The sequence below is a fragment of the Ictidomys tridecemlineatus genome, chromosome 10 (genome assembly GCF_052094955.1).
Source record: "Ictidomys tridecemlineatus isolate mIctTri1 chromosome 10, mIctTri1.hap1, whole genome shotgun sequence".
Classification (NCBI taxonomy): Eukaryota; Metazoa; Chordata; class Mammalia; order Rodentia; family Sciuridae; genus Ictidomys; species Ictidomys tridecemlineatus.
The window spans coordinates 143,749,278-143,817,664 of NC_135486.1; the positions used below are offsets into that span (position 1 = coordinate 143,749,278).

Sequence of the window (68,387 nt, forward strand, 5' to 3'; positions counted from 1 at the left end):
CGAGGGTCACTGCCGAGGTGCCAGGGGGGGGCTGGGGGAGGCGTGCCTGCGGCCCCCCTTGAGCCTGCACACGCCCCGCACAGCCTGGGTGCACGTGGGGAGCAGGGCAGGGGCGGGGCCAGGGCTGCCTCATCTGCATACAGGGCCGGGTGGGCGGGGCCAGGCCGCGGTCCTAGTTCTCGGTCTGTGACAGGGGCCGCCCGTGCACCCGGGTCACCGTCTCCGCGGATCCGACTGGAAGCTTCTGCGCAGAACCGTGGCGCCAGGGACGACAGAGGGGGCGGGCGGGGGAGCCACCTGCGCCCTGCGAGCTAAGGAAATCAGAGCCTTCGGTGGAGGAGGTGGCCCGCTGTCCAGGGGACACCGAGGGTTCCAGGAATTCCTAGGAAGTTATGAGACAGCAGGAGTGTCCCACCGGCCTGCATTCCAGGGCCACTCGCCCCTTTGGTCCCCTTTGTGCCCCCTAAAGGGTGAGGAGGCCGGGTGAGGAGTCCCCGAGGCAGGCTTGGCCACGTGGCTGCTGCCCGCCCTCGGTTGGCAGGCACCACTGGGTCCCCCTGATGCCGCTCTGTGTGTTGGGTCTCTGACAGCCACTAGGCACCAGGGCCCCTGGAGCCCCAGCCCTGTGCTGTCCCCAGCCCCCTACGTACCCTGTAACCCTCGCTGGGTCCTGTGCACAGGACACAAAAGCCCAGGCACCCTCGGGAGGTGCCCGGGCAGAGCCAGGACCAGGGCAATCCAGGCCCAAATCGCTGGGAGGCCCTTGGGTGTGCAGTGGGCCCTGTCCTCTCAGCCCCTTAGGACAAGGGTCTTCCGCCGGTGTGTGAGGGTACTGGTTTATTGTGTAAATCTGCATTTTCCAAATATTCCATCAGTGTGGACACATATAGTGTCTAGTGGGCCTGCCTCGGCGGTCACACACACAGTACTCAGAGCAGTTGGGGACGGGCTGGGGGTGGGCAGCACCTGCTGACCTTCCCTCTTTTCTCTAATGAAGGTCAAGTTCATTTAACATAAAATTAACCCTTTGAAAGGGTGCCATTCAGTGGCATCCACAAGGTCCTGTGACCACAGCCGCTACCTGGCTCCAATCCATTTTCATCACCCAAAGGGGACCCTGAGCCCATTAAGCTGTTGCTGTCCCTCGCTCTCCCAGACGCTCAGGACGGTGAACCCGGCAGCCAGCACTGGACATTTGGTGCCCTGTGCCTCTCACAGGCCACACGCCCAACCTGTCAAAGTCCACCCCTGGGTTTGTAGATAAAGATCAGCCTGAGAGGCCAGCTCTCTGTCACTCCCAACCCAGCTGGCCCGGGGACTCTCATCTCCTGATGCCAACAGGCTGTGGGCAGCAGGACACCCTCTCCCAGGACACACACACACACACACACACACACACACACACACACACACACGCGCACACACGCTGCCGGCCCAGAATCACCCTAACCTTGTGGCCTCCTGGGTCCAGGCCAGCAGCCCTCTCCCCCCGCCCCCAGCCATGCAGGCTCTGCTCCCCTGGTGCCACCCCCGAGCCTGGCCCCAGAGGAGCGCCAGGAATCCCAAGCAGCGTGGCTGGGTGGGGAGGAGGGTGGCCGGCTGTCCAGGGGACACAGAGGACTCCAGCCCTGAGCACGTCTGTCGGGGTCACGTGGCACCGGGGAAGGCACCAGGGAATGCACAAGAGGCCTCCCGCCCAGCCCGGTCCCTATCAGACCAGGAATGTTCTGTATGCTTTCCAGGGCCGCAGGACTCCAGGGCCCGCAGGAATTTCAACTGTGTGCTTTGAACCTGCCCCCCCCCCACCCCCAGCCTGCGAGAGGGGACACTTGTCGAGAGGGAGCCCGGGAGCAGACAGCCAGGACTTTGTGTGACGGTGACGCACTGGCATTTCTGGGCAACATGGAACAATGCCCCCGCCTCCCTCACAGTGCCCAGGGGCCTGAGTGGCGGGCAGCGGGTGGGGCGGTGGGAATGCCAGTGGGGGCCACCTGGGTGGTGAGTGCATGAGCGCTGGCCAGTGCCAGCTCCCCCTGCTGTGTCGACACGGGCAAGGGACCAGCCTCTCTGGTGGGGGAGGGAGGACCTGCTGAGTGAAGCATCTTCCTGCACCCCAGCTGTTATCTCCACGGTGTCTCCAGCCCTCATCCTGCTGTCTCCCGGGCGGGCGTGGAGCCATGTCCACCCCCAGCTCAGCAGCACTGTGGTGTCCTCTGTTCCTGTAGACAGCCTTGGCCAGTGGCTTTTCCAGTCCCCTTTTGCCCCGTAGGTCCCCCTAAACCATGCTTTCCTTTTATTCGGGAAGCTGCAGTCAACACTTCAGATCACGCAACTGGTTAAATCCTGTCTCATTTATTCACTGTGTGAGGATGGGCAGGTTCCTTCACCTGTCTGTGCCTTAATTTCTGTTTCCATGTTCCAGGGCCGACCAGTCATTCAAATGAGGTGCTAGTTTTTAAGTCGCCCAGCATACATGCTCAATGAAGTGAGCCGTCGCTTTACAAATGCCACTGAAAGCCCCTCTAGACAGCGTCCCTGGGAGCTGTGTTGTAGACTCCCACTGTTGGGTGGGGAAACGGGTTCAGAATGGTTTAGCAGCTCTGCCAAGGCCACCCAGCTAGCTGGGTATGCACCCAAGCTAGAACCCAGGTCCAGGTGGAAGTCGGCTCTTAATGGGGGCATCCGCCCACCCCCCTCTAAGACGCTGGCAGCGGGGAGCCCCCCTTGTCCACAGGGATTTAGGAGCCATCAGGAAACACGGTGCCAGTCAGTACCAGCTCAGCAGTGCGTCGTGGAGCCCAGCGGTGGCCACACACACTCGAGGAGTAGTGTGACACCGTCTGAGGTCTCGGTGCTTCCTGGGCCCGAGGACCCTCTCCTCAAGTTCAGCCACCTTCCTGACTCAGCCTCTGACTTCCCAGAGCACCCTCTTCCCTGAAGGTCACAGACGGCCACCCGCCCAACCCAGGTCAGTCCATGGGATGTGTAGGCCCTTGTCCCCAGGGGCCACGGGGGGGGGGCTCCTCTTTGCCCCACCATCCCTGCCGCCCAGGAGAGATAAGGAGCGTGGTCTCCCGTGGAAATGGTGGTGAGCAGCGGTCACTGCCACCCGGACATGCCCACAGAGGCACATGGGAGGTAGAGGGCTCCGGGGTCGATGAAGTGACCAGTGGGGTGTCTCCTGGGGGAGGGGCGGGCGAGCTGAGACGTGGGCAGGGATCTGAGATGTAAGAGAACTCGGGAGTCAGGAGGGGTGGATGGGATTAGAGGAGGACAGCGGAGGAGACCAAGAACAGGAGGATGAAGAGAGGGGGCAGCGGGGCGCAGTGCTCGGAAGGCCAAGGCTGGAGGACCACAGGTTTGAGGCCAGCCTCAGCAACTTAGTGGGACCTTATCTCAGAAAGGACTGGGGCGGGGCTGGGGCTGGGCTCAGCGGTAGCGCACTTGCCTGCCATGTGTGGGCACTGGGTTCGATTCTCAGCACCACATATAAATAAATAAAATAGAGGTCTTAAGAAAATGAAAAGGACTGGGGACGTAGCTCAGTGCCCCTGGGTTCAGTCCCCAGGACCAAAATTTAAAAAAATTTTCCTCTGGCCTCAGCCTCCCGGGTAGCTGGGACCACAGGCCTGCGTCGTCACTGTGCCCAGCTAGTCTTCGGTCTCCAACTTGACATCACGGCCAGGGGTCGCCATGGTATTGCACGGTACCATTTATTCACTCACCCACTCAACGGATTCTTGGAGCATCAGCAAGGTGCAGAGGCTGCTCTATGTGAACAAAGCCCCTGCTGTTGTGGAGCATCTGCAGCAGAGGAGAGGCGCATTGTAAATGCATAACCGTGATTTCAGATGGTGAGAAGTTGTGGGAAGAGTGTAAAATAAGGCCATGGGATTGTCATGAGGGTGGGAGGTGAGCTGCACTAGGCAGAGTGCCCAGGCTGCCCTCAGGAGGTGACATTGAGCTGAGAACTAAATGCCAAGCCCGAGCCTTCCAGAAAGGGAGACGGCGGGTACAAAGGCCCTGGGGCAGCCATAAGCTGGGTGTGTGGAGGGACAGAGAGAGGGTAGGGCTGGAGCACAGAGAGTGGGAGAGGGCAGGAGCTGGGCCACGGAGGGAGAGCGCAGCAGATCGTGGGGGGCTCGGGGCAGTCGGGGCCCGGGCTTACACCTTGAGGCCCGTGGGTCGGGGAATTTCAGAACAAACAGGCTGAGTCAGGAAGCAGGTCAAAAACAAGGGCACTCGTATATGGTTTCATTTGTTCAAAATTCCAGAAACTGCAAATTAATCTATGCTGACAACGCCAATCAGGGTGTCTGGTGGGGGGTGACGGACATGTCCACTAGCTCCACTGTGGCTGCACACCCCAGGCCACACCTGTGTCAGCACAGACCCAAGCGTCTGCATTAGAGTTCCGTGAAGCCGCCTCAGGGTGGACAGGGGGCTTCAGTGGGGACATGGGTTCCAGACACGGGTTCAAGCAGAGGCGGGAGACACGCGGGCAGAGCAGGCTGGAGCGCCGCTCGAGGGTTGCACGCGATGCCTCTTCTGACCCCAGAATCCAGGAGACAGCGACTCCCTGGAGCTTGGGGGCAGCCGCCCCGGTGTCCGGACGGCAGTGACTTCTGAATGCGGGCAGCCCAGCCCAGGCACTGGTGTCCAGCGAAGCCCATGGGCAGGAGTCCTGGTCCCCACCCCAGCTCTGCCTGCCCTGGACTCTGTGACACACTGAAGTTCCTTCTCATCTCAACCCTCTGAGCCTCCATCTTCCAAAGGGACCTTAGGGAGCAGGACAAGGAGGGGTGACAATGACAGCTGCCCGGAGAGCCTCCAGGCGACATCTGTGAGTGAGCAGGGTGGTGTGGGGCGACAGGGAGTGGTGGGGACGGTGGCCCAGGAAGGCCGTGGGTTCCTAGGTCGGCAGCACGAGATGGTGGGCACAGGCAGCCATTTTTTTTTAATCCTGTTTTTAAGAAACGTCACACACACACACACACACACACACACACACACGCAGAATTTATTATGCGAGTGTTGTCAAGAGTCTGACAGGTTCTGAAAAAAGGGTTCTACAAACTGAGCCGGGTCAGGCCTGTCCGTCTTACCAGTCCCCAAGTCTTAGACTCCTTCCGGTGGTTTCTCACTTTTCTGTCCCTCCAAAGCCTCCTCATTTCTAGCACCAGGCCTGGTCTTCGGAACAATGCCACAGGCTGGGTCAGCACGGGAGCCGAAGGCCGGGAACACACACTCCGGCCTCCCTCCTGGGGCGTGGTGTGCTCCCCAGCCACCAGGGCAGCCATGAGCTGGGAAACCCTCGTCTCCCAGGGTGTTGCTCCTGGGCCCGGCAGGAAGCCAGCCCTGGGTTGTCCCTGAGATTTCCTGCCTCCGACGCTTCTCTGCCGCAGAGGAGTCCTCCTGCAAAGGGGTGGCCAGCCTGCAGCTTCTGAGAGTCACCGGGGGCCCCCCATCATCCAGGTCCTCTGCTGGAAAGAGCAAATGGGGCTGGGGGACGCTCCCGCGCCCAGAGGAGCCAAAGACTTCTCCTCCTAAAACTCAGAAATGACTGCCAGTCCAGGAGGGCTCCCGCGCCTTGGTACAGACTGCCTTGGCATTTCCTGTTCACTCAGTAAAGCATCTGTGGGACTCCCCTGTGTGCAGGGAGGGGACTGAAATCTCAGGGCGTCACAAGTGCCCCCTTGGTCCTCTCCCAAGCTCATCCAAAGCCTCCTAGGCACCAATTTTTAAAAAAGTTTATTTTTTGGAGGGGGGGCGGGGGTATACCAGGGATGGAACTCAGGGGCACTCGACCACGGAGCCCCAGCCCCAGCCCTATTTTGTATTTCAGAGACAGGGTCTCACCGAGTTGCTTAGTGCCTCGCTTTTGCTGAGGCTGACTTTGAACCCGTGATCCTCCTGCCTCAGCCTCCTAAGCTGCTGGGGTGAGAGGCGTGCACCGCAGCCCCGGCTTACAAAAAGTTTCTCATCCACAGGCACAGCCAGCACATACCATGGTTTCTAGGCACCAACCCCCAATAAAAAGAGCCAGGATTCCCCCTGAGCAGATTTGAGCAGCCACATACATAGTGTGGCATGGGACCATCACTCAGCGTATCCATGAGTCCGCGTTGACAGACATCAATGGCGGGATAAAGACTTAAAAGGGGGCAAAGGAGATGGCTGTCTTCCTTGAGGCTTGAAGTAACATGTGCGGATGCTCCTGACCCGGACCCCTGGGCCCGGGCTGGACCTGGGTCGCTCTTCTAAGGTCGACCACAGGGAGAAGGAGAAAGAGGAACTGACGGTGGAGAAGCCGCAGACACACAGGCTCACATCCTCAGGGACGGCGCAGGACCTCGTGTGCCCACTGTGACGGAGCAGAAAGGGCACCTCGCCTCAGGGAGCCTTCTTCCCAGAACCCACCATCTCCGGCCGATCCTGAGAAAACGCCAGACAGACCAGATCCCAGAGTACTCGTCTGATGTTTGTAAAATTATCACGGCCTCAAACACCCAGGAAAGACTGGGCAACCGTCAGACCCAGGAAGACGGAGCAGAAGGAGAATGGGATCTCGGAACAAGAAGAAGGCAGGAGAGGGTAAACTGGCGAAATCCAGCTAAACCTGGGGTTGAGTTGGTAGCAACGTGTCCTGTGGATTTCTTGGTTCTGACAGGTGCCCGTCACAAATGACTTTGCCAGATGTAAACCTGAGGGGAACCGACCAAGTCAAGGGAACAGGGACCCCTGAACCATCTCTGTCACTTTGTCTTCTTACAATTCTAAATCTATTGCAAAATAAGGAGCTTAAGAAAAGCATTTCCTCTTGATTAAAAGGAATGACATTCACCATAGAAGGTTTGTAAAAACTCACAAACAAAACCCAGCTGTTGCTCACGGTGCCCTCCCTAGACATTCTGGTACGTGAAGTGCAATCTTTTTTACTTTTTGGTACTGGGGCTTGAACCCAGTTAACCGCAGAGTCACATCCCCAGCCCGTTTTTGTATTTTGTTTAGAGACAGGGTCTCACTGAGTTGCTTAGCGCCTTGCTTTTGCTGAGGCCGGGTTTGAACTCGCCATCCTCCTGCCTCAGCCTCCCTAGCCGCTGGGATGACAGGCGCGCGCCACCGGGCCTGGCCTTCAATGCCACCTTGCTTGCTGTGCTCTCCGCACCCCCGAGGACGGTCCTAGTCGCCGTCTTGCACCCCAAGCCTTCAGGCCTGTCGCCCTTCCTCACTTCAGCTCTGGACTTGCCCGCGCTCCCCCTCACTTAGCGGCCCTCCCTGCCCTGGGACCGACGTCAGGGTCTCCCATGATCTAAACAGAACACTACTCTTCTTTTTCTTTTTAAGTAGAGCCTTAAGGAAGACATTCACAAGTCCAAGGCTGTGGACAGGACTAAGGTTCTGGACGGTGATGGTGAACTTCCTCTCCAAAAGCGCGCGCCCGGGTGTCCACTCGCGCGGTGTCCGGGACACCTGCTTCCTAGGGGCCCGCGGCTTCTCACCAAGGCCCTGCAGGACCAGGCTCTGCAGCCCCCGCCCACGGTGCCCCGGCTCCGCTCCTTGGGGCTCTGCTCCGCCTCTGCCCCTTCCTCCTCCCCGGCCCTGCGCCTGCCCAGATCCCACCGTCGGCTGACCTCTCGCCCTCTAAGACCCCCTGAACCAGCTCGCGGTTCTGGAAGCTTCGCTGTCCTCTACCCCGACGCGGCCGCCCGGCTCTTCTTCCTCTGTCCGCGTTTTTATGGGTGCGCAGTCGTTGGGCAGAGTGGTGGGTCCCATCGCCACCTGGTCACACGCTACAGCCCGATCTGGCCAAGGCCGCTCTGGGGACCTCCCCTCCCCGCCCCTCCCCCCGGGGTCCCTCCCAGGACCTCCCCCCGCCCCTCCCCCTCCCTCCATGGACCTCCCCCCCTCCCTCTCTGAACCCCACCGAGCTCCCTTGGATCTTCATGAGACCCCCCCATCTTTCGCTTCCTTTCCTAGACCCCCTCTAGCTTCCACATGAGAGCCACAGGTGACCTGGTTTCACCTGACATAATGGCCTCAAGTTCCATCCAGGTCCCTGCAAGTGACCTACTTCCACCCACTGTCTTCCTGCTCCCTCCCTTCCCGCTAGCGCTCCTCCTGTGGACGCCCACCTCTGCTTCCTGTGCACCCCTGAGGGGCTCTGGGCTGCTCCTCCCGTTGACTTGTGACTGCAGCCGAGTGCCCTGCGCACGCGTTTGCTAGTCCCGGCTTTAACGCCCTGGGTGTACACCTGGGGCGGGTGTACACCTGGGGCGGGTGTACACCTGGGGCGGGTGTACACCTGGGGCGGGTGTACACCTGGGGCGGGTGTACACCTGGGGCGGGTGTACACCTGGGGCGGAACTGCTGGCTCGTGGGTAGTTCACGCACTTTTCCTCAAAGCTTCCCTCGGCTCTACCTGCCCAAAGAATTGATTTTGCCAGGCGCCGTGGCGCAAGCCTGTACCCACAGTGGCTCAGGAGGCTGAGGCAGGAGGATCCCAAGTTCAAAGCCAGCCTCAGCAACTTAGCGAGGCCCTAAGCAACTCGGTGAGACCCTGTCTCTAAGTACAGAAAAAGATTAGGGATGCGGCTCAATGGTTAAGTGGCCCTGAGTTCATTCCTGGAACCAAAAAAAATTTTTTTTAAATTTTTGCCTGTTTTCCCTCCTACAATTTATAAAACACCCTATCAAAGCTCGGATTCAAGCCTAGGACTTGTGACTCCAAGTAACAATGATTTTTATTATTATTTGCACTGCCCCACGTGCTACCAGTCACCTCTACCACTGACCTCTTTTCATAAATGCGGTGCCCAGGTTAGGCGCTTGTTCAAGGCTATGGGCACCAGGTGATAAACTGGGCTTTGGATTCTGAGTTCCGGCCTACTTGGTATTTCTAAGGGGACAGACAGGGAAGAGGGACGGGGGGGGGGGGGGGGGGAGGAGAGGGAGGGGCCTCTCATTTCTGGGGATTCTCGCAGCCTTGCAAGTCCCCAGGCTCCCACGGAGGGAACATCGTGAAGCATGTGAAGCAAGACGAGTCCCAGGGTCTTTGATTGGGGCACATTTATTTGGGCTCTTTATATATACATGTACATATACTTTTTTTTCATGATAGGAGGAAAGGGAGTAAATGACACTTTATTTCGGGGTCTTTTCAAACTGCATGCCCTTAACACACCCGAGCAGAGCAGGCGCAAGGGCTGACGGGGGCGGAGCAGGTGTGGCCCATCAGGCGGGGCGTGCTGGGGAAGGCCTTGCGCATGGACATGCACCTCTCCTTGTCGATGCACAGCGTGTTGGCCTTGATGGCCAGCTCGTGCTCCAGCCGGGACTTGGTCATCACCAGCAGCTGTATCGTGTCCTGGGTCTCTCGCAGCCTCAGCTTGAGGGTCTGCAGGGTGTCGTCAATGGTGAACACCTCGTTCACGAGCCTGGGGAGAGGGCAGGGGAAGGGCCAGGTGGGTTGGGTCCTTCAACACAGAAGCACGCACGTTGGGGAGGAGGAGGGCTGGTGTGGGAGTCTGCAGTGAGGAGGGGGAGGGCTGGTGTGGGAGTCTGCAGTGATGGGGGATGGCTGGTGTGGGAGTCTGCAGTGATGGGGGAGGGCTGGTGTGGGAGTCTGCAGTGATGGGGGAGGGCTGGTGTGGGAGTCTGCAGTGATGGGGGAGGGCTGGTGTGGGAGTCTGCAGTGATGGGGGAGGGCTGGTGTGGGAGTCTGCAGTGATGGGGGAGGGCTGGTGTGGGAGTCTGCAGTGATGGGGGAGGGCTGGTGTGGGAGTCTGCAGTGATGGGGGAGGGCTGGTGTGGGAGTCTGCAGTGATGGGGGAGGGCTGGTGTGGGAGTCTGCAGTGATGGGGGAGGGCTGGTGTGGGAGTCTGCAGTGATGGGGGAGGGCTGGTGTGGGAGTCTGCAGTGATGGGGGAGGGCTGGTGTGGGAGTCTGCAGTGAAGGGGAGGAGGGCTGGTGTGGGAGTCTGCAGTGATGGGGGAGGGCTGGTGTGGAGTCTGCAGTGATGGGGGAGGGCTGGTGTGGAGTCTGCAGTGATGGGGAGGGCTGGTGTGGGAGTCTGCAGTGATGGGGGAGGGCTGGTGTGGGAGTCTGCAGTGATGGGGGAGGGCTGGTGTGGGAGTCTGCAGTGATGGGGGAGGGCTGGTGTGGGAGTCTGCAGTGAAGGGGAGGAGGGCTGGTGTGGGAGTCTGCAGTGATGGGGGAGGGCTGGTGTGGGAGTCTGCAGTGATGGGGGAGGGCTGGTGTGGGAGTCTGAAGTGAAGGGGAGGAGGGCTGGTGTGGGAGTCTGCAGTGATGGGGGAGGGCTGGTGTGGGAGTCTGCAGTGATGGGGGAGGGCTGGTGTGGAGTCTGCAGTGATGGGGGAGGGCTGGTGTGGGAGTCTGCAGTGATGGGGGAGGGCTGGTGTGGGAGTCTGCAGTGATGGGGGAGGGCTGGTGTGGGAGTCTGCAGTGATGGGGGAGGGCTGGTGTGGGAGTCTGCAGTGAGCAGACTGGGAGGCTGAGCCCTTGAGGGCAGCACAGGGAGGAGGGTTGCCAGGGGCCATGGCATGAGGAACAGGACAGTAAGCAGAGGCTGGGAAAGCGATATGGAGGCTCCTGGTAAGTTAAACATGGACTTTCTATGCGGCCAGCAATTCCACCGTTGGCCTGTAATCAAAAAACTGAATACAGTGTTTGAACCAAAAGGTATGAATTAGACCCGTTGCTCACTACACCAGGGGTGGCAACTGCTACTCCAGTGTCCGTTGACAGTTGAATGATGGACAGGGAGGGGGGAGCTCTGGGAGCTCATGGAGGGGGGAGGGGGGAGTCAGGGAGGAGGGAGGTGGGAGCTCAGGGAGGTGGGAGCTTAGGGAGGGGGGGGAGGTGGGAGCTCAGGGAGGGGGGAGCTCATGGAGGGGGAGGGGGGAGCTCAGGGAGATGGGAGTCAGGGAGGGGGGAGCCTGGAGAGAGAAGGGAGGCCACCAGGCACCAGGTCCACCTGGAAGGCTGATTTCTCCTCAGCTTTGGAGGACAGCGAGGTTTCCTGAGCACAGAGCACTAACCCCTGGTGATAAGTGATTCGAGCCGGTGCCCGGGCAGGGAGGGAGTGCTGTGGAGCAGGACGGCGATCCCCCCTCCCCCCCAGGTGCCCAAGTGTCCCCCAGCCCACCAGCTCCGCTCACTTGAACTGCGGGATGTCCCTGCACAGCTCCACGCTGGGGCGCCGGTTCCGGCATGCCAGCCTGGTCTGCGCCACCTTCAGCGGGCACTCCTTGGCTATGATGGCCCTCTCCAGCAACATGATGGTGTTCTCCGCCTGGAAGATCTCCTGCAGCGTCTGTGCGGACCACGGGGCCATCACCACCCATGGACTCGCTGGCTCCTCCCACTTTGGGCCTGCAGGGAGCTAAGGCCAACTCAGGGAGCCCGAGGAAGTGCTTAATGACTCCTGCCCCACCCCTGGACCTTGGTGGTGAGGGTCCTCACCCTAAGAGGATCTTGGGGAGCAGGTTTGGCACCTCTGGCCATCGCAGCCCACACTGTGAATGCTGGGCATGGGCAGTGCCGAGATCCAAGGTCTTGCCTTGGATCTCCAGTGTCCATGGATGCAGCCAGTCAGTGTTCCGTGGGAAGACAGGGAAGGGGGGTTGAGGATTGACATGGAGGAATCAGAACAGCCGCCCATCTCCAAGGCCCTTTTCACGGGAATTAGTGTGGGCTGCTGCTCCGTGTCTATTTCACAATCTTATTACCATTCCCAGTAACTAGGTCAGTAAGTGGAGAAGAAAGAGAGAAACTTTTCAGCTTATCCACAGAAACATTTCGCCCACTCACATGCCACCCTTGTGCCCTACAGTTGGGGAAGTTCAGATCCCCAGCAGGGGCGGAGGAGCCTGCTGGGGTGGGCCGCTCTGAGTCTTGTTCTGCGTGGAGGTTCTGCAGGTAGGAACCCGGGAAGAACGACCTCATCAGCACAGTGCATCAGGCTGTGCTCCTGATAAGAAGCCTGCTGGATCTCCACGGAAGAGGCAAGGAAAATCAGAACCAGGTAGTCACAAGGAAAGATTGGAAAAGGGCTGTCACTTGTGTTGGGACATGGGAGTCTTCTGAGTGATTCTCTCTGCTTCTGTGTGTAGGGAAATTTCCACAATAAAGAATGAGAGCACTGCTAAAGAATGGGCACGCCCGGCCAGCCCGGTACCAGGAGGGCCCAAGCTTGCACCTGGCCCCTATAGACACACCAGGGATGGAGCCCACACTAAACAGGCGGCACACACACTGCTGTCACCCAGTGGCCCAGCTCTCTGAGCAGCTCTATTTTCTGCAAGGAGGCTCTGGGTGGGAGGGCTGTGCTGGTAGGACCCCATGGTGAAGACCCATGTCCTCACATGCCGAGAGGTGGCACCCAGCCAGGTGGCCCCAGAGCCCAGAGGAGGTGCAGATATTATCCATTATCAATTTCACTTGGCCCAGAGAACAAGAGCATTTAAGAGGCCCCCTCACCGCTCCCCCAGTCACAAGAAGTTACTGGGATTACTGCTTGAGACTGGCCTGCCATTCTGTGGGGGGCATTCGCTCTCTGTGCCCGCCATCTTGACACCAGACAACAACCAGTGAATGCCTTTTCTATTTTGACTGCTGGTACAATAAATGAGGAGTATGAATTCAAAGAAACCATGATGGAAACCCTATGAGGAAATTCCCATCATCAAAGTCATGGAGGTCTGGAGAGAGACAGAAAGGCCGGAGAATGAGAGAAGATCCATGACATCAAAGGGACCAGTGAAACTACACGACACCCAGTTAAAGCTGGATTTCAGATAAACACCTCACCACTTTTCAGTGTGCGTCCCACGGTGAGCCAATTGGATGTATTCTCCCAAAATTCACGTGATGGAACCCTAATTCCAACGTGTTGGCACTGGAAGGCGGGGCATTTGGGAAGTGATTGGGTCATGAGAATGGCGCCCTCGTGAACAGGGCTAGTGCCCTTGTCGGAGGCCAGAGAGCTGCCTCCATCTCTTCCACCGTGAGAAGTCGGCCCCCAGGGGAACCGGCCGACTGACACCCTGTGGTGGACTTGGGCCTGTGGAACCGTGAGAAATAAATTTCATTGTTTATAAGCCTCCTCCTCCGTGGTACCTTGCGATAACTCCCCCACGGACGAAGACCTCGCCCACCGCGTGAGGTAGACTGACCTCGGAATGATTTACTGTCGGCCTGATGCTGAGGGCTGGGGGGTGTGCTGCGTTCTCCTTTGCGCATCTGGTAAGCCACAGTAGTAGCTGAACACTGCTGCACGACTGGCTGTGGGATCCAGAAGGCTGCACTGTCAGCCGCTCCCCCACGGTTCTTATGCACAGGAAAATCTGGGAACAGTCTGCCCCCCAAATAATATGGACCTACATTCCTAAGGTTCTGGGATAGGAGCAAAGTGACTCCACATGAGCGTGCCGGTGCTCCTGGGTGGGGTCGGGCGGTGCGACAACCCCAGGCCTCGCCTGTAAGCATTCTCCAGTCACGTGCCTCCCCCTTGTCTACGCTGTCAAACACCCAGACACCTGAGGATGGCGGTTTCAGTGAGTCACAGGCACCTGCTGCAGGCACCAAGAAATGGCTTAAAAGACAATTTGCCCAAGTGTGAAAGCCCTGGTTCCCTGTCGGCTTAGGAGCAGAGCCTGGAAACACGGTCTGACGCCTCGCGAGCAGGAGAGGCCTGTTTCTCGCGGGTGAGTGGAGACGGGCGGCTGAGCTAGGAGTGGGCGGAGGCCGCCCAGCCTCCTCCACGGCACACCTGGGGGGAGGCTGGCCCCACCCAGCTCCCAGGGAGCCCCCAGAACAGAGCGAGCCCTCGATGGTGGCCCTAGAGTGGCCCTAGAGTGGGCCCCTGTGGCCCGGGGTGTGGGTGCCACGTAAGCACTTCTCCCCTCCTGGAAGTCCTGCGGACTCTCCTGGGGGAGGGCTCTGGGGGCCGTCAGAGGTCCCCCTGGGCCTGGTGTGGGGGGAATGCACCTCACACAGCTGACAAGTGCTCCGTGGTCCCCACGGCCCAGTGCTCGTCTTGTTGGGGGACCAGCCTGCACCCCGCCATCTGGACGTCCCGTGGCTGGGGTGGAAAGGGGGACATGGCTGAGGCTGCCCTCCCTGGGCCTCCTTCACGGTCCTCGCCCTTGGTGCCCCTGCTCAGGGCTGGGCAGCCTCACCAGGGCCTGGCGCTCGAACAAGGCCTGGTCCTGGGCCAGGGAAGGGCGTTCCCGCAGGTGCTCTGTCACCAAGCCCAGGGCTCCCGGTGTGGGCCCTCCTGAGCAGCAAGCAAGGATCTGGGTGGAGGGCCCGCTGGGACAGGCACACAGTCCCCTCCTGGTGGCCTTTACCTTGCACACGTTTCACTTCCCTTTGCTCCTTTAATGCTGTGGACACCTGCAACCTCCCACGTGGCGGGACGACGCCCTCCTCCACTCAGCAGCTCCGTCCCTTCTGCCTGCTGTTGTCCCTCTGGTGTGCCGCACACGGGTGGGGGGCACTTCAGGCCTGGATACCCTCGCGGGTGCAGCCACACTGGATGCCCACCCAGGTGCTCCGGGCCAGGCCGGCACCGGGACCCTCACGTGGACATCTCATTAGAGGTGCAAATCAATCCTCTGCGGAAGGTTCCAGCAACATTCCCTGATTCTAGATGAGGAACGTGAGACCATTATCTCTGGCCACTTCCTCTTCAAACCTGCTGGCCACCCCCAGGACGTCTCCCTCGAGGGGCAGGAGCAGGCGTGGGACCGCCGGGCTCCTGGGCGACAGGCTCTGACCGAGTGCTCACGGTCTGCCGGGCCTTGACAGTGACTCTTCTAAATAAATGTGTTTTTAAAAACTTGAAGTGACATTTAAACCAAGGTGCCCGTAAGTCCTGGAGCACAGGGTACGGCAAAGTCGAGGACACACTCCAGAGAGACCGCATTTGGGAAACCCAAGTCCCGCTGGGTGTCCCAGGAAGATCCAGCGTGCGGGAGAGGGAGCACGTCGGAGCTGGGGAGGGCCCTGGTGGTGCCCGGGGAGGGCGGGTGCTGGGCCCGGGGGACCGTCTGCAGTCTGCGCCCCCATGGCCCTCGGCAGCCCCCTGGAGTGAACCGTCTGAGGGTTTTCCAGAACCTCGGGGTTCTCCACTCTAGAGCCATCTGGTGATGCGCCCCCAGCCCAGGCCGCAGCGGGTGTGGACACTGCCCAAAACCTTCCCGTCACCTCTGTCCAGCCCCGTCACTCAGAGGGGAGCTCCCGCAGCCACCTCCAGTCCTGAAAGCCGGGGGGCCCCAGAGCTCCAGAACCTGGGGAGAGCGGCCCCCACCTCCAGGCCAGGAGCAGACCACTGTGGGTGGCCAGGGACAGCAGCCAGGACCTTCTGCTGAGGAGGAAGCCAGCAGGACCCCCATCCCGGGTGGCCTTTTTGGAGAGCGAGTCAATGGGACCAGACCCACCTTGGGGACCTGCGCGTCCCCGTGAGTCAGTCCTGGGTATACACTGTAGGAAGTTGTCACCCGTGACCCCCAGGTCACACACGTTCCTCGCAGGGTCGCCCCTGGTGGGCAGCCAGCTGACAGCCACTGGGTGCCATGACTGTAGGCATCCAGCGCTCCATGAGGAGGCTCAGCTGGCCCGGCCTCGGCACTGGGCCTCTGGAAGGAGCCGGGTGAGGAGCGCAGGCGGCCCAGGCACAAGACCACATGATCTCTCCTGAAAGCATTAAATATCTGCCAGACACCACGCACGCGGATGAGGACACAACTGCACCCAGAGAGCCGCGGGACAATTACCCTGGGCGTCCTGGGAGAAAGAGTGACCAGGCCACCCGGTGAGGCGACAGGGACAGGTGAGGGAGAACCCAGACGGACTGCACACTCATCCGTCTTCACGGGGCTCGGGAGGGCAAGAGATTCACAGTGTCCTTCAAAAAGAATGTCCGTATTTTTCAAGGGAGAATTTTGAAAAAATGCCATCCAATGGTAAAGGCCATTCCCAGGCTGGCGGCCCGGGGGACACTGGAGTTAGCACTCCCGCAGCCCCGCCCCGACGCGCCGCTTCTGCTGTCCAGGGCCTGGGCTGCGGCCTGGGCACCGGGACTTCTCAGACCCTTGGGGGTGATGCAGCCAGGGTCAAGAACCAGGGGCGCAGGCGACACGGCGATTTGCAATGCGAGGAGCCTGCCTCCGTGAGGAGCTGGGCTCATGGGCGCAGGCAGAACTGGGCATGGAAGCCAAGGTGTCCCAGAGGGACCCGAGTGGCCAGGGGGTGGGGGATGCACCTGGAGGAACCTTGGAAACCCGGGACTCAGCCCTCAGGCCAGAGCCGGAATGCAGGGTTGGGCCTGAAAATGCGGCAGGTGTGTGGACCTCTGGGCTGCCCCGCACAGGGCTGGTGAGGCTGGGAGATGGCGGCTTCCTCCAGAAACACACCCTGTAGAGGGCCACAAGGAAGCCGCGGCACCTGGCCCCCCACCTGCCCCCGCCAGACACAGCCATCTCTCACACCCAAGGACAAACACAGGGCTGCGTCGCGGCCTGGTCCCCAGGCTCGGAGGGCTGCTCTGGGACCCAGACCCCTCCTCAGAGACTTTAATCCTTCTGTCCCCATAACGCTGGGGCAGCAAGGGAACCAGCTCCTGGGCACAGTCTGGCTCATCCTGGAGGCTGGGCGGGGCCGCTGGGGATTGGCCCAGGGGGTCACCCCATGGGAGGAGTCTTGGCACCGGTTCTGGCAGCCAGCCCTGTCTTTCCCGCCCTGGCCAGGAGCAGGGATTCAGTCGGAAAGAGGGTGTGGGAGGGGAGGCTCACCTCATTCCCTCTCCCAGCCCGAGTTCTACACCCTCATGCTGTGGGGTGCCACCATCAAGGAGAGCCTAAGCCTGTCACATGCCCTGCCTCCAGGGACAGTCCTCTGCCATCTCTCTGCGTCCACACATTCCAGCTCCTGCTCTTCCTTGCTGTGTGACCTTGCAGAGATCACAACTTCTCTGTGCCTCATGCAATCTGGGATCAACGTCCATTGAGGCCTGTCTAGCTGCAGACACCGTGCGGAGCACTTTTGACTGTAAAATTGATACATAATAACCCACCCGCAGGGCAACTGTGAGGACTAGACAGGAGAAGTGTGATGCTTAATTCGGTGTCACCTGGTGTGGACTAAGGGTGCCCATACACTGGCAAACGTCATCCCTGAGTGTGTCCGGGAGGGTGTTCCTGGAAGAGACAGCGTTTGAACTGAGGGACTGAAAAGCCAGGTCCCGTGTGGCTGGGCCCCATCCCACCACCGAGGCCCTCGAGGGACAAAAAGGCAGAGGGAGGTGGATTCCTGCTCTGGGAACTGAGAGCTCCGGGTTCTCCGGCAGGCTGCACCCCACAGGCCCCCGATTCAGGCCCTGGAGATTTAGATCCAGTCAGCCCCCATCTTTCCAGTGTGTTTTAAGTCTCCCAAGCCAGCCCCCGCTAGACCGAAGGGAGTCCCTTATGGTCTCTGTTGAAATCCCTCAACTTGGTCCTCGCAGCAGAAAAGCAGCCTCGGCAACAGGGAAGGGTGCGGTGTAGCTGCCAATAGAACTTTATGTACAGAGACATTTGTGGGTGGGTTTGGGCCCTCCTCTCTCAGCCTGCCACCCCTGCTGTGGCCCGTCACAGAGAAGTCACCCCTCTAAGCTGCCCGTCTGACGCTTCTAGGTGGGGAGACCTGTGGTCAGGTTTGTGGGTTCAGGCAGATCTCTGGCTGCCATTCAGAGGGCAGACGGGGACCAGGCTGGGGTGCTGGGGGACAGGAGGGCTCACACCATGTTGGTGTGGAGAGACACAAAGGAACGCAGTCAGGAGGGTATTCAAAAGGGGAAAGAGAAGGACTTGCTAACTTAGGGAACGTGGAGAGTGAGAGGCCGGGAGGGGTCATGGGTCACGGACTTCAGCCTGCCCACCCCTACAATCTGGAACAACCTCCAAAGGGGAGGCCTGGGAGCCACCGGCCTGTGCCCAGATGAGCACTTCCACTGCCGAGGCTGTGGCCTTGGCAAATCGCCAGCCCTCTCTGGGCCTTGGTTTCCCCGTCTGTAAAGTGGAGATAATAATGGCATTGGGCCAGAGGCTGACTCCGAGGAGCAATTTCGGTAACCCACATAATGTGTCCTTTCTATCCACCCATCTGCCGAGCCACCTACCTATTTATCCTTTTCCCATCCTCCCTCTTTAAATCTAAACCTTCCTTCCAAGTCACTTGGCAGTGGGAGGTGGGAGAGCCCCCTGTGTTCACCAGCAGCCCTGATATGTACCCCGGTAGCACACTTCCTGCCCCCACTTGCAACAACTAAAATGTTTCCAGATCTTGCTAATGTCCTGGGGCAGGGCAAGAGGAAAATAAAACTGGCTTGAGTCTGAAATTATCAACCCTATTATTGTGGTTATGATGAGGCCGGGGGAAATGTCCCCATTACCCCCAAACTGGATCAGGACTCCCCGGCTCTGCCATCGCATGGCTGGAGGATGGGTGGGCAGGAGGGCTTCCAGCAAATCCCTTGTCCTCAGTCTTCTCATCTGTAAAATGGGGCTCATAATAACCCCTTCTCGTAGGGTCAGGGGAGGGAGAGAGGAGTGAAGCTGAGCCAAGCTCTTCAGACCCTGGCTACGCCGAGTCAGGCTACTGGGTCTTTTCTTCCTCCTTCCACTTGCGGGGGGGGAAATTCAGCTCTGATCATCCTCCCTCATCTGGTTGGAAGCAAACTTCCACCCTGACCCAGCACCCAGGGTGTGGAAAGGGTGAGGTCCCCTGGGAACAGTGTCCGGCCACGCACGGCCTGTGAAAGGCGACCGTCCGGTCTGCCTCCAACGAAACCAACCCTGGCTCAGCGGAAAAGTGCGCCTGTTCCTGGCTGGAATAGAAAGCCACAGCTTTGAGAGGGAAGATGCGACCTTTGGCAAGACCACTTGCCATGGAAAACTCTCTGCCAACATCTTGTGACAGCACAAAAAGCCTCCGAGGCCAGAAATCATTTTTATGTGGAGGGAAAAAGTGGATCTAGCCGGTCCAGCCGACGTCAGGCATGCTTTGTGCTACCTGGCAAATTCATTGTTTTCCTGACTGCATGAAGCCAAGGGGTTTCCAAGGAGATGTCTGGCTCTGTGCGGATTTCCCAGTTTGGGAAGGGGGTAGAGAGTCTGGAATAATTTTTCTGGTCAGATGATGGAAGATTTTCAAGTTCAGCTAAGAAGAGAGAAAAGAGAAGAAGGTTCCAGAGAGCCGTGGCCAGGAATTCAGGACAAGAACACTCCCAAGCGGGGTTCTTTGGCTCAGCACCTTGACACTGGAGTGTGCAGAAGCTCCTGGCCTCTGAGCACCGTGTGCTAGTAGCATTCCCCCACAGTTGTGAAAACAAAAAATGTTTCCAGACACTCGCAAATGCCCCAGGGGAGTGAATTCTCCTTGGTTGAGAACCATCTCTCCAGGGGAGATGTGAGCAAGCCCAGTTCCGGGCTGCTTCTGCAAGCAGTGATTCAGCGCCTTCAGACAACGCCAGACCAACACAGGTCTCAGCTACAGAGTGGCAGTCTGGGGCCAGTGTCCTGAAAGTCCTGGAGGAGTCTGGAAGCAGGAGACGGGGTGGTCCCTGCTAGAGAGGAGGCCTTGATGGTCCTGTGAAAATTCATGGTGATCCACAATCCTGTCTCAGGACTTAGAGGATCTTGATACCTGTCACAGTTTTTAATTGTTTGCCTTTTCAAAAAAAAAAATTGTCTCCCCCACTAGAATAAGGTCCCTGAAGGGGAGAATCTTGTCTTTCATGCTCACTGTTGTGTCCCCAAGCCCTGACTCACTCTAGCAAACAGGATCTGCTGGGAACACATCTGCTGCAGGGAGAGAGGGAAGAGGGAGGATCACATGTGTTCACCAACACCTGAGTGTGCACCCGGGGCTCGTTAAGCCTCAGACTCCCGGGTCCCACCTGCAGAGTTTCTGATTCAGTGGGTCCAAGATGGACCCTGATCATCTACATTTTTAACAGGTTCCCGGGGGTGTTCATGCTGCCGGCCCAAGGACCACACCTAGAGAACCACTGTGCTGAACGCCAAACCTGTTCTCAGTCACGGGTCTCAATCCTGGGAATGAGCATCATCAGGGGACTTTAAAGGGTCTACCCCAAGGCCACAACCTGACCAATCCCCGGAGGAGGAGCCCCAGACATTCCCCTGCGCAGCTAAGGGCCGTACCATTTCGCGCTCCTCACAGCTGGAAGGACCATCCCTGTCTTATGGACAGGAAACAGTCAGAGGGGAGGGTTCTTTCCCAGGATCCCTACCCATATCAAAGTTCAGCCCGGGTGCTGGGTGCCGGGTGCCGGTCCCCGCTGCGGCAGGCCAGAAATGAGACCAAGGCTTTAGAGCGGAGGTTCATACATCCCCTGACTCTGCTCGTACTCGCAACGACTTGTCAACTGCTCCCACCTGACAGAGGAGGAAACTGAAGCCAAGACAGGTGGCACAACCTGGCCTCGGTGACATGGCGAGAAAATGCCAGAGCCAGAGCTGAAGCCAGCTAACCCCAACGCTGGGCAGCCCCGCCCACGGACGCCCCGCCCACGGACGCCCCGCCCACGGACGCCCCGCCCACGGACGCCCCGCCCACGGACGCCCCGCCCACGGACGCCCCGCCCACGGACGCCCCGCCCACGGACGCCCCGCCCACGGACGCCCCGCCCACGGACGCCCCGCCCACGGACGCCCCGCCCACGGACGCCCCGCCCACGGACGCCCCGCCCACGGACGCCCCGCCCACGGACGCCCCGCCCACGGACGCCCCGCCCACGGACGCCCCGCCCACGGACGCCCCGCCCACGGACGCCCCGCCCACGGACGCCCCGCCCACGGACGCCCCGCCCACGGACGCCCCGCCCACGGACGCCCCGCCCACGGACGCCCCGCCCACGGACGCCCCGCCCACGGACGCCCCGCCCACGGACGCCCCGCCCACGGACGCCCCGCCCACGGACGCCCCGCCCACGGACGCCCCGCCCACGGACGCCCCGCCCACGGACGCCCCGCCCACGGACGCCCCGCCCACGGACGCCCCGCCCACGGACGCCCCGCCCACGGACGCCCCGCCCACGGACGCCCCGCCCACGGACGCCCCGCCCACGGACGCCCCGCCCACGGACTGGCTGAGGCCAGCGGAAGTGGGCCATGGAGAAGACACCTGTGCCCCTGCCACGGGGTGGTATTGTCAGAAGGAGCTGGCGCAGGCCTCGCAGAGCTGCCCGTCAGGTGCCCGCTGTGTTCCTTCTCCCCGTCTCCAGCTGGTTTCCTCCAACCTCCTGTGTCTGGGGCTCTCTTCCCAGCTTTGGGCCTTGGCCCTGTTTTTCTGATGCCAGTGGTGCCTCTTTCATTTGGCACAGTGTCCCTGGACCCACCACTGGTGACGCAATGCCCGTCCTCCCACTCCCCCACCCCCCAGGCCGGAGCTCTGGCAGACCGTCTTGCTGGTGTAGCTCAGTACACACCACCCGGGCACAAGGACGACACTGGGCCTGCAGGACTCTGGAGGGCCTTGAGTCCTCTTGGCACTAAGGGGAACAACAGGAAGAGAGAGAGACTCATGGCCTTGGGTGGCCCTGAGCCTTCTCCTAAGGGCCCAGCGTGAAATAGCTGGGAAGCCACATGAACACCAGCCCAGGACCTACAGGACAGTTGTCTTGAACAAGTGGGGGATGGCTTTTAGGATGGAGCTGCTCTGAGGATCCAGGCCACAGAATGCATAGTCCAGTTTTTATGCCCCACATTTCTCTCTTCTAGAAATTTGCAGTTTATAACAAGGAAACCGGCCCCCTCAGGCAATGGCCTTAAATCCAGGGCTCGACCAGGTCTGAAGATGCAGTGCTAGAGCACTTGCCTAGCACTCACAGGGCCTAGGTTCAACCCCCAGACACAGAACACCACACCACAGAAAGCAGATCTGAGAATTCTGGAGTTTTTCCTCCCTAAAACACCCACCCTCCTCGGTTTCTTGCCTGAAATTCCTTTAGAGCAGTTTCTCAGCCCAGCACCTGCTGACATTTGGGCTCGTCCTTCTCTCACGCGAGGGTGTCCTGGGCAGTGTAGGACACTGAAGGGCACCCCTGGCTGCTGTACGTGAGCTGCCAGGAGCACCCCTCAAAAGGAGAGCAACCAGAGATGTTTCCAGACACATGTCCCCTGGGGGATGGTCACCCTCAGCTGAGAACCTCTAAAAGGATGTCCACCTCTATGAAAAGCATCCTGCTGAGAGGGGAAACCCCAAACCAGACGGGCAGCGGCCATCCGTGAGCGTGCCCACGTGGGAGAGGTCAGCCTGGGAGGTGGGGAGTGGGTGCTGTTCTGAAGTCAGTCCCCGGAGGAAAATAGGGGCTGGTTAAAATGACCCTCAGGATCTGGTCACCACGCCTCAGGACACGTGGCTGCTTCTTCAGCTGAAGGCTATGGCATTACGGGGTGTTAAAAGGTGGCCGCTGTCCTCATGGCCAGAGCAGGCCCTCACGCTGAGGCAGGAGGAATCATTCTGCCAGTAATCTTAGCATCATCCTCATACTATTTCCCAGCACCACATGTCACCTGGACAATGATTTAATATTTTTCTTCAAATCAACTCCAATTTCAGGCTTTGCTGAACGTAGTTAAAATGGAATCTTTTCTAAGTACTGGGGTTGAACCTGGGTCTCGTGCACTCTAGGCAAAACTTTACCCTTGAGCTACACCTTGGAAAGGAGTCTTGATATTATTGCCACAATGGGAAACTAGTCCCCTTTTCCACTAGTAGAAGGCACCAGAACAATAAAGAAAATGAAAACAAAAAAAAAAGGTTATTAATTCTAACAGGAAGAGAGACCCTTCCAAGGTCCTCAGCCTGAGGCTGGAGGCCTTGCTGTTGGAAAGGAAGGTGGGCAAGGGAGGGAGGTGTCAGAGCAGCGGACGCGGGGATCTTGCTCTTTGGCTGCTAGGATGGATGGTGGGACTGGAGGAGAGGGGAACTTTCTTGCCGCCCTCCGTGGTGCTGAAGGACCTGCAGTGAGCCCAGGGCAGCTCCAGGCAGCCAGCCGGCCCCACTTCCCAGGGCTCAGCTAGTCTTAGAAACCAGCCGTCAGTAGCTTGGCCACAGGCCCGACGCTGGACGTGATCCCGCTGCCAGCAAAGCACAGAGCCTTTCCCACTCCATGATGGGTTCCAGACCTCCTGGGACACACAGGGCTGCACAGCCACACGTGGGACCTCAGATCCCCAGCCTGGCTCTGGCCACTCAGACCCAGAGCCTTCCTGCCCAGGCCTTCCTGATGCCGATGGCCACTTGAAGGTCAAAACCCCCAAGACATTTCAGCATAAAAGGCAGCCCTCAAGGCCACGTTCCTCGCCCTCTGGGGCCTGGTCCAGCCTTCCCCAGGCCTTGCTTTCTGCATCTGCCTCCCTGAATTTCCCGAGACACAAAACAGAATGTGAAACACCAGAGCCAGGGGGCACCGCCAATGTGGGAAGGGGGCCGTGAGGGCACAGTGGGGACTGGGGAAAAGTGGAGGCCAAGCCCAGTCCCAAGAGAAGCTAGGGCCACCCAGCTCCAGGCCACTGTTTCCCTGGGAGCTCTGAATGGCTAGAGCCACCAACATTTTGGAATTTTTTTAAAATGTGAAATCTCCATTTTTTAATCAAAATAGATATCCTTTTTAAATCTGTGAGTCTACATACAAACGTGTGGACCCAGCTCCTCACAGCAGCTCTACTGACAACAGCCCCAAACTTGTGAATGCTCATCGGTAGGTAAGTGGATAAGAAAACGGGGTCTGTGTGTAGCGCCTGCAGTGTTCATAGCCACAAACCACACACCGCTCGCCAGAAAAATCCACTGTGACTCTCAAACATTGTTCTGGAGGGGAAAAATGCCAAATTAAAAAAAAAAAAGTCCATATAGTATGTCTCCATTTATATAAATTCTAGAAAATGCAGACCAGCCCGTGGTGACAGAAAACAGATCCGTGTGGTGGGGAAGCCGGGGAGGGGCAGGAGAGAGCCATGACAGAGGGGCACAAGGAACTCTGGCTACCACCTGGATGGAGGGTGGCTGTATGACCCACAATATCAAAGCTTCTCAAATGGTACATTAAATATAAATAAAGGGGCTAAAAGGAAAATGTGAAAGCCAAGTAACTGCAGGTCCAGTTCAGCATGCCCTGACCAAAACCTCTCAGTCAGCATTCACTTAGAACCCACCGGAACACGCCCCAGGCAGCGAGCCGGGCGCTGGGGTCGCGGAGGTGAGGGAGCCTGGCAAGTGCCTGGTGTGGCCGAGGTCCAGCGAGGGCCTGCAGTACTGGTAGGCACTACCCAAAGAGCCTGTCCTCTGCTCTCCTGATCCTGAAGAATCACAAGCAGCTGAACTGTTTCCTATCACTCCATCAACCTCCTCAAGGATGGAATGTTCTAGACCAGCAGCCAGTTCATGAGTCGACCCCCAGATTGGAAAAGCTCAGAGATGGCCGTCTCAGAAGCAGACAGAGACCAGGGAGGCTCTGGGCGGAGGCTGAGGTGGGCAGAAGCAAGAGGCTCACCAGGTTGGCTGATGGAGCGGGGGTGGCTGGGACAGAGAGGGGCATCCAGGGGACCCTGGAGTTCCGGGGTGAGCCCGAGAGCCCCTGGAAGCCCCTGGCAGCATCTGGGACTTGGAGCTGCCAGTGGGACAGGGAGGAGGAGTCCACGCCGAGCGGCTGGGACGGTGGGGTCCTGGGGCTGGGCTCCAGCCTGTGGGTTCAGATGCCCCCTGAGAGCCCACGGGAGGCCCTTCAGGGCTAGTAACTACCTGCTGACCGCTGTGGCCGGAAGCGCCGCATAGACTATCACCATCCAGTCCCTTCCCGGGCTGCCACAGCTTCTCCTCAGGGGCTGTCACCACCCATCCGCCTCCCAGCTCCATTCTGCTGCCTCTGACTAGAGGAGATCCAACAGCATGTGCCGGGTGCAGCCACCAGGAGGCACAGGGAAAGGGACGTAAGATCCTAGGACCTCGTCAAGTCGGGTTCCTGTGTGTCTGGCTCAGCACGGTCCCCCAGCTCCTCAGGTCCTGGCTGTGGCCATGTAACAGGAAAATGAGGTTTTGACTTAAGGGCTTGTGCTGTCCACCCAGGGGCGACAGTGCACAAATTGGGATGATGACGGGACCGGATGACCTGACCTGACCCCTCCAGGGAGGAGGGACTACGCCTGGTTTGTGAGCCTGGAACAAAGTGCAATCAAAGAAAATCTGATTAGGATTAAAACAGCCGAGGCCAGCCTTTGGGGAAGACTTGGTTCCTCCAAGATTCTGAGTCTGGGAAAGAGGAGGAGAGAGGGAGAGAGGGAGGGAGGGGGAGGGGAGGAGGGAGGGAGGGGGAAAGGGGAGGGAGGGGAGGAGGGAGGGAGGGAGGGGGAAGGGGGAGGGAGGGGAAGGGGGAAAGGGGGAGGGGGAAAGGTGGAGGGAGGGAGGGAGGGGGAAAGGGGGAAGGGAGGGGGAAAGGGGGAGGGAGGGAGGAGAGGGGGAAAGGGGGAGGGGAGGGGGAAAGGGGGAGGGAGGGAGGGGGAAGGGAAGGGAAGGAGGGAGGGGGAGGGAACAGCTGCTGACCCAGGTGTTGTCAAAGCCAATACTTCTCACCATCTACGCCCTTGATGTTGCCTACGGGAGCTTTGGTGTCCCCAGGGAACATGCTCAGAATGCAGATTCTCAGGCCGGCTGTGACCCGCTCAGCCAGACTGCCTTTTAACAAAGTCCCCAGGTGACCTGAGGGTTACCGCACTCGCAGTGACAGTGGAAGCACAAGGGCCACTCACTCTCTGGCCCGAGTCCTGCTTTGCCTACGGTTCCCACCCTCTCTGCCATATCCCCACGCCACAGTGGCTCAAACCAATTCATTTTAAAAAGAAAACAAATCTTAACCATGTGTATTTTGAAATGAAACTTTATATCACTATTATCCATGGAAAAAAATCAAGCATCATTTGCTGTAAGTGGAAAAAAAACATTTAAAAAATGCATGAAATAAGACATAAGTAAAAACATGTTATTTAAGCCTGGCTGGATACTGACTCCGCCCCAAGTTCTCAGCTCAAGGCTGCCCGGATGTGCGAGGTTCCGGAGGTGAGAAGCCATCCTAGACCTGGAGGGCCTCTAAAGGACTGGAGGAGGAGGACTTTGTCACTGTACGACTCGGTATCTCCACGTGTGTGATGCATTCCATGTCATTTTACCTGCCAGGACGAGGTGTCCGTGTGTGTGTGTGTGTGTGTGTGTGTGTGCGTGTGTGCACTAGGGATTGAACCCAAGGGCGCTTTACCACGGAACGTTACAGCCCATTCATATATATTTTATTTTTTGCTAAGTTGCTGAGGGTCTCCCTAAGCTGCCAAGCCTGGCCTCCAATTTGCAATCCTCTTTCCTCAGCCTCCCGAGTCACTGGGGTGACAAGCATATGCACCATGACAGGTGTGCACCACTGTGCCCAGCCAGTCCCTACACCTGTGGGCACTTTCTACAGCCTTGTCCCCCAAACAGCCTCCCTGCAAGAGGCACTTTCCCCCACATTACGAGTCCCCCCCAAACACACTCAACTGGTAACTGGACGTAAGCGGGGCTTGCTTATCTCAGGGTTCCAATGGCCCTGGCTGGTGGAGGACTCAGTCCCCCAAGGCAGCAGCCTGCTCCCCCTCTGGCCAGCAGCCACTTCAGTCCAGAGCCATCTCCAGCCCCTCTTCGAGCAGGAGCCAGATGACCAGGAGCTGCCCCAGAGCCTTGCTGTGCTCCCGCAAGGGTGAGACCCCAGGGCAAGTGGCAGAGTTTGGGGTGTGACCTCATGGATGGAATTCCAGGATCCCAGTGAACAAATGAGCCTGTCTACACTGCCCCAGACCACTGTCTGCATGGGGAGCTGTGTAGACCTTAACAAAGTGCATTCCAATGATCCCTGGGAAAATAATTACTTTGCATCGTACACGAGGCTGGAATTTTCCATAGGAGCCTCTTGCCAAGGGGAACCAGGCTGAGCTCAATCAATAACAGTCAATTTTATTTTATTTTTTTGGTGGTGCTGGGGATTGAGCCCAGGGCCTTGTGCCTCGGAGGAAGCACTCCACTAACTGAGCCCTATCCCCCGCCCAAGAGTTAAAGCTTCAAAGGAGCATTTCGAATCCTCGAGCTGAGCAGACTATTGAAAGTTGAAATGGTTGCTATATATTTTTCTTCATCGCATCAATCTCTTCTTTTATCGTCTTAGAAAACCACCCTATGAACTAGTCACCAACCAGAAGACAGATCTTTGCTCAGGCAAATGTCACCAGTGTCATATTGCCGTCTGGGATGTTCCATATGGTGCTGGCTGGTGACTAAATAATGACTGTTAATAAAAATCTACGCGGTTGCAAAATCTCTCTGGTCCGCAGTGGTGGAGTTGTTAGCATAAAGCTTCCTGCACCCAAAGGTTCTTCTCCTCTCCGTCAGTGCTACTAGTAACGCAGTCCCCTCCAACGGAGCACTCACCGCCAACCAAGGGCTGTCCTAAGAGGGCCACAGAGACCACTCATCCGTACCCCAGAACAGAAGGCTGTAACCAGGTAGGGACCCTTACTCTGGACCCTTCCCAAGTCATCCTCAGACTGCCAAGTCCAGGAGGTGGACCGTGACGGGGCGCAGGGTTTGTCCCACCCTGAAGAATGCCTCAGGAGAAAAGCACTTGCTTGGGAGCCGCGAGACGGAAGAACCTAGGTGTCCACAGAAGGACGAATGGATACACAAAATGTGGTCTCCAAAGAGGGGAAGGTCACTGTGCCTTAAAAAGGAAGAAAGTCTGGCACTTGTGCATGAACCTCGAAACCATTAAGCTAAGTGAAATAAGCCAGTCGCAGAAAGATAAATGCCCGTGATCCCACTGAACGAGGGACCTAGAGTCGACTGAGGAATCACTGGGAAACGGGTACGGAATTTCAGTTTGAGAAGAGGAAAATTTCCCGAGACGGACGGTGGCCACGGCTGTACAACAGGTATGTACCTATGACCACTGAACAGCACGCTTAAAAATGGTTAGAAGGGTACATTTTAGGCTGTACATATTTTGTCAAATAAAGGGTTTTTTTGCACAAAAGAAACTTGATATTAAAAGCATGCAGTCATGCAAGCACTATTCAAGTACACACACACACACACACACAACCTAATGTTGTGGTCCCTCTTCATTCACTGCACAGATCTCAGGAGACCCAGGCAGACACCAGCAGGGAGGGACAAGGCTGAAGCAGGACGCCTGCATGAGATCACGTGCACTCATGACCGTGCCCAGCCCCAGGCGCACCAGGTGTGGGGCAAGTAGTTACCTGCTTGGACTCAAACCCTCCAAGGTTGGCATCATCCTTATCCCCATGGTACAGGTAAGGGACTGAGGCACAGAAAGGCTCAGGAAGTCGTCCAAGGTTGCAGGGGACTGACACCCAGGCGGCCGGGCTCAGAGGGCACACTTCTAACCACGTGGAACAGGGTGAAGCCATGATCGACGTGGTCCCAGGACACAGAGACGGTGAGTACAAAATCTGAGGGGATGTGGTGGATTCCCAAAAAGGAAGTGACTTGAAACTAAGGTCCGGAGCAGGGCTTGACCCCGTTACAACCGTGGGCCTGACTGTGTTTTACCAGAACGCGGACACACTTATCTGTGTACATGTGGTACGTGGCTACTTTCCCGTTCGCCAGCAGAACTGAGGGGTCATGACGGCCACCAGGTGGCCTGCAGAGCTGAAAAGGGTCACCAGGATGGCCAGTCTCTCCAGATAAACTCCCCACCCTCCAGCAGGACCTACCAGCCCCTCCCCCGGCTTCGTCCCCAACGCCTGGCCCTGGGTCTCTCCCTCCAGAGCTCTCTGCCCTCCACCCCTGGGCTCTGGATCTGTTCTCGAGGTGAACATCACTTGCCCTTCTGCGCCCCTCCCTTGCACAGCCCCTCGCTGCTTCCTCCTCACACGGATCGCACCTTAATCACCAGCTTCTGTTTTGCCTGCCTCCTGCACCCGGCCCAGCGGTGGCAGATGTGGGTGGGTGAAACCTGCCCCATCATTTCCATCAAACCCGCCTGCGCCCACAGAACCTCCCCCAACAATCAATCAAAAGGACGAGGCCAGCCCCTAGGCACCCACCCCTCCAGACACACTGCTGTCCCCAAGTCCCTCCTGTGTAAATTTCACAGCCACCACCGCTCTCCAACCAGGATGGAGGCTGCCTGCGGACAGGGACCAGGCTGGCGAGGTCCTCCTTCATGGCCACTGTCCACGGTGGCCTCTGTCAGCCGGAGGCTCTCTGCCCTTAGGCTGAGTAGGGTGGCTGAAGGCCCTGCCGTGAGACTCCCTGGGTGACCCCAGAGGTGCAAAGGGCATGACACAGACCCATAAGAGAGTGGCGGGGGTACGTGTTGACAGGGGGACAGGAGGAGGGGGAGGGCAGAACTTGGCAGTCCCCAGCCAGGATCGTCTGTCGCGGACCCTTAAAGGCAAAGCCGACCTTTCCAAGATGCTGAGGTGGGCAGAGACGGGCTGGACCAGCCAGGACGACGAGTTCCAGGCCCCTGGTCACGCTCAGTCCCGTGGTCCTCCCGTGGAGGGGGAAGGGCACTGGGAGCCATCAGCAGCCTCTCGGGGGCGTGGTGACAGCCAGGCCAAGCTCTGTGACCAGTGATCAAGGGGTGCTCACGCTCCCCAGGAAGCTCACAGCCCCTGCCCCCGTTTGGAGTGGACGAGACTACAGACCGTGGGGGACCATTTCTAACTAGGAGGGGCTCAGCTCCCAGGGCAGCCAAGACCCAGTGGAGGACGGCGGAGGCCCAGCAGGGCACAGAGCTCCCGGACGCACCAGCCCACCTTAGCCAGCTGTGTCTGCAGCTTGTTCTTGGCCTCCGTCTCCTCGGCGATGCGGGCGCTGAAGGCCAGGTTGGTGTCCGTGAACTGCTTCCACAGCTGGTCGGACAGGCTCTCCAGGAGGTGCTCGGCCTCCTCCCGCAGCCGGATGGAGCTGGCCCGCATGTTCTGGGAGTGCCTGATGTTGTCGTTGCTGAACTTGGCCCAGGTGTCAGGCACGGAGACCCTGCAAAAGGCACAGGGCAAGTTTGGCACAGGGGTGACGGGTGGCCCTGGACCCAGGTTCTCAGCCTTGTCCTTGAGGTCAAGAGTCTGATGTAGAAGGCCCGGCAGCACCCCTGGCCCCACCAACGGGGCGCCAGCAGCCCCTCCACAGACCCGTCATGAGAACCACAGACGTCCCCCCGGGAGGGGACACCACCGCCCTCTTGAGGACAAGGGTCCGGATCCAATCCCTCCTTTAACAAAGGCTGCAACGCAGCCGGCAGGAGGGCGCGCAGCTGGCTGGAGGAGGAGAGAGGCCCTTACAGAGGCCTCCTTGTCCCCTCAGTACCACCCCAAGCAGAGCCAGGCCAAGAAGGTGACTGTCCCTCCGGCTGCGACCATGATACTCTCCATGGCCTCTCCACCGCCCCCGTGGGTGTTTTGCTGGGGGGGTGGCCTGGTTCTGCAGTCCTGGGGTCACACCTCGGGCCTCCAGTGTACAAGGCGTCTCCGCCACCCTCCCGCCCCGCCCAGCTGAGGGTCTGGAACGCCGCCATGTCCCAACACTGCCTAGACACTTGACATGGAGCTGTGAGCAACAAGAGCAGCGTCCCTGTCCTCAGAGAGCACCACACACAGGGGAGGTCCTTCCACAGAGTCGCGGGGAGGCCGGGACCAGGAGCAGGAAGGAGGAGCGCTGGCGTGTCCTCGCGTGTCGGTGGTGAAGGGGGCAGGGCACAGCAGCCTCCCACCCCTAGCCACAGACTGCTCTCTGCTGGGGTAGCTACCTGACCACCGAGGTCTCAGAAAACTCCAGAAATGAATGATCTGTAACTTTCAAATACCTTTGGTTACATTGTTACGATTGTCCCATGATGTAATTGGCTACTGTGGTCAACAGCTTCAGGGCCTGATTTGTACACTAACTCGTCCCAGGGATGGGTGTCTAGGAAGAGACTAATCCACATGGGGCCCGGTGCCATCCACGGCTTCAGGCATCCACCGGGGGTCTCAGATGTACCCCTGAGGATGGGGGCAACCACCATGCTCAGCCAGAAGTTGAGGTGCCATGGATTCCCAAATGCACCCCAGCTGTGAGGGGCGAGAGGGGAGCAGTAGGTGCCCAAGAACCAGGGAGAGGACCGGCCCTGGGGGTGCACAGTCCCTGGGGATGAGGAAGAATCACAGCCCCTCTCCTCTGGGGGGGGGTCTTCCACTCCAGAGGTGCCCCTCCTCCTGGATGAGCCCAGCAGAAAGTGAAGGGTCGAGAGCCCAGGAAAGGTGACCGCAGAGGGCAGCCCAGCAGGGCAGCTGGGGACCGTCACAGGCAGAGCAGGCTCCACGGAGGTGGTGCCGCCTGCCTGAGGACTCACGTGGTTTAGTCAAAGTTCTTCTGCAACAAGCAACCCCAGGACCATTTGGGGTTCCCTGCTCTGGGCCCCCCCCCGGGGGGGACATGCACTTTCTGAGCTGGCTTCACGGTGGCTACTCCAGACCAGATAGCTTCTCAAGTCCTGTCCAGCCTGGGAGGACGCCAGTTCTTACAGGAAGCAGGCTTTTATTCTCAGGGAGCAGGAGAAAAGGAGTCTACTTCTCTGAAATGGGAACTATGTTTCTTCTCAGAAATGCTGAAGCACGCGGAGGTGTGGGGAACAGGGTTTCTAGAGGTCCCACGTGTGTGCGATGGCTCTGCTGGCTCTCCTTTCCTTCCTGGTGGGGGGTGTGGTGGGGGGTGTGGTCGCAGGGATTGAACCAGGGCCCTGCACCTGGCACACTCTCACCTCTGAGCGACATCTCCAGCCCATGCTATTTCCAATTCTGAGACAAGGCCTCACTTGAGTTGCTGAGGCTGGCCTTGAACTTGCAACCCTCCAGCCTCTCCCTCCCAGGTCTCTGGGGTCACAGGTGAGTGCCACCACACGGGGTTCCTCTGCCTGGCCCAGAGCCCAGCCACAAGCAGAGGCTCAGAGAGGAGTCATCTGTAGTCACCATCCCCCAGACACCACCCAAGGAGAGGAGGCTGCGGACAGCAGGTGAGACCTGCAAGTACACTCTGAGTGGCCCCACCACTGCTGAGTGGGACTGTCGGGGACACCAACAGCAACCTCTAAGCCCTGCCCTCCCCTGGAGCAGACGGCTGAGCTCCCCAGAGAAAATAGCCGCTTAATCACAATCTCCCCAGGGGCATCTACCAAAGGCAGCCTGCGTCCTTGGCAAGTCGCGAGCCTCGGTGGGAAGGATGCACTCTCCCAGAGCCCATGCCCTCTGGAGACTGGAGGGACAGCAACTTTGCTGCAGAGGCAGGAAGATCCATTGATCAAACACCCACGAGATGTGCAGTGTGGGCTGAGGTCAACAGCTCTGCCACTAGCTGTGCAAGCTTATGACAGTCACTTCACCTCTCTGAGCCTTTGTTTATTCATTATGAAATGGGGATAATAACGGTACCTATCCCCTCAGGGTTGTTGAGTGACTAAATGTGAAATACTTATCAGGGCACCGTACACAAAATAAGTGACTCTTCATGACTCACAAGAGCTGCATGTCAACTCTGTGCACCATCTACACATGGCTGACATCAGAAACAGGCCTCTGCTGCCCCCATCACCACCATATTCATGAGTTTACCCACGGCAATGAACAGGGACACTGTGATCCAGACAGTCACCACACCTCCTCAGTCTGCCCAGATGTGGCCCTGCTTGAGAAAACTCCAATGCAAAGCCCCGAGCCAGCACATCTGGGAAGCAATTAGTCACCCAAACAGCAGCCCTGGCTTTCCAGCTGGATGAGGGATTTAAACAGCGGCCCCTCCTGGGCTTGGAGGCCAGACGCCCCTCCAGCCAGCTGCCGCCAGGTTTGGGGGGAGGCATCTGTTTGCAAAGAGGTACCCTTCAGACTCCCTGTGCAGATGGGCAGCTGTGGCCAAGGGTGGCCGAGCCCCCAAGTCCTGCTCAGCCTTCCAGTGCCTGGGCCCCCCCCCCCCCTTGTCAGGAAGAGGAGGCGGCTTCCCCGGGAGCTGCCGCTGCTATGAATCCAGAGTCACCTCCACACCGCCATGTTTGCAAAGATCCAGAAAGCTAGCCCAGACCTGGGCCAGAGATGGTTTACAATTCTTCTCCCCTTTCCTGCTCTCCCCTACCCCTTCGGTCTTTCTCCCCCTCCCCCTTCCTCCTTGCATTCAATATATGCTTACCGCGTACCTGCACCCTGCACGTGCCAGGAGCAAGCCTGTGCGCTAGAGGTGAAGAGAAGGAGTGCGGGCAAGACCAAGAGAGCGCCCGCCCTCCGCCAGAGCATCTCTGCCAGCCCTCATGGCCCCAGAGCTCAGACTGAGAGCGGGGAAATTCTACAGGACCCTCCACGAGGCGGTGACCTGTCCCCGATAGTGCCAGGCATACGAAAGGCACCACCTCATTGCTGCCAGGACAAGAAAATGAGGATACAAAGCAAGCTCTGATAACGGCCGGCCATTATTATCCACCCCAGTCTCTGTGCGTACGACGTCCCATGCCCCCCTTTCAGTACACACAGCAGCCCTGGGGAGCGGGTACCCTGGGCGATAGAGATGCAGAAATGGAGTCCAAAGTGTCAGCCTGGAGGCTGGGACTTAAAGCCCGCAGCCTTGTCCTAGAATCCACCCTCCAGGCGTCACTGACTCTCCCCACCAAGCGAGGATGCCTGCTCCTGCCGGTGACAGCCCTTTTGTTTTGGAATTTGTCTGGTGGGATGGCCAGGAGAGGCACCCCAGGGTGCCCTGGCAGAGCAGCAGAGGCTGTGTGACCCTGACTAAGTCAACCATATGCTCTTTCTTTCTGGAATTTGGATCTTGGACAAGGTGGGCCAGGGGTGGAAAGATGGCCACCCTCTGACCATCCAACAGAATAGCTCCCCCACTTCTGTCAAACGGCCAGAAACCTCCCCTTGTCTCTGTGGCCCTGCTGCAGGTTAACTCCATTTCATCCTAAGTTGATTCTGCTGCTTGCAACAGAGGGTTCCCATTCAATCTCACTGTCCCTCCTTGGCTGGCACACGATACCCCTTTATGGTGCCATGGCAGAAGCCCAGGCCCTTGGTCCCACAGACGGCCCAGAATGGCGGCAGAGAGTCCAGTACTTACGTGCCGTCACACTTCTCCACGCCATGGAAGAAGGAGATGCAGTCCGACGTGTTCCTCAGGTTAAAGCACTGCTCGTCGATACACTCGGCAGAGTTTTTGTCCTCTATGTCTCTCTCCAGGGCGTGCTGAGCATCTCGGTTATCCCTGCAGGGAGGAAGGATGAGTCCCTGGGCCAGGCACTTACCCAGAGTCCCCACCCAAGGTCACACAGCAGGGGAAGACAGAGAACAGGTAGCGAGCCAAGTCCCTGGACTCCCGGGAAGGGTCTGTCCACACCCAGTGGCTTCTCAGCCTTCTTCCCACCTTGAGGTTCCCACCATGTACCCAAAGCCACCCCTACTTGCAAGTCCCCTGAATCCAATCAGAGCTGCTGTCTTTTAGAATGGAAACGGAAGGCATGAACTGTAAGAGGTTAGACCTCCAACATTTTAGGCTTAGTGTGTCATATGGTCCCTGTTACCACCATGCCCAAAGCAGTCACAGGTTATATGTCAATGAATGGGCATGGGTTCCTTTCAATAAAACTTTATTTATAAGAACAGATGGTGGGTTGGATTTGTCCCTCCAGCTGTGGTTTGTGGAGCTAATTTAGAAGATACTAATTCATACTTTGGACAAAACCTGTATCAAGTCAAACTACTTCTAGATTATTGTGAATGACTGCTGAGCACAAAGGGATAGGACATAAGTAAGACTTGGTCACTGCCTTCAAGTGGCTGAGATTTGTATAAAGAAATAGAGTAAAAAATACACTACAGATTGGTCAGAGCAATGGTGAGAGTTTTAAAAGGATACAAAGTAACCCAGAGGAGGAAACCATTAATTCTAGGATAAGGGAAGGGCTGCCTGAGAAGGGTCTGAATAGGGTTTCCATAAGAAATAGAAGACAGGGCTGGGGATGTGGCTCAAGTGGTAGCGCGCTCGCCTGGCATGCATGTGGCCTGGGTTCGATCCTCAGCACCACATACAAACAACGATGTTGAGTCCGCGGAGAACTAAAAATAATAAATATTAAAAATTCTCTCTCTCTCTCCTCTCTCACTCTCTCTTTAAAAAAAAAAAAAATAGAAGACATCATGACAAAGTGACACAGGGACTCGCTGCCGAGGAGACCACATAGGCGAAAGCAGGGAGGGACGCTAGAAATGGCCAGGTTTGAGGGACTAGTGAGGCTCATTAAGTCAGTGCCAGTTAGGAGTGGGAGGAGTTAGGGAACGGGGTGGGGTCAAGGACTGGTAGCTGTCAGGGATTGGATGAGGTCATGGACTGGGTGGAGCCAGGAACTGGGAGGAGTCAGGGTACAGTCAGGACTAGGTGAGGCAATGTGCTGGGCAGAGTCAGAGGTGCAGTCTGGGAATGGGTGAGGTAATGGCTTGGGTGTTAGGAATGGGGCGGAGTTAGGAATGGGGCGGAGTTGGGAACTGGGTGGAGTCGGGAACTGGGTGGAGTCGGGAACTGGGTGGAGTCGGGAACTGGGTGGAGTTGGGAACTGGGTGGAGTTAGGAACTGGGCGGAGTCGGGAACTGGGTGGAGTCGGGAACTGGGCGGAGTCGGGAACTGGGCGGAGTCGGGAACTGGGCGGAGTCGGGAACTGGGCGGAGTCGGGAACTGGGTGAAGTCAGGAACTGGGCGGAGTTAGGAACTGGGTGGAGTCGGGAACTGGGTGGAGTCGGAATTGGGCGGAGTCTGGGGAACTGGGTGGAGTTAGAAACTGGGCGGAGTCAGAAACTGATTGGGGTTAAGAACTGGGCGGAGTTGGGAACTGGGTGGAGCCAGGAACTGGGTGGAGTTGGGAACTGGGTGGAGTTGGGAACTGGGTGGAGTTAGGAACTGGGCGGAGTCGGGAACTGGGTGGAGTCGGGAAGTGGGCGGAGTCGGGAAGTGGGCGGAGTCGGGAACTGGGCGGAGTCGGGAACTGGGCGGAGTCGGGAACTGGGTGAAGTCAGGAACTGGGCGGAGTTAGGAACTGGGTGGAGTCGGGAACTGGGTGGAGTCGGAATTGGGCGGAGTCTGGGGAACTGGGTGGAGTTAGAAACTGGGCGGAGTCAGAAACTGATTGGGGTTAAGAACTGGGCGGAGTTGGGAACTGGGTGGAGCCAGGAACTGGGTGGAGTTGGGAACTGGGTGGAGTTGGGAACTGGGTGGAGTTGGGAACTGGGCGGAGTTGGGAACTGGGTGGAGTCGGGAACTGGGTGGAGTCGGGAACTGGGTGGAGTCGGGAATTAGGCGGGGTCGGGAACTGGGTGGAGTCGGGAACTGGGCAGAGTCGGGAGCTGGGCGGAGTTGAGAACTGGGTGGAGTCGGGAACTGGGTGGGCGGAGTCGGGAACTGGGCGGAGTCGGGAACTGGGCGGAGTCGGGAGCTGGGCGGAGCCGGGAACTGGGCGGAGTCGGGAACTGGGCGGAGCCGGGGACTGGGCGGAGCCAGGAACTGGGCGGAGCCAGGAACTGGGTGGGTGGGTTTAAAAACCGTGCACTCTGGGATTGGCCAAGGTGAGCAGGGGTCGGGACTGGATTCGGGAGAGCTGGTGTCTCAGCTAGGCCTAGACAAGGCCGCTGTTTACCAAACTCCAGACCTTGACTACCGTATTCATGACTCTTACCAAACAGCAGGCACCTGTACTATTATTTACTTAGTATTCTCCTCCTTTTGAAATCGTTTAAAAATATAAATGAATGTATTTTAAAAGGGAAGTTTACGTTCCTGTCTTTAAAGGAAAAACAACAATGGAATCTGCTAACAGAAGGCCCCCTCTGCCCTGAATACTAAGTAAACACTAACTGCATCCCAGCTAGAATCTTTTGTCTCCAGAAGCTTCTAGGCTCAACCCTTTTTGTGTCTCTGCTGATGAAAAAGAATCAGTCTTCTTTAAAGACACCAGAACGTGGAGCGGAGCCTTGGTCCTGAAGCACTTGGAGGACTTCTACAATGGACAGAAACTACCTTCCCTGAGAGAGGCTGTCAGACCCCGCTGGGCGGTCTCCCTGGGGCCTCTCTCCCACCTTTGGTGTGAGCCCCTCCCCAGGTCTTGTCCTTCTCCGCCTCTGTCCACCTCTACAATGTCTCTTCCCTCTGGGCTTCTCTGTCTCGGGCCTCCGTGGGCCCTGTCTCCCCATCCTCTCCGCTGTCTGCCTCTCGGTCACAGACACTGGTTTCAGGCAACCCAGGAGCAAGGAAGCTAAATCCTGATGGTGAGTCCCCACCTATCAGGATACAGAGGTCTTGCCTGACACAGGAGGAACCATCCCGGGACCTTTGGGCCTTGCGAATTGGCAGAGTCAGGAGAACTGGGCCCTCCACCCCACCCAGTGAACAGGAACCTAATGTGAAAGTGCACCTCAGAGCGTGACCGGGAGGCTGGGGCCTCCGACTCCAGCTGCTCCAGCTGCTCCAGCTGCCTGGCCCTGCCAGGGAGGTCCAGGAAAGGAGGGGCAGACCCGTCCAGCCTCCTGGCACACGGCCCAGGGCCAGGCTGGTGCCAGAGCTCAGGAGAGGCCAAGTCTGGCCCTTCCCCGTCAGGAAGAGACTTCCCTGCTCCTGGTGGGGCGGGGTGCCGGGGCAGCCGTGGGCCACAGGCCTTCCTTGCCCAGAAACAACCAGTCAACAGCGGGCGCAGGAAGCCACCCCATCAGGTCAGCAGAGGGGCCTCCCCCAGGGAGTGAGGGTGTACCCCTTGGCCCCAGCCCTGAGCCTCTGAGGTTCCAAGTGAATTAGGCCAATTCCAGTCCCTCCAGGTGCTAAGCTGCTTCCCACTAGGTGACAGGCCTCCTCAATCGAGAAGCCGCTGCCCAAAGCAAACTGCCCGTGTTGAGTTCCCTGGTCATTTCCATCTCTCTCTCCCAGCGTCCCCTCCCTCTCCCTCTCCTCCCCATGTCTGCCCCCTCTCCAGCTCTTGGGTTTTCTCTGTCTTTGTCCACCTCTTGGTGTCTCTGTCTGGCACATCTGTCTGTCTCTGTCCCTCTGTCTCCCTACTCCCTTCCTCTGTCTCTCTCTTTATATCCCTCTCCTCCTCGCTCTCATTTTCCACTACTGGGATGGAACCCAGCGGCACTGTATCAATGAGCTACATCCCTAGCCCTTTATATTTTTGGAAAGAGTCTGGCTAAGTTGCCCCGGCTGGCCTTGAACTTGTGACCCTCCTGCCTCAGCTCCCGAGTTGCTGGGATCACAGGTGTGCCTGACCGCACCAGCTTCTCTGTCTCTGTCTTGTAGTGGTGCCGGTCCTGGCTCTCCTTGTCTGTTTCCCCCTGTGTCTCTGTCTCAACCTCTCTGGTCTCCAGCCCCCCACTTCTGGTTTCACCGTCGGGGGTGGTGCCTGGCCCTCCCCACCCATCGCAGCAGTGCTCTTCTGGAGTTCCGCTCCCCAAATTCCTGTCTGGGCTTTCATCCACTCCGCCAGCTCTAACTGTCCCCTGTTCTGAACCTCAGCCTCCTGCCACCCTGGGCCCTGTTTTGCCACGTCCCTATGCCAATCATGAGTGGAAAATCGGACTCTTAACATAAGTTGGAGATCACAGAAATAAGTGCAGAAAAAGAACAGAAGAGGGCCCAGAAGGAAAAAATGGTCTACGGTCGGTTGATTCTCAACAAAGCTACCAAGACACACAATAGGGAGGGACGGTCTCTTCAATAACTGATTAGGGGACAACTGGGTATCCACATTTAAAAGAATGAAGTCAGACCCTTACCTCACACGTGTACAAAAATCAACTCAAAACGGTCTGAGATGTAAGATCAGAGGCTGTAGAACTACTGGGAGAAAACCAGCAAAGCCTGCGATGCGGGTCTGGGAGGTGATGTTTTGGATATAACTGCAACAGCTCAGGTAACAAAACCCAACACAGACAGATGGGATTGTATCCAACTGTAAAGTCTCTGCACAGCAAAGAAACCGATCAACTGAGCAAAGAGAAAAGTGTTTGCAAACCACACGCCTGATAAATGGTTAATATCCAAAAATACATAAGGAACTCAACAAGGGAACAGCAAGAAAGCTCACTGATTTAAAAATTGGCAAAGGATTTGAGGAAGCATTTCTCCAAAGAAGGCATGTAAATAAGCAATAGGGTCTTAAAAGATACCCAACATCACGAGTCATCAGAGAAATGCGGATTAGAGCCCTCTCGAGGTCTCACCTCCTCCCTGTTAGAGTAGCTGAGGACCGGGGCTGGGAGGCTGGGGGAAAGGGGAGCCCTCACACACCGCGGCTGGGAGTGGAAACTAGAATGGCCAGTGCTGTCATCCCAGCGGCTCGGAGGCTGAGGCAGGAGGACTGTGAGTGCAAAGCCAGCCTCAGCAAAAGCAAGGCACTGAGCAACCCAGGGAGACCCTGTCTCTAGGTTAAATCGGCTGGGGACGTGGCTCAGTGGTCAGTGCCCCTGAGTTCAGGCCCCAGTACCGCCACCCCCCAAAACAAAGTCAGTGAAGAGGGAAAGCCAGCTGACCAGCAGTCCTGGGAGAGTCAGAGGTGAGCGCCCGCCCAGGGCCAGGTGGGGAGCCCAGGCCTTGGCCCTGGGCCCCAAGCCCCGTAAATCTCAGTCTCCCTTTAATCAGGAGAGGGGCCCTGGCCTTTCGTGACACTGGTTAAGTCATCTTCCAAGAACAAAAAGCTGACTCCTTTTGAAGGCCTCCAGAGGGCCCGTCCCTCACCTAGCTGCCCATGCCACCCACACTGCTGGCTCCCGCGTGGCTTCTCAGGGAGGCTGCTGCCCTCCACCAGGGCCTCGCTGCAAACAGGCCACTCACGAGATGGCCTGAGCCTGCGCATCTCAGGACCATCACGCCCAGATCTTAAAACCAGCCTGTGCACCACGGGAATCGGTGACCTGGAAGTCACAGAGCCCACGGGGCGCAGCGGCGGCGGGCAGAGTGGGGCCTACCGCATCTGGATGTCGATCCGTTGAGCTAATTGTCTCATCCGTTCTTGGCAACATTTTAGCAAATCTACTTCCTGAAATAAAAAAAAGGTCAGAAAGGGTGGACCCGGGTCAGAAACTCCCCGGGTCAGAGCGCCCCTCCGGCACCCCGCCCTCTCCGCCCCCAGGTGAGAGCCAGGGGACGCGCCCACAGCCAGGGGCCAGCCGCAGAACTCCACTGCCCTGCCCTACTTTCATTTCTCTCTATTTGCTTCTGGATTAAAGTAAGATCCGGCTCCTACTGTGTGACGGGAGCTCGCGTATATATGATGGTTCAATAACGCCCATGAAGAAGAATGAAGTCTGAGATGCACAGGCAGCAGGTGTTGGAGAGACACTAGCTTTGGCTTTTGCTCTTGGTGGAATTATTATTGTACCCAACTTGGACATGCCGAGACTGGGGGCCAAGGAGCTCCACGTTGTGGTTTGGATACGGAATATCACCCCAAAGCTCGGGTGCAGAGGGCTTGGTCCCCAGGGCAGCGGTGTTCAGAGGCGGGAGGTGGCGGGTCATGAGGGCTCCGACCTCTTCCATGACTGATCGCCGTGGGGCTCTGATTTAACGAGACGGTGGGAACTTGGGGGACGGGGCCTCATGGGGGGAAGGAGGTCAGTGGGGGCGAGTTGCTGGAAGGTGGAGACCCACGTCTTGTCCCCAGTACCTTTCTGCCTCGCCCCCTTCCCCCTCCTCCTCCTGCTGGCCACCATAGCTGGGGGCCGAGCCCTGCCGGGCCCCTCCGCCATGATGTCTGCTCTCCACAGGCCTAGCAGCTAGGGAGCAGGCAGGTGGACAGCAGCCTCTGAGACCACAGTCTTTCCTCCTAGGCGTGGACCGACCAGCTGCCCTGCCCACTCCCTGGGGCTGGTGATAGCCCGGGAGACACCTCACCCGGATAAGGTTCTTCTCCACGTTGTCATGGACCAAATCAATCCCGATCCTTTTCTCCCGATGGTAGAGACACTCCAGGGCCACCTGTAGGGAGAGCAGGACAGAGTTCTTCCCGGGGCTGGACATTGACCCTGAGCTCGGGTGACACACAGGACTTTGCTGGAATCCCATCATTCCTCTGAGACCTGGTATTTCACAGGGCCTCAGAGAGGCCTCTGGAGGGCTCCGCCTCCCTCAGTGGGCGCCGTGGGATGCCGAGGCCGGTGAGGGGCACCGTGGGATTCCGAGGCTGGCGATGGGCGCTGTGGAATGCCGAGGCCGGCGCGTGAGGAGATGCAAGGCCCAGGTAGAGAAAGCAGGATAAGGCAGTGTCCCAGGAACCAGTGGTGACTGAGATATAATCTCCACAAGCTGTCCCCAGCCTTCCCAGCTACAATGACAGATATGGCAGATGTCACTATGATCTCAGATAAGATGGTATCAGCTGCTGTCTTCCACGTGTGCTCTCTCATAAGTTTAAATCCAGGCTTAGTCCCTTCCTGTCATGTGCACTTGGGCAAGTCACTCAGCCTCTCTGACCCTCGGTCTCCTCATCTGCCGATAAGCGTGAGATGGGTGCATCTTTCCCAGGATGGTTGTGCATTTCAACCCAGCTGAAAGGACACAGCTGAAGGAATGTGATCATCTCCACCTGGGATAAGGGCGGTGATGCAAATGATTGGGGTGATGTGGACGGGCAGGGCTCAGGGAGGACTTCTCCAGGGAGGAGACAGAGAGACGGCTCAGAAGAAGCAGAGTGCAGAGATGAGTGGAGACATGGGGCAAGAAACAGGAGCTGCAGGTGCAAGAGGCCAGAGAATGCACAGACAGGAAGCCCTGGGAACCGGAGTGGAGAAAGTGAGGCTGGAGCAGGAGCAGGGCAAGGTCACGGGGGAGGGGAAGAGGAATTCAGGAATTGGGTGTTAGATCCTGGGACTCCATCCAGGGAGCCAGTGGAGGAATGTTAAGACTCACTTTAATATCTGAAGTCACCCTCTGCAGCTGGGGGGGGAAGGACAGGTTGGACGGGAGCAGGAGATGGAAGACCAGGAAGGAAGTAGTTACGTCCATGTCCAGTGAGAGGCTGCCCGGCTGAAGGCAGCCAGGGGATGGAGAGAAGTGGAGAGACCGAGACGCCTCCCATCCCTGGGCCTCCCTATGGCTGGTCAAAGGGGTCACATGGGACCAGGCAGAGCTGGGCTTTGCAGACATGCTGGGGAGTGGGAGCAGGGGAGGCAGGCAGTCGGCCATGGACGCTGCTGTGGGGCTCTGAGGAGCAGCCCTGCCCACCCCTCTCCTGAGGGGCCAGCCAGCGGATGAAGGCAACGTTGGACGCCCTCCCCTAATGGGGTCGGGAGTCCCAGAGACCTGCTGCCGTGTCTCTTCGGGCACCTCAAGGCAGGACCTCTCCTACCACGTTCCTGCACAGAACAGGGCAGAAAAGGCTGTAGGAGGCTTCCAGGCAGGAGGCCCTGGGTCTCTGGAATGTCCAGTGTAGCCAAGATGGTTTCCACATCATGAGGCAGAGCTACCGGTTCCCCACCCGATGTGCACTCCACCCCTTCCATGCCTTCCTCCAGGGGCAGAGAAAAGCAGTCATTTCCCCAGACTCTTCTGCAGCCAGGGAGCCCCTGCAAATGGCTTCCTGGGAACCTCCTCCTGGTGCCAAGGGACACAGCTGCCTTGGTCGCCTTCTCCCTTCCCCGTTTCCGGCCTCCAGGAGAGGCCCACAGGGCTCCCCTCAGGCCGGAGCCTGCAATAGGAAGTGGTAGAGCTCCATTTGCCATTGACGGCAGAGTGTAAGATAGGAGCCGGTCCCACCGGCCCAGGTGGAGGGCTGCAGGCTGATCTGTCTCCCTCTGCAGTCCCTGCCGGGCTGGGCCACGCCCCGGAGCACCTGCTGCTGCAGCCCAGAGCAACCCGAACCCGCCCAGGATCGGACCGAGGCCAAGGAGGGGTCGGGCATGCCCACCACGGGTCACCGATGTCTACCGAGTGCCTAGTGGGTGCCACTCTCCGCCCTCGTCTGGGCGTGCGCTCAGAATGTTGACCTGGACCACAGCCGGCAGGGGCCCGGTCACTGGGGCCTGCAGGACACACGGGGGCTGCACGGATGGTGGGTCTGGGGTAGGTGCGCACGGGGGACCCACCCTGCCTGGTGGAGCCTACGCGCCACGCAGGTAGAAAACCACCCACGAGAAGTGTAGGGCGCGGCACAGCCGTGGGCAGGGAGGAAGCGCCAGCGCGATTTCAGGCGCGTCCTCGGAAGCCCTTCGCCAGGTGGAGCCACCTACGCACCTGCGCAGGGGCGCGCCGGCACGCACGGGTCTCCACGGAACCCCGCCACCCGGATGGAACCCCGTTCGGCCGGAGGAGTCTTCCCTTCAGCTTATCCTGAACCGACGATTTCACCTTGAAGGTGCGGTCATCAACATCGACGCAGCGCACACCCCCTGGCGGTGCCTGTCCCCTGGACCGCGGGTCCAGGGGGAGGAGGGTGCGGTGCCCGACGGGGCGGGCCTGGCGCTCGCACTCACCTGCAGCGGACAGTTGAGCTCCTCGGCGGCGCCGCACTCCAGCCGCCTCTTGAGGGTGTCCAGGCTGCGGTTCTCCGTCAGAAGCCTGTCCAGCTCGTAGCACAGCTCCGACTTCCAGAAGCCGATGTCCGTCAGTCTCTGGCCCAGGTTCCGGGACGTCCCCTCCTGCATCTGGCGCGTCAGCTGGTCCTTGTCCTGCATGAGCCTCATGGTGTCGCCGGTCAGCCGGCCAGCCCACAGCCGCGAGGCCTCGGCGCCCCGCAGCTGCAGCTGGGTGGCCTGGTCCCAGTCCTGGGCACTGTAGCGACAGAAGAGCGCGGAGCGGAGCGCGGGCAGGATGGTGGGCGGGCGCAGGGGGCTGCGGCGACACTCATCCGGGCAGGCCTGGCCGTCCGAGACCTTGTAGAAGAGGCTGGGTCTCCACGAGTTGAGGTAGCGGTACCCCGGCAGGTGGTAGGGCTGGTAGCACTCGTGGACCGCGGGGCTCTGCACCGCCTCGGGCGGCGCCATCAGGACGCAGGGCTTCTTGGGGCCACAGTAGCTGGCGGTCTGAGAGGTTCCGAGAAACTCCATCCTCCCCCATGGGCACCAGGCGGCCAAACTGCCCAAGGGGCTCCAGCGTCAGCAGAACCGCGAGAGGGCTTCTCTGGGGCTGGCAGGGCCTCTGTGACTCAGCAGTGGTGTCATAAAGCCCGGGGACAGGGGCTGCGAGCCAGGCCCGGCTCACTTTCAGGTCTGCGGCCCGCATTGTCCAAATCTAAATGCATCCATCAGTCACCAAAGCGATGGCGCGTCTCACCATCCACAGATTGGGGCATGCAAGAGGGGGCACGTCTCTCCTTCTGTCACCACCACATCTGTCTCTCCAGACCTAACTGCGCCCAGAGAGAGAATTCAATGTCCTTCGCTCCAGTCGGGGGCCCACTCCAGGTCAGTTTGGTCAAAGTTCTTCTCTTTCCTTCTTTGTCCCCAAGATGACATCAAAATGGCCCACCCAGATGTAGGATGTCACTTAGCAACAGCACTCACAACAAAGATCGACCCTAACCTGTTCTGCTGAGTAGCTAGTTCGAACACGACAGCCCGCGTGGTTTCGTTGGTGATATTCTGCAAAGACTGATCCCTATGGACAGGAGACCAGTCGGTCATTGCTGGGGGCAAGGTGGCAGGAGGGTGGGTCACCGGGGAATGAGAAGATTGGGGGCAGGACTGATAAAGTGTTCTATATCCAGATGACGGAGATGATACAACCCTATAAGTCAAAACTCACAGAACCCATAGAGCTTCCCACTAGTAAGTTTTGTTGTTCATGAACTATATGATGGGGCATCGGCTTGAGCACCACGAGGCAGAAACTATGCCCATCACGAAATCCCTGGCATCCAGCACACTATTGAATGAATGGATGGGAAACTAAAATGAGAAGCTTTAATGTTCCAGAAAAAGTACTCAATTCCTGGCTCTATAACAGCATTTTCCCCCAGCCAAGAATCTCCCTCCACTCTTGACTCTGGGTACAGCAACACAATGTGCAGGTGTGGGACAGGAGGACTGCTGACTTGTGGGGCTTTCCCACCTTTGGAAATGCAGCAGAGGGGACTCTGACCCTCAAATGCTCCTTCTTAGTAGATGAATTAGTCAGTTCTCCTTTGCTATAACAAAATACCTGAGATCATGAACTTCTAAGAGAGAAGGTTTATTTGGGCTTATGGTTTGGGGAGTTCCAGTCCATGACTGGATGCCCATTGTTTGGGGTCTCTATGAGCAGTGGGCCACTGAGGAGGCAGAGCACCGTGGCAGGAACACGTGGTGGCACAATACCACTGACACCATGAGCCAGGAATAGAGAGGAAGAGTCCTCTTGGAGGGCACACCCCCAGGGACCTAGGTACCTCCCACCAGGCCCCAACTCCCAATGGTTTCTCCACCTCCCAACAGTGGCCTGCTAGGGACCAAGCTCTTGGCGAGTGGGCTTGGGGGACATTCAGCGTGGAGTGGGTATGACAGAAGGTGAGAGGGTGAGGAGAAAAAGCATCTATTAAGCACCTGCTGGGTACTGGTGCTTTACATATGCCAATCTGTTTTCTTTCCTCGGTGAGCCTACAACACTGCTAACATGTAGGGTGGGTCAAGGAGAGCCAGCAGACTCCGGAGTCCCCAATGCCTGCAGCACTTATTTGCAGAATATTTTAAGGCAGGACATCCCACAGAAGGAGCCAAGAAGTGGGCCAAAAGGTCTGGGGTATTTTGTAAGCATGAAACTGTTACGGTAAAAATTTCTGTGTGCAGGATCAAGTGTAAAGTTGGGCTGGGGTTGTGACTCAGTGGTAGAGCGCTTGCCTAGCATGTGTGAGGCACCGGATTCAATTTTCAGCACCTCATATAAATAAACAAAATAAAGATCCATCGACAACCACAACAACAAAATTTTAAGAGTCTAAAGTGAAATTTGGGTTTTCTTATCATCCTTGACTACTCGCAGACTATTTTTAGAAATAGTCTATACACGTATAAGTGTGTGTACACATAGCACCACCACTACCACACATGCTTTTCCCATATAACAGTAGCTCCTGGGGATGGACTATGCAATTTCAGGATATAAATATCCACCTCTTCCTTTTTAGTGGCCGTGTAGTGCTCCATTGTACAGATGTACTGTTATTTATTTGACCATTCCCCACAGCTAGGCATCCCAGATGTTTCCTGACTTTTGTTCTCACCAACATTGCACTAATAAATTCCAAGTGCAATCTCTCTAAGCCAGATTCATGGAGGTATAATTTGAACACTGTGAAATCCACCCTCCTCCTGCCACAACCACAACCAAGATGAGAACATTCCTGTCGCCCAAGGAAGTCCCCTGTGCCCTTCGCCCGCCACCAGGGTACATGCCGCCAAGGCCCTTCCCTGCACTCCATGGGCAGGCGTGACCTCGGCAGCCGGAAGACCAACCCTGGGAAGGCACAGTTGCTCGTCCTTGGAGGTCGATGTCACGCAGGGCTGCCCTCCGAGGACCTTCCTACCTGCCCCAGGGCTTTCCCAGGTCCCAGGGTCTCTGTGGGGAGCAGCTAAGCCCTGGCAGAGGGTCCTGCTCAGGTGGGGCTGATGGGCCTGTGGGACTTGGCCTGAGCCCATGGTCACATGGAGAGAAGGTCAGTGAACAGCAGGGCCAGGAGGGGCGTCCTGAGACCTCCCCACCAGGTGCCAGGTCAAGGCTGCCCGGGGAGGGGAGGAGAGTCGGCACAGCCTGAGCAGGGGACAGAGACCGTCCCTTTGTGCCTTCCAGGGGGGACAACTTTCTGCAGGCCAGAAGCATCCAGGGTCTTGCTCACCTGGGCTCCGGGTCACTTACTCGAACAAGTTGGGGAGTTGTGTGGGAATAGACCCCTCTGAACCTGTCTCCCATGAATGGAAGCTGAGTCACCAGAGAACTGACCCCTCTGCCTGCTTGGCCACCGGAAGTCCTGGCTCCATCTTCCTGAGCGGGTGGGGTTCCTGGAAGGACAGACTGAAGCTCGGGGCTGAGGTCTGACTCTGCCTGTGTCATACGTGGGTTTGACAAGCTATCATCTGCGTACCTGTGTGCTGGGGTTGACCTGTGTGCACTTTCTTTCCTGCTCTAAAGAAAGACAAGAATCTATGTCCGGGGTCAAACGGGGAAGCGAGAAAAACCTGTGAGGTGGGTGTGCTATTTTTGTTTGGAAACTGAAAATCTTGGTTCTTATCATGGAATTTTGTACTGAGAACAATATCTTTAAAATTGAAATGCATTCTTCTTTTTACTTGTTAATTGTATTAAAACTAACTGAAAACACAATAATTACTGAAAATACTATTGTGTAAAGCAGGACGGGCTGAAATGCCGGGTGGCAGCAGAACCCAAATCTCGGTGGGAGATGGGAGAGGGGATGGCACTTGAGAGGGGCCTCTCTGTCTCCAGGAGCGGGGTTCCCAATCCTCCACTCCTGCTTGGCCCCCACCCCTGGCCAGGGAGACTCCGGGCCAGGGTTGCCTGGGCCGTATTTCACTTCAGCCCCTGCCTGGGACCTGCCCGGGTGTCTGGAGCTCCCTGGGCCACACAGGGATTGCTCCCTGTCTATGAACTTGATGCACAACCATCTGTCCGCAGGAGTGTTTGGGGACACTTGAGGTGAGGGCCGGAGCAGCGGTAGCCAGGAGAACTTGCTGCAGACATGGAAGTGGGTGGCTTGTGGTACCAGTATGGTGGACACAAGCCACGTGTGGTACCAGTATGGTGGACACAAGCCACGTGTGGTACCAGTATGGTGGACACAAGCCACGTGTGGCTACTGAGCACTTGAAACATGACTGGACCTCAGAGAAGCAGAATTTATGGCCCTATGGGACCAGTGACTGTCATACAGGATGCTGCAGGGCCAGCAAAACAGGCGCTTTTGTGGAATCACCTTGAGTTCAATGGACAGGTGAGGCGGCCAGGCTCAAACCCGTGCAGGGAGAGTGAGTGTCCTCCTACGTGTCCCTGGGGCGAAGTGGTGGAGGATGGTGCAGGTCTGAGGAGCCCTGGGAGGACTGGGGTGGGTGGGGCACTGCTGGCCCAGGGCAGGAGGAGGACCTGCCGTGCTCTGGTACACTTCTGTTTGAATCCTGATGATGTCCTAGGAGTCCCCAACGGTCAGCTTAGAAGTTGTAGAAGGCTGCAGTGGGGAGGGGAAGGGGGAGAAGAGTGGGGAGAGGGGAGACGGGTGGGGAGGGGAGAAGGGTGGGGAGAGGGGAGAGGGGTGAGGAGGGGAGAGGGGAGAGGGGAGGGGTGGGGAGGGGAGAGGGGTGGGGAGAGGGGAGAGGGGAGGGAGGAGAGAGGAGAGGGGAGAGGGGAGGGGTGGTGAGAGGAGAGTAAGGAGAGGGGAGAGGGGAGGGGAGGGGGAGAGGGGAGGGGAGGGGGAGAGGGGAGGGGTGGGGAGAGGAGAGTAAGGAGAGGGGAGGGGAGGGGGAGAGGGGAGGGGTGGGGAAGGGGAGAGGGGAGGGAGGAGAGAGGAGAGGGGAGAGGGGAGGGGTGGGGAGAGGGGAGAGGGGAGAGGGGAGAGGGGAGAGGGGAGGGGAAGGGGAGAGGGGAGGGGAGGGGGAGAGGGGAGGGGTGGAGAGGGGAGAGGGTGGAGGGGGAGGGGTGGTGGGGGGAGAGGGGTGGGGAGAGGGTGGAGGGGTGGAGGGGGAGAGGGGTGGGGAGAGGGGAGGGGAGGGGAGAGGCCAGGGGCAGACTCTTCTCATCCTCACATTCACTGTGGCCTGAATGGGGCCAGGGGACACACCAGCAGTGTGTGTTTGACAGACAGGAGTGTGCACTGCATGAGCGTGTAAGGAACATGTGGAGGAGAGAATGGGTGGGTGTGGGTTTATAAGCGGGTGTGAGTGGGGGTGTGTGAGTGGAGGTGAGCGGTGCACGTGTGTGTGGTGAGATCCAGGTTGGTGCAGAGGGCAGTGTATGCGGGTGTGTGCAGGTGTGTGGGGTGCCATGATATGTTGCCAGGAGTGTGAGGGGGCAGGGGTGAGCAAGTCAAGATGAGTGTGCCCACGCTTGTGGCTGGGGTATGAGTGTGAGTGTGAACTGAGAAGGTGGGAACGCAGGGGGGGGGTGCTGCGGGTGTGTCGGGCTGGGGGACCCAGGACTCGGAGTCTGGGCGCCCCCTGGAGAGGGGCGAGGCCCAGTGCATGGGGACAGCGCCTCCCGGGAGGCCCTGGACACCGCGCTGACCACGGGCCAGGCTGGGCTGGGTACAGGTCGGAGCCCTTTCCGGGGTGTGGGGAGCCCCCCACAGACGACCGCGGGCCTCCCTGGACTGCGCTCAGCCCCTCCAGGCACCGGCCACAGCCTCCTGCCCCTGCAGGGCGGGCGCGGACACTGCCATCTGTCGGCGAGCGGAGGGTGGGAGCGAGGGCCGAGCAGTCTCCCGGGGCCACCAACCTCCGCCCTGCTCCGGTGGCAGCCGCGTGGGCGCCCCCTGCAGCAGGCGGGGACCTCCCGAGGCGATGTCCTGCAGGCATCCAAGCGGTGAGCTAGGGACACACACACTCACACACACACTCACACTCACACACACTCACACTCACCTCGCTCAAACAGGAAAGTCGGGAAATCCAGAAGGACGCTGCTGGCCTTCAATTCGGCATCCGTGTCACTTCGTGTCACCCAGAAACTATATTGCACCCCACCCGCGGCAGAGCTCTGGTTCTGCGTCAGGCTCAGGTGTGTTTTTGGTGCTTCGAGCCCTGGCCTCGCTGGCGTCCAGTGATGCAGCCATCTCATGAAGATACCTGCAGATCCCTGAGCACATGCGTGCTCACACAGACGCGCACACACACGCACACTCGCCTACTCACACACACATACATGCACACCTGTGCCCCCCGATGCTTTGCTCGCAACAGTGAAGACAAATGGAACTGACCAGCTGTCCTGGGGAGAAGGAAGCTGCTGGCACCTAAGGACACAGTGCAGCATAAAAAGACGGAGGCCAGGCCTGGATCTGATGATAGGCAAAGCTTTGCGGGATGTGAGAAGTGAAGGAGCAGAGCCAGAGCCCGTGCAGCAGGAGCGCCTGGGAGAGCCGCGGTTGTAGGCACACTACTGGGGGGACTCCCGGTGACAGGACTTTGGACCCAGCAGGAGTGGAGAGGGTGGGTGGGGCACCAAGAAAGATTTCTTTTTCAATCAAAGTCTTCCATACAATTTCATATGCGCTCTTATAACATGAACACGTAATATCCATGTATTATTTATTTGTAAAGTTTAGAATTTTATTCCTCAAACAACATAAAAGCCAATATGTATAAATCTTTGTTCTAATGCTGCCTGTATAACCCACAGACATCAGTGTGTGTGTGAGTGTGAGTGTGTGTGTGTGACTAAGGGCCTTCCACTGCTGGTCAGGATTGAGTGAGCAAGGATAAACTTTACCCTCCTGTATGACACAACTCCAAAAATGTTCCATGTACGTAAAACAATGACTTGTGAGGTTCTGGACATCGAGCCACAAGGGAAAGTGACCTGGGAGGAGAGTCCTGTGACTGCCCAGTGGACGGCCTGGAGAAGGCGTCCAGGCTGAGGCACGGGAAGAGCCAGCAGCATCCACTGTCCTTCTTGAGCTCAGGAGACGGAGCTGGGAAGGTGGAGCTTCCGCATGGCCAGAGTGTGCACGGAGCATGCGCATGGAGCTCTGCCCAGGGTGCCCTCAGGCTTCGTTAGGCTGAGCACTGAGCAGAGCACAGGAGTGAGCAAACACTCACCTGAAAGGACTCCTGGTGCATCCCCAGAGCTCACACGGGCTGCAGGTGGTGCCTGATCCCACAGTCGTCTGCATCTACCGCAGTAGAAAACCTCAGTTTATTTTGCATCAAGTCAAATACCTAGATGGATTTTGCCTCAATATTAGGGCCAAATTAGCTCTAGTCTTATGCCACTCTGATCCCATATAACACAGCTTAAAAGTCAGTCCCAAGACAGGTGCCGTGGGACTTGCCTGTCATCTCAGCAGCATGGGAGGCTGACACAGGAGGATCACTGAGTTCAGAGCCAGCCTCAGCAACAGTGAGGCACTAAGCAGCTCAGTGAGACCCCGTCTCTAAATAAAATACAAAATAGGGCTGGGGATGTGGCTCAGTGGTCAAGAGTCCCTGAATTCAATCCCTACCCCCAACCCCCTCAGAACTTAGTTCCAAAAAGTTTTTTTTTTTTTTTTTTTAATAAAGTTTTGGGGCTGGGGCTGGGGCTCAGTGGCAGAGCGTTTGCTTCCCTTGTGTGAGGCACTGGGTTCGATCCTCAGCACCATAAAAATAAATAAAACAAAGATATTGTGTCCATCTACAACTTCAAAAAATATTATTTTAAATAATACAGTTTCTAAGTAAATTATCTGAGTCTTAGAAAATGATCAAAATATTTGTTAAAGTACAAAATTTTTCAGTACTCAAAAAGGTCAAATTCACAATGTCTGGCGTCCAATAAAAAAAAATTCAGCAAGTATGCAGAGAAGCAGGAAAAAATAACCCATAATGAGGGCTCAATCGAAACCAAAGCAGAATAACACCGATAGTGGAAATAGTAGGCAAGGGCACTTTAAAACTTGTCATAACTCAAGAAGTTAGAGGAAAGAGTGACACACTAAGGCAAGACAAGGAGGATATTTTTGCTGGGTCCTAAGGAAGTTCTCCTAAACTTAAATTTTGTTTCCACTGCCAAATTTCCTTATCATAGATAGGGGAACATCTCCACCTACTGGCCAAATTGGGGAACTTCCGGCACCTTCTGCAAGTCTCTAATGACTAGTTGACCACTTGCACCTGTTTAAAATGCCCCTGTACTGCTGAATGGGCAGCTATTATTTATTTAAACCAAGCTGACCTCGGTTCTAGTCTTGTTCCTTCCAATAATCTACTGTGTGATTGGCACAACTTTCTTCGCCTTGGCCTCAGTTTCTGGTCTCTACCTTTCTAACCTAGAACCCTAAATTTATTTAGACACAATGAATGTTAGGTCTGCACTCTGGGGATGCTGTGCAGGTGTTAATGAACCCCTGGAAACCACCTGAAACAACTGCTGCTGTTATCCCTGTTTTGCAGCGGAGCAGAATGAGAGCAAGGCGAAGTAGCTTGCCCCACCCTCTCAGCTCATGAGAAGTGAGGTCAAATTTGCCCACCTTTGTGTCTCGGTAAACCCCTGTGTAGCCTACCCTATTCTGTGGTCCCGTTGCTGCCCAGACCCCACTTCCTGTCCGAGGTGTGCAGGGCGGGGCACAGGCGTGTGTATTCTGAGAACTCCCCGGGTGATGGTAATGAGCAGCTGGGCTGAGACAGTGTACACAGGTGTTCTAAAAGTGCACACTGAAGCTTTAATAATTTCAGAAGTATAAATGTATTTAACAATTAAGAGTTTGCTTTTTGAGTGCTTTTAGGTGTGTGGAAAAGCTGAGCCCCTTCCATTTCCCCATCACTGGCTCATTTGCCCCCCTGGGTGAACCACGTGGGCACACTCTTACCTACTGATGTGCATGGTTTACATTGGGGGCTGCTCTGGGTGTTGTAGTCTGTGGGAGCTGACAAATGTAGAAGACATGTGTCCCCCACAGGGTCAAGCACAGTGATTTCACTGTCCTAAAAATCCCCCGGGCTCCCCCACTCACCCCCACCCCACCCCGACTCCTAGCAACCACATTTTACTCTCCATCATTTTCTAACTTATTTAAATCATTTTTCAATTTAAGTCCTTCACGTGTCGTTTGTACACTTAGAACAATGAAGACACATCTGTTGTTTCAGTCTTACTCACCATCTTACAGTGACGGGGAGATGAGGCTGCACACCTGGGAAAGTTTTCAGGAAAGAGGTTTCCTTAAGTGGATGTTCCAGAGGGGCTCATCCCAGAACCCTGAGTCTGGAAACTCTTTCAGATGTGTGCTCAGTGGGTGGGCGAACGACAGTGGGTGAGCACAGAACAGTGACTCTTTGTCCCATATTTTAGGTCTGACAGAGGTTTCATGAGTTTTATGGAAAAAGAGACCTGACTTTTGCACAGCAAACTCCCCTGAGACAGTCTACCATGACTTTTGTCTGCAAATCTGGCATTTACCAAAAAAGAAACAAACTTCAAATCACAATGCTCTCTGCAGAATCCTGCTGACGTTCTTTGTAGAGATCTTGCTGACAAGAAGTTCAACTATGGTTCCTGGAGAAGCTTGATTATGGTAAAGGTCTTTGGGGGACTACTTCAAAACCAAAGAGACTGAAATTCATAAAATAATTTAGCGTTTCAAATTCATGAACCTAAGTAAGTGTAAAGGAAATTTGCACGAAATTCCAGTGCTGGTTTTTGTTTTGTTCCTAGCAGTCATACTTTGGAAGTTGTCAGGATAGAAAAGTATGCCCAGGCTTTTGGAACACACTGTATTCAGGAAAAGGGAAAGCAGTCGATTGCACAGGCCAGGAACGGCGTCCATGAGGAGAGGCTGCTGAGACCCGAGTCATGGAGGACTGGACAATGCTGGATGAGCAACACCCGCCCGGGTTGGACACTCCTGGCAAACAGGCCCGCATGAGCAACAGAGGAAGGACTAGAGGGCCTGGGAAGGCCGGCTGTCCAGCGGGCAGGGCTTAGTGTTCATCCGGCCTGTGCAAGACATGAAGCTGGAATGACTCATGAAGACCACTGAAGGTCATGATGGAAAGCAGACTCTTTCCTGGGGCCACAGGAGCCATGGAAGGTTAGTGGGCAAGAGAATGGGGCTGGTTTGTGGGGGACAGGATGGAAGATGGGTGGGAGATTCACATGCCACCCGTATCTGGGGCTCCTCTGACCCGGCTTGTGAAACTGCACTTCCTGTGCCTCTGGGGCGTGCTCGTGGGGCTGACTCTGGCTGATACACCGTGAGCGGGCGTCTAGGCACTGTTTCTGGGTGGCGCGTGGAAAACCAGTCAGACCTTCCAGACAACTCCCTGCTCAAGGGAGCCACAGAGCAAGCCCTGAAACCAGAAGATCCATGAGAAGTAAGGAGCAATTTGGTTTAAACCACTCATGTCACCTTGACTTGTTGTCAAATAGTTGGTAGCTGATACAGGGGAAATGGAGAAATTAAGGCCAATGGATACTCAGGTCTGTGGCTTGAGCTCTTAGCGCAGGGAGTGCCATTTGCGCAGATAAGAAACCAGAAGCAGGAACTGATTGAGCAGTTGAGGACGCTGGATATGCTTGTGGGAAAATCATAACAAAACCCAACAGTGTGGGTCAGGACAGTCGGGTCTGAACTGAGAAGCAGAGGCGGGAGGTAGAGACGAGGAAGGATCACATTGGACGACAGATGATGTGGTGGACATGAAACCACCCACAGCAGGGCCTCGGGGCATTGCTTTGAGTGGCCCTTGAACTTGAGTAAATATGATCACTCTCCAGTGAGAGTCACTCGAGGATCCCTGGGCCAGCCCTTCTCACTCGCGAGGTGGGGAATTCTGTTTACCTCGCTTCTGCCCTTCTGCTCCCATCAACAAGGGTGGAAAATTCCATCCCAAGTGGGACAGGGGTTTGGCTGGGGAGAGGGGAGACCTAGAGCGAGGCTGGGGTGCATTTCCTCTTGTACTTTTCGGGGTGGAATACTCAACCATTTTTCCAGCCTGGGGGGGGAGGGGGGTGGAGGAGTGAGGAGCAAGGGACAGGCTGAAAAACCTCAGGCGTTTCTTCCCTGTCACTGTGCACAGTCCTACCGAGTGGGAGGGCCCCTGCCATGGAAGCACAAAGAGAGATGGAAGGTGGTGTCTCTGCTGGAAACAGCCAGAGGAACTTGTGGGGAAGTGTCTGAGGGCAGCAGGAAGAACCTGAACAGGCCATCTCTGGCAGAAGGAAAAGACCCTGTGGTCAGAATTCCAGAGGGTGGTGGGACCCTCGGTAGGCCTCTCAACCTCTGCAAGCCTCTCTTTGGTAAGCACGTGGCCTGCCCGCGGGGCCTGTGTTAAGTGCCCAGGCCCTGTGTGAAGCTTCCTGGAATCCAGGCTCTGCAAGCCCAGGAGCACTTCTGTGTCACCAGCAAAATGGAGCTGGTAACACAAAAATTCTCCCGACCCGCCAGGAGAATCACCCCTGCCCTCCAGGCTCACTGACACTGTGGGCTCCACTGGAAACACACCTGCCACCCTCCCCCAACCTGCCCCTGCTGGTGTCTTCAGGCTCTTAGATGACGTGGCTCCACCCCTGTCACCCTAGTCCTCTTCTGCATACCCCTAATCATACTGTAATGACACGATTAGTTATCTGTTGTCCCAACGAGACGACAGGGGCCGAGTCCTCTGGAAGCACAGACCAACCATGCAGGCTCTGGAGGCAGACAGCGGGGGCTCTTCTCCCTGAGCCCCTCTCTCCCACTACCACTCATGGGACATCAGGAAAGTAGCTCTGTCTTAAACCTCAGTTTCCGCTTCCCAAAATGGAGTCGGGGACCCTGTAGATAGGGTTATTGAAATGAATGCATTAGGTAATTCACATTCAAAACACACCCACAATAGGTGGCAAATACTGTGTTCAAAAAAAAGGCGGGCTACAACTTTGGTGGTGATAGGTGACATTGCTATTTGACAAATGAGTATCTCTATTCTTAGTGCCCAGGGCTGGTGAGGTTTGTGCATTCATTAACATTTGTGCCAAACCTGCAAGTAATGATCCTCCAACAGCCACAGGCACACAGAGGTCTGTTTCCAAACACTGCCTTCCACTGAGAGCAACCAGGCGCCCTGGGAAAATAACTGCAGCGAGAGCCGCGGGAGAGCCCGGGACACGTGCCTGTCAGAAAGCAAGAACAGGGGCTGGGGATGTGGCTCAAGTGGTAGCACGCTGGCCTGGCATGCGTGCGGCCCGGGTTCGATCCTCAGCACCACATACCAACAAAGATGTTGTGTCCGCCAAAAACTAAAAAATAAATATTAAAAATTCTCTCTCTCTCTCCTCTCTCACTCTCTCTTTAAAAAAAAAAAAAAAAAAAAAAAGAAAGCAAGAACAGACTCCCTGAGGTTGGGTCAGCGACGGCAGGACACGGGGGTGGGCTCGAAAAGGCTTCACTGGACAAATATGCTGTATTGGGGGAAGGGTTGGTGATCGTCCATAGTTAAGTCTTTAGGAACAGGAAGTTCTTCTTTAAAAGGAATGCCAGTTAATAACCACCCAGATAATAACAGGACTGGGGAAAATCACAAAGACCAACATAACTGAGCAGGTGATGATGCTAAATGGAGGGAGAGGGGAAAAAAGTCGATAGAAAAGCGGATAATCAGACCATCCCAGGGCACACCCCCGTCCTCATTACATTCGGTTCCATTTACTGCAGAAATTGGGCAGAACCTCCTTTTACCATGTGACCACGCTCCACGTTACCAACGAAGGAACAAAGATGTGCACCAAGTGTACAACTGCAAGCACACAACGTGCGGTTGTCGACTGAATCCAGGATGCGGGCGTCAAAGGAGCTTCTTTGGAACAATCGAGGAAACCTGCCTGCAGACTGCCTATTAACCACATCGACCTCTTGGGCATGGAAACAGAACTGAGGTCAGGTTACGGCAAAGCCTGGGTTCTCAGGACACCGGTCGAAGTGACGACGACAGGCTCCGTAGCGGTTCTAGACCACGCAGAAAAAAGAGCCCCGCCGGCACAGAGTTCGCGCATGCGCAGCGTCCTCTTATTTCGGAGACTTATTTGGCGGGGCTGGAGGGTCAGATTGGGCCCGCGAGGCGGAAATGCCTGTCGCGGGTTCCGGTGAGCGCGTCGACACCAGCGGCAGAATGGAGGAGGTGCCTCACGGTCAGCTCGCGGAGGGGGCGTGGGTGGTGGGGCTGAAGGGTCGCGAGCAGCTCTAACTGTAATCTTGTCTCCGCTCAGACTGTCCCGGGGCCGACAGTACCCAGGCGGGCCGGGGGGCCTCCTGTCAGGGATGTCCCAACCAGCGGCTGTGTGCTTCTGGAGCCGGCGCCGCTCCGGATCCGGGTGAGCGGGGCCAGGGCCTGAACGGGAAGTGAAAGGCGCAGGCCCGGAAGAGGCGGGGCTTGGGAGGGGTGGGGCGGTGCTAGGGGCGGGACCTGAGGCAGGAACGTCAGGCGCGGGGTAGGCCGTACTGTGTACGTATTGGGAGGGCGGGGCTTAGGATCTACGGAGCGAGGAGCGTCCTCGTGTGAGGGGCGGGCTCTAGGAATGAGGGCGGGGGAGAAGGGGCGGAGATGGGGAGGAGCCTGGAAGATCAGTGACCGGAAGGGGCGGAGTCCGAGGGCGGTGGAGCGTGGTAAAATCCAGGAGGGGTGGGGCCAGAGGCTTGAGTGGCAGTAGGGACCGCGGAGCCGATAGGGACTTAAATCCTCGCTGAACAGCCAGGCAGAATTTTCTTCCTTTGAAGACTGTCTCCCATTCATTCAGCAGAACTCTATGTAACCACCTCCTGGGCACACTGCTGTGTGCTGGGGGACAGCTGTGATGGTCGCCGCCCTAAGTGGAGCTTAGCTTAATGAGGGAGAGCAGCAGGAGAGCGAGCCATCACATCAGATCCCCAGGTGGGGAGGACTCTAGCACTACTTAGAGAGGCTGGGAAAAGAATCTTGAAGGAGTTCAGAGACACTGGGCGAGTTCTGGGGTCCACTGCAAACACCTCGAGCAAAAGCCTCAGCCTCTCAGAGCGTCCTGAGCCTCGTCAAAAATGGAGAAACAGTGGTCTGGCAGTGTCACTTTAAGAATGTGAAACAAGAGGAAGCACTGAAAGCACAGTAGGTGACAGTTGTCCATTACAGGAGCTCATTACAGGCCCACTGCCTGTCAGGGTTTCTGGGCCCCAGCACTAGTGACATTTGGAGCCTGAGTGCTCTTTGTTTTGGGAAGCTGTTCTGTGCTGTAGGCATTTAGGAGTGCCCCTGGCTTCTACCCACTAGATGCCAGTCGCACTCCCTCCTTGTAACATCCAAAAATGTCTCCAGACATGGCCCAATGTCCCCTGGGAATTTCATCCAGGTTGTGAACCTTTGTGATCTGCAGTGAAGACTTGAATCACCCCACCCGCATGGCGCTCCCTTTCTTGGGGGGGGCAGGCATGTAAACCAAGAAGACAATTTCAGGTGTGACAATAGCCTCATTTTCTCTGTAGCTCTTCCTACTACCATTGGTGAAGTGGAATCTCACACAGGATCTTTGAAACAGCCCCAAGGACTTAGTTCCCTCTAGCCCTTTGGGAGGGTGACACTCAGGACTGAGGCAGGGACTTTGTCACCTGAACTGCTTTTTTTCCCCTCTAGCCATAGAGGAAATCAAAGAAAAAATGAAGACCGTGAAACACAAGATCTTGATATTGTCTGGAAAAGGCGGCGTTGGGAAGAGCACTTTCAGCGCCCACCTTGCCCACGGCCTGGCGGAGGACGAAAACACACAGGTAGGACCTGGGAAAACCCAGAGAAGGCTCCTTCTGTCTGAGGGCTCCTGGTGGAGTCCTTAGACAAAGTGGGACTTGGCACTGTCCCTGCAGAAGGAAAGGGAACTGCCCAGTCGTTAGCTGAAGCATGGTGCTGGGTTCTGTGACCAAGAAAGGGAAAAGGGGTGGCAGGTGGACTGTTCCGTTACGTCAGACCTCTTTTTCTTCCTTACTAACCTCTTTTGGGCTTTCTTTAAGCCAAGAACCTGCAAACAGTAATCAGCTAAATCTAGACCATCTCCTGGGAGCTGAGGGTGGCGTTACGTTTTTAAATGGTTCCTTTTAAACCATGACTAAGTACCTCCACGTGATCCCTGGTTGCCCATAAAGCATAAAATGTTTTCTTCTTGGCCCTTCAGAAGACATTTGCTGACCCTCGTCCTAGGTCATTCATTTCTTCTTGAGTAGTGTGCTCGCATGAGCTTGAAAGCCCAGATCACCCAGGCTGCTGTCCGTGTGTCCACTCTACTGAAGTGTCGTGGGTCGCCAGCCCCACATCCGAGCTCTGTCCACACCTCTGCTGTGCCTCCGGCGGGTTACCAAGCTCTCCCTGCCTCTGTTTTCTCATCCATCAAGTGGGACCTGGAGGACTGAGCGGGCTGGGGCGGGTGAAGCGCTAGCACAGGGCCAGCAGCAGGCTGTCGGGACTCTCTACCATCAGCCGTCCCTGCACACCATGACTGGCGTGTGGAGCGCAGTGGCACGTTCTGCTTCAGCTGTGCTGCAGCCCACCTCACACACAGTGCAGAGGGCAAAATGTCCTTGTGGATTTCATTGTTGGAAGGCAGCAGTCTCTGGCCACCTGAGGGTCAGATTTGCCCCGTGGGGTGGTCAGGAAATCTGCTTTTTCAGATCAGCCCTATTATCCAGAGTGATCCTGACTTTCAGAAGCTTTTAGGAATATTCTTAAACAGCCTCCCGAGACGCACTTTGCCCTGGCCCAGTAGTCAGCCAGTCATGTCACCCCTCCCACCTGGTTCTGCTGAAGTGTTTGTGGTGCGCACACCTAGACTCTGCAGTGCTCCGGGGGAAACGCCACCCGGTGTGGAAAGCCCTGGGTCGCGGGTTTCTTTATGCACAGGTGGTTTAAAAGAAGCACGTGGAAAGTGCTGTTCCTGCACAGACCCACTCCACAGTGCGTCTGCAGAGTGGGCACAGTGTTGGCTCGTGGCACACGCTGGAGAGGCCTTGTTGAGTGTGGATGGGAGCATAGACTTCTCCCGGCCCTCAGTCCTTCCGTCCACCAGGAGGGTGGCACACCCTGTCCCTCGTCACCCGCCACCTGGTAGGAGCTCAGCACTCACTGTGCAAGGCCATCCTGCTGTCTCACCTGGAAAGGGGCTGGCATCAGGAGACAGCAGTGAGGGAGACACCCTGACCAGGCGCAGCAGCCCAGGGCGCGTGTGAGTCGCGGAGGCAGGAGGAGTAGGGGCTCAGCTGGCCTCACACAGAGGACCTCATCCAGAAGGTGGGCTGTGTCATTGAGGTCAGTGCTGGGTGCTTGGGGCCTGGAGTATCTGCCCACCGCCCCAAGCCGCGTAGGCTCAGAGCCCGCGGGGCCTAGTGGCCCTGGGCACTCATTTCACAGTGCAGAGGTCCAGGCAGAGGAGCAGCAGCAGTATGAGAGGACACTGTCCTGCCAGGCCCAGAGTTTGCCCTTCTCAGGGGGAGTTCAGGGAGCTGGGCAAAGGGAAGCCTTGGATCCCTGCAGCCCCGCGGAACTGCAGCCTGACCCTCCACTCCCGAGGCTGGCCGCGGGGTCCTGGCGAGGACCAGTGCAGGCATCTTCCCTTACCAGGGCTCCCAGGCTGACCTAAGAGAACACCGTGGTTACTGGACAGCGACATCTTCCACTACTCACCTGGGGGGCTTCACCTGGGATCTGGGCACAGGAACTTGTCCACAGCCTTCGGGTGCCCACGAGGTGACTTGCATCCACGCATTGTTTTACTCCGTCCCCACCCTTGGTTGTGGGGGAAACCGATCAAGTTGCTCCCGGGGGAATGGTGTGGAGCTGGGTTGTCCAGCGGACCCCAGGCACCAGGTGAAGGGGCAGAGGGAGAGCAGCCCCGCTCCTGCAGCGAGCCCATTGCACTGTCGGGCTGGCCCAGCAGGGGGCGCAGGAGGCCTGGCGAGCTCCAGGTGGAGCTTCCCGGCTGGGTTGCCCTGGTGGCACGGGTTGGGTTTGTTGAGAGAATGAAGGAGGGGAGCCACAGAGTCACCCAGAGATGCCGCACTCTGGATCCGAGACACTCGGCCTTCAAGATGAATCTCAGCCCTGCCTTATTTATAGACAGGGGAGACGGTGTTGGGGGTGGAGGGTGTCATCAGAGACTGCCGCTGAGTCACCTGCAGAGCTTTTCTAGTGTCTTTCTTACAGTAGATCTCTTTTTTGAAATCTTGTTAACCGTCAGGTCACCAGGGCAAGTGTCTTGGTCAGAGGTCAGCTGGAAGCATTGCACTGGCCCTCCTTTCCAGACCCCTGGGTTAAGGGAAAGAACTGAGGACTTTGACTATGTCCCCGCTGTATTCTTGGCACACTGAACAAGTCACTGGACCTCTCTGAACCTTAGTTTTGTCTTCTGTAAGGCAGAGGTAATGTTACCACGTCCTAGGGCTGAATAAGCAGTGACTGAACCTGGTTCTCCAACGGACCTGCTGCCCTGTCCAGAAGATCAGCCCAAAGGAAGTTGGCCAGGCTGAGGTGGGGCGGTGGGGACAGCCTTGGTGAACTTTGTACCGGGAGTTTTGAACTCTGCCTTGGTGGCCTGGAAGGTCAGCCTTACACTCTCCCTCTCGGGAGTCTGCCTGCTCCAAGTCTGACCCCGACCCTCTCTGTCTGCTGTCCCCTGCCCCAGGCCTGGAGGGGTGTGTTCCCAGGTGGTGCCCACTGCTGTCTTGTTCCCCAGGTTGCTCTTCTGGACATCGATATCTGTGGGCCGTCGATTCCCAAGATAATGGGCCTGGAAGGAGAACAGGTAACACTGCATTTTGCAGCTGTGCAGCCCAGACAGTCGGCCCCCAAGGCGTAAGACGCGGCAAACTCAGGTCGGTGTGCCGTCGTCCACTGGCCTGCTTACCAGAAGCGTGGACTTAGGGGTGGGATCGTCTCTGGAGCCCACCCCGCTGCTCAAGAAGCGCCGCTTAGAGAGAAGGGAAGCAGCCCGCACAGGGCAGACGGGAGGGGCAGGAGCTCCCCACCTGGACGCCAGGCCAGCTCGCCTGTCTGCCCGGGAAGCCAGGAAGTCTTCCTCCCTTGTGGTCTGCCCTGGGAACTGAGGCAGGGGCAGGGTGGGGCAGGGCCATGTCTCTGCAGGGGCCAGCCCTCCCTGGAGGACACCCCCAGGGCGGTGCACGGAAGTGGGGCTGGGGGCTGGGCACTGTGCCCAGAGTCCGTGGTGAAGGAGGCTGGTAAAGCCTCGTGGGGGGGCAGATGGCAGAGGCAGAGCAAGAGGCTGTCCTGAGAGGGTCGGGCCAGGTGCTCAGTGAGGCTGGCCTTGAGCAGCCAGCCAGTGGGCGGGAGCTGAGAAGAGCGCCCTGGGCCAATGGAGCCAGTGTCCTCCATGTCCCTGGGGCTGGAGCGTCACCTGAGGCAGGGGGCGCCAGCCCTGGAGGCTTCCCGGAGGCCACAAGCTTGCGTCTGGGGCTGGGGGAGGGAGGCAGAGGCTGCCTGTGGTTGAGAAGCAGCAGGATCCGAAGGCCCTCCACCAGCGGCCTCGGAGCCAGTGTGCAGGCCACACCCGGGCAGGAGCGGCACGCTGCCCGAGCTCACCGGGGGTTTAGAGACCAGAAGTTCAACCAGGCGCAGCAGCCGCGCCGTGTCCCCGCTACCCTGAAGGCAGAATTCAGGAGGAGCCCTGACCCCAGGATTCAGGGCCAGCCTGGGCAACAGGGCGAGAGGCCATCTCAATAAAAAGAAAGAAGTGGAGAATTTTAAATGATGAGGTCGATGTACGGTCGTAGGTGACTGTTTCTTCTCTCTTGGTCACGCTTATCCCTCTTTTAAGACCAACAACTTAGCAAATGGCTGTAGCTAGTAGTAAACGGGGTTTTAAGTAGGACTTCAGCCAGTCGCACAGGAGCACTTATTGTATGATTCTGTTTGTGAGAAAAAAACGGAGCAGATGAATCTGCCCACAGGAAGTAGACGAGGGGTCTCACAGGCTGGGGACATCATGGGGACTGTGAGTGACAGTTAAGGAGTGCAAGTTTTTTTGAGTCTTGCAAGTGTCCTAAATGGCACTGTGGCTAGTCATACCGCTCTACAGATATTCAGAAAGTCATCGGCTGCGCACGCTCAGTGGTGAATTGTGTGTGCATCACATCTCAGTAAAGCCGTTCAGTCAAGGAAAACAGACCTTGCATCTGAGCTCTGGCCCTGGGAGCAGCGGGAGCAGCGGGCTGGGTACAAACCTCAAGCCCCTGACAGGACAGGTTTGGAACCAACCGACCGCAGCCCCCTTACCGCTGGGCTGTGCGGAAGCAGCCTGCTGCTCCACGGTCAGCTGCATTTCCCACCCTTCCCCATCTCGCTCTTCAAAAAAAGTTCAGATGCAAAGTTAAATTTGAACCCGAGTAATTTTGGTTCTACCTAAAGACTGAGGCAGTTTCAAAACAACCAGCTCGGAGCAGAGGGCGTTGACTGGCTGCACCTCCACCCCGCCCCGCCCGGCTGTGCACCCCATCACGAAATTAGTGCCGCTCCTCACGGCGGTGGCTTGTGTGTCGGGAGACTGTCTTTGCGTGGTTTGTCTGAGTGCGCAGTGTGACCAGCGTACGTGACTTCCCACACTCACCGCCCCGTGTTCACACAGGTCCACCAGAGCGGCTCGGGCTGGTCTCCCGTGGTGAGTTTCCCTTGTCTCCCTGGGAAGGTGCTGCGCAGGGCAGGTGTGCACGTGGACGGGCAGTGGGTTGGTCACCATTTTCTCAGCCACCTATCTGTCACGGATGCCTCCAGAGGCGCTCTCCCAGGCACGGGAGGGGCGCGGAGACCGGGAGGGGCAGACCTGTCTGTACAGGGTGGGTAAAGGTGTCCTCTGCGGACCTCATTCCACGTGCCATGGCCCAGAGTGCTAAGGTGACGGGGTGACCCTGGCCGTGTTCCAGCAACACTTTATTCTCAGACACAGATGGTGGGCTGCGTCTGGCCCCAGGGGCCACCGTGGCCGACCCTGATCAGGACAGCTGAGGTGACCACAGGTGTTTGCTTGAGCTCGATTGACGGTCCCCCAGCCAGGCCACACGGTGCCCTCTCAGGTCCCCTTGCTGTGTCCACCTTGTATGAAAGCGTGGTTTTAGGACACAGAGCGAATGTGCTCCTAGGGCAGGGCTGCCTCTCGCCCAGGCCCAGAAGGGACCCAGGGAGGTGGCCAGCCTGTGGCCTTGGTAAAGCGTGTCTTGCCCTCGTCCCCCCCTGCAGTATGTGGACGACAACCTGGGGGTGATGTCAGTGGGCTTCCTGCTCAGCAGCCCTGACGACGCCGTCATCTGGAGGGGACCAAAGAAAAACGGTTTGCACCCCGCTGTCCCTGTCCTCGTGTCCTTGGCCTCACGTCCCACCCTGTGCAGAGCAGTAGTCACCTGTGGGGCCTTGGAGGGGTTGGCTTGTGCCTGGGGCTGGGAGGAGCCCAGGGCCCCTGGTGCCAGGAGGTGCTCGCCCGAGCTGCCTCCGCCCGCGCGCCCCTGTCAGCTCTGGTGCCTGGCGTGTTCCCTGGTTGGAGAGAGCAGGAAACGCCAGCTTCCGTTATGTCACTTTTAATAGCTGGTGTGAGTTTTCTCTCCTCCATCTAGAATGTCCTGGATCCTTTTTTTAGGGTGCTGGGGGTTGAACCCGGGCCTTGTGCAGGCGAGGCGAGGGCTGAGCTTCACCCAGCCTAACTTTGTTGTGGTTTCGTCGTGGTTTGTTTGTGTCAGAGAGAGAGGTGTGTGAGGGGGAGTCCCACCAGGTTGATCGGTCCCGAGACAGGAGGTTGTGGCACGACACTGCGATCAAGGGCGGGCACCTCGGCGGGCACTGGCCAGATGAGTTCCTCGCGGCAGGGCGGACAGGGTTCTAGCTGTGCCCCGGCCTCTACCCATGGTGTAGACATGGCAACCAAACGTGTTTCCCGACCTCGGCACGTGCCCCCTGGGGACAGTGCCACCCCAGGTGGGAACTGGACGTGGAGCTCACGCCAAGCTGAAGTGCAGACCCCAGCTGCTCTGCAGGGCCTTGCGGCCAGCAAGGGAGGGAGGCCGAGCTTGGCTCCTTTGCAGGCATGATCAAGCAGTTCCTCCGTGACGTGGACTGGGGAGACGTGGACTACCTCTTGGTGGACACCCCGCCGGGGACCTCCGATGAGCACCTGTCCGTCGTCCAGTATCTGGCCGCCACGCACATCGACGGGGCCGTGATCGTCACCACTCCTCAGGTGAGTGGCTGCCAGTGGAGCCAGAGGGCGTTCCTCCTGCCCATGGTCCTCGGCTGGCCCCACCTGGCAGGACCTGCAGAAGCCTCACGCTCAGATGCCCAGGGCTGCGGGTCCCAGCGGCTGAGCTGAGCTCGCAGGAGCCCTGGGTTCATCCCAGCACCCAGAAAAGCAGTGACAGAGGCAGCTGAGCCCACTGCGCGGATCATCCCAGGAGAGCAGCAGCCAGCAGGTGCCAGCCCTTCCCGAAATCACGGGGCGGCAGCACGTTCAGACCAGGGGCACCTTCCCCAGTCCCCCACCCAGCAATGCTGTGGGAATCGGCTGTTTAGGTGGTACTCTTGACAAAGGAACAGGTGTGTCTATAGGACACCGAGCCACAGAGGTACGAGGAGATGGGGAGCTGGGGAACAGAAGCCACGGAGCGGCCATTGTAGACAGGGAGGCGTGGAGAGCTCGTGGGTGGCCCTAGAATGATGATGGATGGGACACACAAGGAGGGGCTGGATGATGTTTGTGCACAATGAAGTGGCACCAGGACGAGCAGTGTCTGAGGTGACCCAGGAGGCCACAGTCTGCCTGTCCTTGTTGCCCATGAAGTTGTCCATGGTGGTGGGGACAGCACACTACCCCAGACCCCGGCCCCAGCTGGGCCACAGGGCTGGGATTGCCATGGTGGAGGGAAGGTGGCCAGGTGGAACGAGGAGGGGGGCACAGAGGAGGGGGGGCGCGGAGGAGGGGGGCACGCAGGAGAGGGACACGCAGGAGAGGGACTCGGAGGAGGGGGCATGGAGGAGGGGGCACGGGGGAGAGGGGCACAGAGGAGGGGGCACGCAGGAGGGGGCACGCAGGAGAGGGGCACCGAGGAGGGGCGTGGAGGAGGGGGCACGGGGGACTGGGGCACGGAGGAGGGGCCATGGAGGAGAGGGGCGTGGAGGAGGGGCCGTGGAGGAGGGGTGTGGAGGAGAGGGGCACGGAGGAGGGGCCGTGGAGGAGAGGGGCACGGAGGAGGGGCCGTGGAGGAGAGGGGCACGGAGGAGGGGTGTGGAGGAGAGGGGCACGGAGGAGGGGTGTGGAGGAGAGGGGCACGGAGGAGGGGCCGTGGAGGAGAGGAGCCCGGAGGAGGGGCCGTGGAGGAGAGGGGCTCGGAGGAGGGGTGTGTAGAAGAGGGGCACGGAGGACAGGGGCCGTGGAGGAGGGGCCGTGGAGGAGGAGGGCACAGGGAAGAGGGGCACGGAGGAGGGGTGTGGAGGACAGGGGCCGTGGAGGAGGAGGGCACGGGGAAGAGGGGCACGGAGGAGGGGTGTGGAGGAGAGGGGCACGGAGGAGGGGCCGTGGAGGAGAGGGGCACGGAGGAGGGGCCATGGAGGAGAGGGGCGCAGAGGAGGAGGGCACGAGGAGAGGGGCGTGGCCAGTCCCGCAGAGCCCCACCCGCAGGGGCAGGCTTCCAGCCTGACGGCCCAGGGCCCTGGCCCCTGCCTGGGAAGTCGTCATTGTCGTCATCCCCCGCACCCCCTCGGCGTGCTCCATCGCTCCTTTGCTTCCTGGCCTTTGGTCTACCCTCTTGGGGCTTCTGGAAAGTTGGGGCAGCTGGAACAGGACTTGTCACATACGGGCACCCAAGAGGTGCCACCGTGTCGCAGCCCCCTGGGCCACACAGGCCTGGGTCCCTGCGCGCTGACGGACCCCTGTGGGCCTGACTTTGACAGGAGGTGTCGCTCCAGGACGTGCGGAAGGAGATCAACTTCTGCCACAAGGTGAAGCTGCCGGTGGTCGGGGTGGTGGAGAACATGAGCGGCTTCGTCTGCCCCAGGTGCAAGGTGAGGGGTGCAAGGTGAGGGGCGGGCCGCGCCGTGGCTCCTGGAGGCTGGTTTGCTGCTGCCGTTGTTTTGGGAAGTGGGCCTGGATTAAGAGCCTCTGCCTCTGGCGAAGGGGACGACTTTTTGGTGGCGGGCGTTCTGCATGCAGCGAGCTCTTTTAAATGTCCAGCGGTTTCAGAGCGTGTCTCTGCAGACACCGAAGCCGAACCCTGCTCCCCCTCTGCTTCTCCTCACAGAAGGAATCTCAGATATTCCCCCCCACGACGGGCGGCGCAGAAGCCATGTGCCAGGACCTCAAGGTCCCCCTCCTCGGCAAAGTGCCTCTGGACCCGCACATAGGTGGGTGCTCGGAGCGGCCTGCCTCCCGCGCCGTCACGGAGTGGGCCTTCACTGCCACTCACCCTGGTGGTGCCACGCAGGCCAGCACAGGAAGGGACCCTGGAGTCAGCCAGACCCCGCGGAGCTCCTGCCCCAGCCACCTTGAGGCCAGTCAGGGAGAAGCAGTGACACCCCGTGAGGGAGGGTGGAGCGGTCACTCAGGAAGGCGTGGCAGGGGACTGAAGAGGCATCAGGCAGAGGGGACAGGAGGAGTGGGGCTGCGGGGGGAGGGGAGCCCTTCAGGGAGGAAATCGCAGCCACCTGCCTCCGCGGAAGCCCCACAGGGACCCCTTTGTCCCCACTCCTGGCAGCCCGCCACTCCCCATGAGCAGTTGGCATTGACCTGCAGTGTGGGGACCATGGTCCACAAGTGTCTGACATGTGGTCCCTGAGGCCTGGGAGACACTCGGGTGACTGAGCCCCGTCGCCACCCTGGGCTGCTGTGGCTTGCTGAGGGGTTGGGCAGGCCCTGCTCCTGACCCCGTTATCTGAGCCTGTGGTGGGACTCGCTGATGGGGTCAGGTGGTCTCGTCCAGCAGAGGCACCTGGGGCTGAGGGCGGAAGCAAGGGTGGGCGCCCGTGGGCAGAGGGCTCTGCACCAGGCCTCACACTCGGCCCCGTCGGGCAGGAGAAGCTGTGGTGCTGGAGCGTGCGCCCTGCGTGCCAGGGCGGGCGCACGGGGAGGTGGCCCACCTCAGGGAGGTCAGGGCCGGCCTGGCTCAGGGCGTTGGCGGGGAAAAGAAGGGGCAGAGTTGAGGGGGGAGGAGGAAGGCACCAGGGCCCCCGATGCCCGCTCAGCCTGCTGGGGAGGTGCTGTGGTCAGGGCGGCGAAGCAGCAGCTGTGCTGCGGGGCCCAGGACCAGCGCTGTGCGCAGGGGCGGTGGCCCGAGTGGCCCGTGGGCCTTCCGTGTGCCAGCAGCTGGGAGGGAGGGCCGGGAGGGCTAGGGTCATGCCCTTCGGCACTGAGGTTGCAGGGATGAGTGAGGTGGCCCGGAGGAGGCCCAGGAGGACAGCTTGGGGACCTTCCTTGAGGAAAGGGACGCAGGGACTGCTGTGAGGGTGGGAACCCCCCAGGCCCAGAAATCCCCCTGGGCCATGGGACGCGCACCTCCCAGCAGTTGCCACCGACAGGGTGGTGCTCAGTGACAGGGACCTCCCTTCGGAGCCCAGAGCCAGGGCCAGAACAGGCACAAGTGACACGGAGCTCATATCACATCCCACCAGCCTGTG

General features: G+C 58.0%; 2 protein-coding genes and 1 long non-coding RNA gene across 5 annotated transcripts in view; 1 reads left to right on the plus strand and 2 right to left on the minus strand.

Annotated features, from left to right (window-relative positions):
* Positions 1-9,054: 9,054 nt before the first annotated feature.
* On the minus strand, positions 9,055-44,168 carry Tekt5 (tektin 5). Its single transcript, XM_005327175.4, has 7 exons — positions 43,596-44,168; positions 41,020-41,103; positions 40,095-40,165; positions 34,216-34,359; positions 29,895-30,117; positions 11,181-11,335; positions 9,055-9,437 (listed from the first exon to the last, which is right to left on the minus strand). The coding sequence occupies exons 1-7, from the start codon at positions 44,166-44,168 to the stop codon at positions 9,176-9,178; spliced, it is 1,512 nt and encodes a 503-aa protein (XP_005327232.2). The 3' UTR covers positions 9,055-9,175.
* A 6,168-nt stretch (positions 44,169-50,336) lies between these two features.
* On the minus strand, positions 50,337-56,640 carry LOC144367590 (uncharacterized). The gene is made up of 2 exons (XR_013427151.1): positions 52,897-56,640; positions 50,337-50,932 (listed from the first exon to the last, which is right to left on the minus strand). It is a non-coding gene; the product is annotated as an uncharacterized LOC144367590 (long non-coding RNA).
* Positions 56,641-56,704: 64 nt separating this feature from the next.
* The window catches only part of Nubp1 (NUBP iron-sulfur cluster assembly factor 1, cytosolic), a 13,799-nt gene continuing 2,116 nt past the window's right edge, over positions 56,705-68,387 (plus strand). Inside the window, exons 1-9 of one of the 3 annotated variants that reach the window (XM_078024636.1) lie at positions 56,705-56,904; positions 56,983-57,087; positions 58,377-58,510; positions 61,408-61,527; positions 63,364-63,396; positions 63,972-64,062; positions 64,808-64,962; positions 66,669-66,779; positions 67,016-67,118. In XM_078024636.1, the coding sequence (XP_077880762.1) occupies positions 56,841-56,904; positions 56,983-57,087; positions 58,377-58,510; positions 61,408-61,527; positions 63,364-63,396; positions 63,972-64,062; positions 64,808-64,962; positions 66,669-66,779; positions 67,016-67,118 (916 nt within the window). In that variant the 5' untranslated portion in view covers positions 56,705-56,840. Of the gene's footprint in view, positions 56,905-56,982; positions 57,088-57,425; positions 57,855-58,376; positions 58,511-61,407; positions 61,528-63,363; positions 63,397-63,971; positions 64,063-64,807; positions 64,963-66,668; positions 66,780-67,015; positions 67,119-68,387 lie in introns of those variants that run through there. The other 2 variants (XM_005327177.5, XM_078024637.1) reach the window with 2 other exon arrangements.

Coding starts and splice junctions, on each gene's coding strand:
- Tekt5 (XM_005327175.4), bottom strand. CDS start 44,168: ATGGAGTTTCTCGGAACCTCTCAGACCGCCAGCTACTGTGGCCCCAAG. Junction 34,360..40,094: donor CGGATCGACATCCAGATGCG/GTAGGCCCCACT, acceptor TCCTCCCTGCAG/GGATAACCGAGATGCTCAGC. Junction 9,438..11,180: donor AGGGACATCCCGCAGTTCAA/GTGAGCGGAGCT, acceptor CCCTCTCCCCAG/GCTCGTGAACGAGGTGTTCA.